At 41.8% G+C, this 72,089-nt stretch overlaps 3 protein-coding genes across 6 annotated transcripts; 1 reads left to right on the top strand and 2 right to left on the bottom strand.

Moving 5' to 3' along the window:
• The first annotated feature begins 28,978 nt into the window (after nt 1-28,978).
• hsp90ab1 (heat shock protein 90, alpha (cytosolic), class B member 1) lies at nt 28,979-35,572 on the top strand. The gene is made up of 12 exons (XM_020496285.2): nt 28,979-29,149; nt 30,701-30,844; nt 30,954-31,160; nt 31,255-31,414; nt 31,594-31,727; nt 31,870-32,184; nt 32,380-32,545; nt 32,904-33,094; nt 33,553-33,700; nt 33,800-34,068; nt 34,607-34,940; nt 35,044-35,572. The coding sequence occupies exons 2-12, from the start codon at nt 30,701-30,703 to the stop codon at nt 35,154-35,156; spliced, it is 2,181 nt and encodes a 726-aa protein (XP_020351874.1). The 5' UTR covers nt 28,979-29,149; the 3' UTR covers nt 35,157-35,572.
• An 8,219-nt stretch (nt 35,573-43,791) lies between these two features.
• LOC109900588 (adenosine 3'-phospho 5'-phosphosulfate transporter 1) lies at nt 43,792-56,804 on the bottom strand. 3 transcript variants are annotated; one of them, XM_020496283.2, is made up of 5 exons: nt 56,534-56,804; nt 55,860-56,152; nt 51,196-51,404; nt 50,800-50,960; nt 43,792-46,881 (listed from the first exon to the last, which is right to left on the bottom strand). In XM_020496283.2, the coding sequence occupies exons 2-5, from the start codon at nt 55,874-55,876 to the stop codon at nt 45,949-45,951; spliced, it is 1,320 nt and encodes a 439-aa protein (XP_020351872.1). In that variant the 5' UTR covers nt 55,877-56,152; nt 56,534-56,804; the 3' UTR covers nt 43,792-45,948. The 3 variants fall into 3 exon arrangements, with proteins under 3 accessions (XP_020351872.1, XP_020351873.1, XP_020351871.1); XM_020496284.2 differs by lacking the exons at nt 55,860-56,152; nt 56,534-56,804 and adding an exon at nt 52,647-53,048 and having other exon boundaries at nt 51,217-51,404; XM_020496282.2 differs by lacking the exons at nt 55,860-56,152; nt 56,534-56,804 and adding an exon at nt 52,647-53,047.
• A 4,347-nt stretch (nt 56,805-61,151) lies between these two features.
• LOC109900587 (nuclear factor of kappa light polypeptide gene enhancer in B-cells inhibitor, epsilon) lies at nt 61,152-71,746 on the bottom strand. 2 transcript variants are annotated; one of them, XM_020496281.2, is made up of 6 exons: nt 70,951-71,746; nt 68,202-68,304; nt 66,553-66,763; nt 63,999-64,087; nt 62,988-63,236; nt 61,152-62,611 (listed from the first exon to the last, which is right to left on the bottom strand). In XM_020496281.2, exons 1-6 carry the CDS (start codon nt 71,283-71,285, stop codon nt 62,582-62,584), a joined length of 1,017 nt encoding a protein of 338 aa, XP_020351870.1. In that variant the 5' UTR covers nt 71,286-71,746; the 3' UTR covers nt 61,152-62,581. The 2 variants fall into 2 exon arrangements, with proteins under 2 accessions (XP_020351870.1, XP_020351869.1); XM_020496280.2 differs by having other exon boundaries at nt 61,152-62,650; nt 70,951-71,744.
• Between the last annotated feature and the right edge of the window lie 343 nt (nt 71,747-72,089).

Raw genomic sequence — 72,089 nt, 5'->3', positions numbered from 1 at the left:
TATTACACTTCTGCACCTCGCCTGGTCTCATATATGAACAACTACATGGATAAAATGCATCTCTGCAAGCATAAACAGATAAGAAATTGCCAATTTAATATCTATAGGTGGCCAGGTTTTATTCAGGTTGGAATACCATGTTTGAGGGATGTTTGCAGCCTTCATGTCGGAATACAGAACAAAAGCCCAGTATGGGGAAACAAAACCAAAAGATATCTTGCTGTTGCATGGTTCACAGGTGAATCAGATGGAGCTGGGAGATTCAGGTGATTCCACAGGGACTCTCTGATTGCAGAATAATAACACAGGGTTTGGTACAGAGGTGGAAAAAGTTACACTTTCCAAATGGAGACAACCCCACTATGAAACGGACACTGCTGCGTGTTTCCCCATGGGATATAGATATAGCCTACTGGACAAACCATTAATGTGCTGCACATACCTAAAGTAATATTTACATGGTGTTTTGGTAATTTATTAGGATCCCCATTTGCTGTTGTGAAAGCAGCAGCTACTATTTCTGGGGTCCACACGAAAAAATTAACCAAGACATAATACAGAGCATTAATATACAAGAACAACTCAAGGACAGAACTATATACTGTGCATTTAAAAACGGCACACACAGCCTACATATCATTACAAACACACAAAATATCTAAGTCAAATAGGGGAGAGGCGTTGTGCCGTACGGTGTTACTTCCTCTGTTTTTGTCAAAACCAGGTTTGCTGTTCATTTGAGCAATATGAGATGGAAGGGAGTTCCATGCAATAATGGCTCTATATAATACTGTACGCTTTCTGGAATTTGTTTTGGACTTGAGGAGTGTGAAAAGACCCCTGGTGGCATGTCGGTGGGGCAAGTGTGTGTGTCAGAGCTGTGTGTAACTATTTGGAATTTTCAACACATTAATATTTCTTATATAAAGAAGAAGGGATGCAGTCAGTCTCTCCTCATCTCTTAGCCAAGAGAGACTGGCATGCATAGTATTTATATTAGCCCTCTGATTACAATGAAGAGCAGGACGTGACGCTCCGTTCAGGGCCAGCTGCAGCTTAACTAGGTCTTTCTTTGCAGCACTTGACCACATGACTGGACAATAATCAAGATTAGACTAAACTAGAGCCTGCAGGACTTGCTTTTTGGAGTGTGGTGTCAAAAAAGCAGAGCAACAAAAGGGTTTCTCCAACTTTGTTGGCTTTACCTTGCGTGACAACAATTATAACTGTCTACCTGGGCTAGCCTCATCCTAGCTGACAAGTGTACTGAAAACTCCCTGTTTGCACAGGGAAGGACGCTTTTAACAACATAGCAACCGTAACCACAAGCAGTAAGCATTCACACCTCTGTGGGGCGATACTGGGTGCTACTGTACATAAACACTTACACACACCTTCCTAAAAAGGACAATCCAGATGACATATAAAGGATTTCAGTGTGAGTGTATGCATCACACCACCAGGAGTCATGGCAACAGGCAGGTACACTCTTCTATCTGTGGGATTGTGATTGGTCGGCTGTGAATTCCACACATTCTTTCATCTCTGCCAAGTAAAGTATCACAATACTGAGTCTAGGTTGGGAACATTATGTGCTTTTTCTGAAGGGGAGTAACCATGCTTCCTGATGCTATCATGTCTGTTGATGGTGAGATTCTTTCAAGGGAAATGCCTATTAATTTGTAAATAGGAAGTTCCTACTCATTTGTTGTAGTAAAATGCAACATCCTTCCTTTGAACACTTTGTTCTGTGTTTACTGTGGTTTTCACGCACACCATTTCTATCCCCAATCTCTCTCTAGATTGCCCTCTATTGGGTTGCAGTTGTAACAGCTACTTCAATCATTTACAATTACACAAGCCAAATCATTGTTCAAGGCACCACCTACACTCGTTTGCAAAGTTAGTCCCCTTATGATGTGTCCACTGATCTAATCATTTTAACATTTAGTTTTACTCCAACTTTTAACATCAACTATCTATTTATGGGACATGATAACATCTTATATTCAGCTGATTGTGTAGGTTCAGTTTTATTCATTGTTACATAAGTCACATTAGTTTTTCCAGCATATGTTGAATTACTGCCTCATTTTGCAGTTCATTCTTATTAACTTTGTCCAGTAATTTCCTGTCTGTTTTCCAATAACACTGCAAGGCAAGGTCCTCTTTGTAGGAACAATTAGATATTCCAGTCTAAAAATAGAATGATCACACTGCATTCTATCACTGATATGCAACTTCTCCAACTCTTCCATGGGATATGTCAGTGGTCAGTTGTGTGTGTGTTATAATACCACACAGATTGATTCAGGTGATAATAATGCCTTCCACTTTCTATTGAAGGAGCTTAATGTTTTATGAGTGTGTGGTTAAGAATGGGAAGGTATTTTAATATGGCAATGACATGGCATCATTTATGTCCACTGTCTAAGCAGTATTAAATAGTCAACCTTTCTGCTCCTGAATCGACAAGTCTGAAATTACTCACATCTGACTCATTCTATGGCCACCATGTCCAAGGGACTTCACCCTTCCCCTATCCACACACATACAGTGGGGCAAAAAAGTATTTAGTCAGCCACCAATTGTGCAAGTTCTCCCACTTTAAAAGATCAGAGAGGCCTGTCATTTTCATCATAGGTACACTTCAACTATGACAGACAAAATGAGAAAAAAAATCCAGAAAATAACATTGTAGGATTTTTTATGAATTTATTTGCAAATTATGGTGGAAAATAAGTTGATCTTATATATCCTTTGTTGGCAATGACAGAGGTCAAATGTTTTCTGTAAGTCTTCACAAGGTTCACACACTGTTGCTGGTATTTTGGCCCATTCCTCCATGCAGATCTCCTCTAGAGCAGTGATGTTTTGGGGCTGTTGCTGGGCAACACAGACTTTCAACTCCCTCCAAAGATTTTCTATGGGGTTGAGATCTGGAGACTGGCTAGGCCACTCCAGGACCTTGAAATGCTTCTTAGGAAGCCACTCCTTCGTTGCCCGGGCGGTGTGTTTGGGATCAGTGTCATGCTGAAAGACCCAGCCACGTTTCATCTTCAATGCCCTTGCTGATGGAAGGAGGTTTTCACTCAAAATCTCACGATACATGGCCCCATTCATTCTTTCCTTTACACGGATCAGTCGTCCTGTTCCCTTTGCAGAAAAACAGCCCCAAAGCATGATGTTTCCACCCCCATGCTTCACAGTAGGTATGGTGTTCTTTGGATGCAACTCAGAATTATTTGTCCTCCAAGCACGACAAGTTGAGTTTTTACCAAAATGTTCTATTTTGGTTTCATCTGACCATGTGACATTCTCCCAATCTTCTTCTGGATCATCCAAATGCTCTCTAGCAAACTTCAGACGGGCCTGGACATGTACTGGCTTAAGCAGGGGGACACGTCTGGCACTGCAGGATTTGAGTCCCTGGCGGCGTAGTGTGTTACTGATGGTAGGCTTTGTTACTTTGGTCCCAGCTCTCTGCAGGTCATTCACTAGGTCCCCCCGTGTGGTTCTGGGATTTTTGCTCACCGTTCTTGTGATCATTTTGACCCCACGGGGTGAGATCTTGCGTGGAGCCCCAGATCGAGGGAGATTATCAGTGGTCTTGTATGTCTTCCATTTCCTAATAATTTCTCCCACAGTTGATTTCTTCAAACCAAGCTGCTTACCTATTGCAGATTCGGTCTTCCCAGCCTGGTGCATGTCTACAATTTTGTTTCTGGTGTCCTTTGACAGCTCTTTGGTCTTGGCCATAGTGGAGTTTGGAGTGTGACTGTTTGAGGTTGTGGACAGGTGTCTTTTATACTGATAACAAGTTCAAACATGTGCCATTAATACAGGTAAAGAGTGGAGGACAGAGGAGCCTCTTAAAGAAGAAGTTACAGGTCTGTGAGAGCCAGATATCTTGCTTGTTTGTAGGTGACCAAATACTTATTTTCCACCATAATTTGCAAATAAATTCATTAAAAATCCTACAATGTGATTTTCTGGATTTTTTTTCTCTCCATTTTGTCTGTCATAGTTGAAGTGTACCTATGATGAAAATTACAGGCCTCTCTCATCTTTTTAATTAGGAGAACTTGCACAATTGGTGGCTGACTAAATGCTTTTTTGCCCCACTGTATATATGTACAACGTAAATTGGACTGAGTAATCCTCAGATACAGATTACAACAGGGTTTCAGTTAGAGGAGACAGTGAGGACATACACTGAGTATACAAAACATTAAGAACACTTGCTCTTTCCATGATGTAGACTGAACAGGTGAATCCAGGTGAAAGCTATGATCTCTTATTGATATCACTTATTAAATCCACTTCAGTCAGTGCAGATGAGACAGGTTAAAGAAGGCTTTTTAAGCCTTGAGACAACTGAGACATGGATTGTGTATGTGTGCCATTCAGAGGGTGAATGTGCAAGACTAAGGATTTAAGTGCCTTTGAGTGGGGTATGGTAGTAGGTGCCAGGCGCACCGGTTTGTGTGAAGAACTACAACGCTGCTGGGTTTTTCACGCTCAACTGTTTCCTGTGTTTATCAAGAGTGGTCCACCACCCAAAGGACATCCAGCCAACATGACACAACTGTGAGAAGCATTGGAGTCAACAACACGCTTTCGACACCTTGTAGAATAAATGTTAAGATATGTTTCTATTAGGATAGGTATGAGGCAAGTTTTACCTCAACATGAATAATCAAGGTATGTAGGGGAAAAATACATTAGATCATCACCCTGTCTTTTTCAGTTTCCTCTAAACAAAGATTTGATTACAAATCATTTTACCTAGAAACAGGTATACTTCCTGATTAACAAATTGCCCTGACTTCTTGTAAAATAACTGTGGTAATACAGGTATTGTTCTTATCTTTTCATGTCCTCCCTTAAAAGGACAAGCCATATGACATTATTTATATGACTTCAGTGGCACATTGATTCACCGAAACTAAAACAGTCCTCATATCGTGCCTCTCCCCTCATTGTTCTCAGGGTTTCATGCTGAGTGTGCCGTACTCATGTGTAGTACACATTTTCGGGGAAAATTTTAGAGTAGGGGGAATACCTTTTACATTCAAGCATTCCCATGGTTGGATAGTGGCCGACCTGAGGTCTGAGTGTGACACAGACATGTCATGAGGGGCTCCCTCTCCGCAGCTGACCTACTGCCCCAATGATGCTGGAGGTAAACTTCTCTCTGTTTAGGGCTAGGTCAAGGTACAGTAGCAATTTAATCAATTCCAGGTCAAACTGTGAAGTGTCCCATGTCATCATATCTCATCTTAGCTCTAAGCCCCAAAGGTCTATATTTCAAAGTCTATACTAGCATACCACTTGGTAGTTAAATAAATGGTTAAATAAAAATACCCCAAAATGTAAACGTCTAATACCCAGCTAGCACATAACATTCTAAGAACCATATGTTTCTCAGAGCTTGTTGAGAGCGAGGTTGTCCTGTGGTTATTTTTGCCTAAAACCTTCCCTCAACTTTCTTGGAATGGTGCAGAACAGTTGCTTGGATTTGGAAGATTCTCAGCATATTTAATGAACTTGACATTGATATTTCATTACTTTAGCAGAATGTTCTCCTAAAAGTTCAAACATGGTTACATTTAATATCTAATGTTTTAATGTTCTAAGAATGTTCTCCAATTGGTTTGACATTGGGAATGTTCTCAGGTAGTTCAGAAACAAGATACTTCTGTGGGAATTTCAGTACTTCAAAGTTTCAAAGTTGACAGATTTCCTTTCGGTTTGAAATCTATTTAAAGTCATGTTCTCAAATTGTTCCAAGAACTTTATGAAACAATGTTCTTCTGTGGGAAATTCAGTACTTCAGCATAACATTTCCTACAGGTTTCCTCGTGGTTATATTTAAAGACATGTTCTCAAATTGTTCAGAGAATGTTAAGAAAACAATCCATAAAAACACTAGAAAACATTAGTAACGCTCAGACAAAATCCTAAGAATGTTATTTGAAAACACATACACCTCATTTTGTGGGCAGTGTGCACGTAGCCTGTCTTCTCTTTGTCACGGCAGATTTCCACCTCTTCCTCTGAAGAGGTGTAGCAAGGATCGGACCAAAATGCAGCGTGGCAAGTGTCCATGGTTTTTAATAGGAAAACTCAACATGAACACATATACAAAATAACACCGTGAACTGGCACCGAAACAGTCCCATGTGGCACAGACACAGGAAACAATCACCCACAAAATAGCCAAAGAATATGGCTGCCTAAATATGGTTCCCAATCAGAGACAACGATAGACAGCTGCCTCTAATTGAGAACCAATCTAGGCAACCATAGACATACAATTTACCTAGACAGGAAACAGCCCCATAAACATACAAACCCCTAGACAAGTGAAACATATAAACCCGCATGTCACACCCTGACCTAACCAAAATAATAAAGAAAACAAAGATAACTAAGGTCAGGGCGTGACACTCTTGAGAGCCAGGTCTGCCTTCGGCAGCCTTTCTTAAATAGCAAGGCTATGCTCACTGAGTCTGTACATAGTCAAAGATTTCCTTAATTTTGGGTCAGTCATGGTGGTCATGTATTCTGCCACTGTGTATTCTCTGTTAAGGGCCAAATAGCATTCTAGTTTGCTCTGTTTTTTTATTCTTTCCAATGTGTCAAGTAATTATATTTTGTTTTATCATGATTTGGGTGGATCTAAACACATTCTGTTCTCATTACCAACAAAACTCTTTCTGTCCTCTATCTTGTTAAGTGTGTTCAGGTGTGTTGGCCACACCCACTTATTGGCCACACCTGATCTTAATGAGTGATTGTTGTCTTTGAAATGGGGTCTGTTTGAATGGAGTAAAATTAACAGCTTTGTATACATAAGATAACATGGCATACTAGCTCCATCCTGGTGGTGCAGTGGATAAATTCCATGGATAAAGAAGATTATCAGAAGATTATAGGTTTGAATCTCACTGATGCTGTGTCACAATAAAAATGCATGGTTAATTCATTTCTGTGTCCTATCTGTGCTTGGAGTTCAAAAAAGTGAACCAAAAAAACTGTCTTAATGAAACATTCAGTGAACATTTTATGGAAATTGTTCAAAAACCTCAAAATATCCTATCATTTCCATTATCAGAGCATTAATAAAACTTCCCAGGAAAACCTTCAAGGAACCATAGTAAAACATTCTCAGATCCTCCCTGCAACCTGAAGGGAAAAACTTTGGTTCTTAAAACGTTTTTAAAAAGTTCCGTTTTACCGGTCAGAAACGTATGGCTTCGTTTTCACATACGATGAAAAACCAAATACATTCCCACAACTTTAAAGAAACCAAAAGTGCTAGCTGGGTACATTGCTTTATTCTAGGTCAGGCCTCGGTAAAGGCCGGCCCAGGGGTTGTATGTGTCCTGCGACCTGATTCAATACGGCCCGCGGAATCATGCTCAGATCACATAAAGAAGAACGAGCTGTTTGAAAATGTTTCCCCGTCAAGACGAACAGTGACACAGTGTGTTGGGGGCATCGCAGAGAATATGGAACAACAGTTGAAAGACAAGGTAAAGGATTTCACCTATTTCTCCTTGTTCTTGGATGAGAGCAGTGATGCACGTGACCCGGCACAGTTGTTGATATTCTTACCAGGCAAAACCCCATACTTTGAAATGACAGAGGAGCTTACTTCACTGTAGTAAATGTAGAGCACAACCACAGGGAAATATTTATTGGAGGAGGTTAATAAGTGTTTGGCAAAGCTGGGACTGAGTTTTGAATAGTTATCCAGTGTGACCACTGATGGGTGCCCAAACTTGACAGGAAAAAACTTTGGCCTTTTGAAAAAGATCAAGTAGTTGAGCGGAACCCAGATCATAAAAAGCATTTTCCTGCATTGCATTATTCATCAGGAGGTGCTCTGTAACTGTGTTCTGAAAATGGGCCATGTTGTGGATACAGTCACTAAAGTGGTAAACTGTAAAGTGGTAGACTCATATCTCCCTCACTAGGTTTAAGCACCAGCTGTCAGAGCAACTCACAGATCACTGCACCTGTACATAGCCCATCTGTAAACAGCCCATCTATCTACCTCATCCCCATACAGTATTTATGTATTTATCTTGCTCCTTGGCACCCCAATATCTCTACTTGCACATTCATCTTCTGCATATCTACCATTCCAGTGTTTAATTGATATATTGTAATTACTTCGCCGGCATGGCCTATTTATTGCCTTAACTCCATTATCTTACCTCATTTGCACTCACTGTATATGAACATCTTGGCCATGTTCTGTTATAATCTCCACCCGGCACAGCCAGAAGAGGACTGGACACCCCACATAGCCTGGTTCCTCTCTAGGTTTCCACCTAGGATTTGGCCTTTCTAGGGAGTTTTTCCTAGCCACCGTGCTTCTACACCTGCATTGCTTGCTGTTTGGGGTTTTAGGCTGGGTTTCTGTACAGCACTTTGAGATATCAGCTGATGTACGAAGGGCTATATAAATAAATTTGATTTGATATATAGACTTTTTGTTTTATTTTTTTCTACTGTATTATTGACTGTTTGCTTTGTTTATTCCATGTGTAACTCTTTGTTGTTTGTGTCGAATTGCTATGCTTTATCTTGGCCAGGTCGCCGTTGCAAATGAGAACTTGTTCTCAACTAGCCTACCTGGTTAAATAAAGGTGAAATAAAAAAATTAAATAAGAGCTAAATTTTTAAACCACAGGCAGTTTGTCTCACTGTTGGAAGAGACAGATTCGGGTCATGCAGATCTCCCCTACCACACAAACGTGAGATGGCTGAGTTTGGGGAAGGTGCTTAAAAAGGTGTGGGACCTGAAGTCGGAGATTGTTGAGTTTTTGCAAATGAATGGAAAAATATGTGGATTTCTCTCAACTGCAAATAAAGAATGGTTGGCTGATTTTTGCTTCACCGTGGACATCATGGCCCTCGTAAATGAACTGAATTCCAAACTACAAGGGAAGGACCTTTCTGCACACCTGATTGTACAGCCTTGTCAAAGCCTTCAAGGGAAAATTACTCCCCCTGACCCGTCAAGTAGAAGCCAACAATCTCCCCCACCTTCCGACACTACTAGTCTGTTTCCTATCAGATGACCAGCAGGAGAAGTATACATCGCTACTGCGTGCTTTAAAAGGTGAGATTTCTCGTCATATTGAGGATTTCTCTTGAAAATGGCCTGCTCTTGGTTTCCTCTCCTTTCACCTTCAATGTGGATAACGTCACCACTGAGCTGCAATTTGAGCTTATCGATCTTCAATCTGATGCAGTGATTGGAGAACTATTGAAAACAATGTCACTGACGAGGTTCTATGCATATCTCGATGGACAAAACTTTCCAACGATTAGGAGTCATGCTCCGAAGAGGTTTGTACTATTTGGGTCAACCTATGTATAGGAACAGACATTTTCAGTGATTAAATATAACAAGTCAAGGCACAGGTCATCTCTCACTGACTCTCACCTCTCAGCAATCCTGCGCATAGCGTCAAACTGTACCGGACTTCACTGCTCTAGTCAGACACTATACCTTACTTCACTGCTTTAGTCAATGCCCATCAGAGACTTCACTCCTCACACTGATTTGAGTAGTTTAAATGTAATGTTGAGCTCTCTCTCTCGTGTTTTTGTGCATACGCGTTAACAAGAGTTCTATCTGTGGTGCTGAATGCACAGTGTACTTTTCCCTCCGAGTAGTTCATTGCATGTTTAATAATGAAAATACCTACCAAAAGAAGAACATGGATGTGGTTTTATTTCTGTGCATGTTAAAAAAGTATAACGAGTAGCATATCTGTCAACAGTCATACACATTATGTATAATCCTGTAATATGATTCTGGCCTGCAATGGCAAAAATATATTCTAATTTAACAAGATCAGCTTTAAAACCATTGATTTACTCGTTCATGAGTTACAGACATTTGTTTTGCATCATCTCTGTTTTGTTGCTTTTGATATATATATTTTTTAACAATATCATATTTATTCCACATTTATTACGCTATATATTTGTTGTTGGTTATATTTCACTAGTCGCATGGGATCAAAAATATACATACAAATACCATCAATACAAAACAGCATTAGTAACTTGAGTCTGATAATTATCTGTACAAAACAGCATTAGTAACTTGAGTCTGATAATTATCTGTACAAAACAGCATTAGTAACTTGAGTCTGATAATTATCTGTACAAAACAGCATTAGTAACTTGAGTCTGATAATTATCTGTACAAAACAGCATTAGTAACTTGAGTCTGATAATTATCTGTACAAAACAGTTCATCTGATAATATTTGTGGAAAATAAAAATACTTGCTTGATATGTTTTCCAGTTTCTTGAAATACTTTGCAAAAATGCAACTTTTTTTCTATGTGAAAACTGAAATAGTCTGTTCATTCCTTTTACATTTTAATATACACTCTTATCCAGAGCAATTTACAGTAGTGAGTGCATACATTTTCATACTTTTTTGTATTGGTCCCCTGTGGGAATTGAACCCACAACCCTAGCATTGCAAGCACCATGCTCTACTATCACAGTACATCATCACAAACCACATGATGTCTCAATGTACTCAATTACTGTATTGTGCAATTGTTTTTCTTCATGTTGATGGAAAGTCTGTACAGTAATGTACATTTTAGATTCAGTGGTTTGTAAGGATGGTAAATTAATACTGCACAAAATGTGGTTGTTTTCTATGTTATTTGATGTGGATGTTTTGTGTCTTGCCCATAACATTGCACCTTTTGATGTAAATGTTTGAGGACTGGGTTTGGTTCTTTCTGGATCCCATTAGAATGATGATCACAGAGAAAGAGACAGGGAAACAACTCTTACAATTCCAGCTATTGAATCCTGCAAGGTACTGTTCGTAACTATACAACTACCTTTTGTTCGGAAAAGGAAATGTTTTTGCCCATGCGACAGATGTCTATATTGGTCTGCTAATACAGGACTAGTAAAGGCCCAATGCACTACTTTTATGAAAATGCACCCTCAGCACCCCTACTTCCCGCAGCTATGTTTACAGTTTAGAATACAAAAAGATTGAGAATGATTATTAGGAATTCAAAAGTCAAGACTCTTCCACCTAGGCTAATTCATTTTTCAATTCATATAAATGTCAGTTTTTCAAATGATAAAGATATCATTAAAATATCTCTACCAATTATTTTGTGCTTTATCTAATCTAGTTTTACTATCCGCAGAATGGTGATCTGAGAGCAGCAGGATAATAATCTCAAATGAAATGCAGTGGGAAAAGGAAGCACGTGAGAATGATTCCACTTTATCAACTAACTTGATTTTGAATCATCAAGCCAGCTCAGAAGTCTCTTGATCCCTAGTCCAACACGTAGTAAGAGCGCCCTCTTGTGTCCTTGTTGTAATTGCATGTACTGTATAATGAATGCCTGACTGCTTAGGAATTTGACTTTAGTCCATACAAAAAAAAGGTACACTAGCATCATTTTGAAGCCTTTGAGTTGACCTAGAATACATCCCACACAGGATATAATGCTGCGATTGTCAGTCTGGTATCTCCGGTATCTTCCTGTTCTCTCTAGATACATACACAAGTATTATTTTAATAAAAATGTCTTTCATCTACTTGTTGCGGCTACGTACTTACATAAACGATTTCAACGAACTGCAGCTGTAGGCAGTTAACTCTTTTGAATTGGCTAAAATAAAGCATTGATGTTGTTTTTCTCATTGGCTGTTCATTAATTGTTTGAAGATTTTGCTCAATCATGTAAATCACCGAGAACACATTTATAATAGACCACAGCCTTATGCAAAAACACGCTTCTTACTTATCTTGGTCTCATTTGACAGGGCTTTCCATTAATGATGACCAAGACAGTAATTTCATATGTGTGCTGCACAGTTTGTGGTGGTAGATAAGGTTTGAGATGACATCTCAGTGAAATCAAATATGTGACACTAGCAAGGTTTCAATACAACTGACGACAGATTTTCATGCACATACTCTAAAGCGTGAAGACAATATGCACACTTTTCCACCAGTGGTGTTGCCAGCAAACAGACTTGTTGCAGATAAAAATCAGTGCTTGATGACGTAGTACACACACAATGTAATTTTTTGCTTAAGTTTTCATGTCCCTAATTAAAAACCATAAAGTTCAATGTGTTTCCATTACATTTTCGAGCCTACCGACAGTTGTGTCACAAAAACTGTTGCGTTAAATAGCAACCGTGCCTACTCGGGTGTTGTCACGTGCGCTCTAGTGTTGGTACTGTAGGCTGTGCTGAGATCTACATGAGATTATTATGGATAATATTTTTATTTGTTAAACGGCAGTCAAGCATCGATCACCATGTCACCATAATAAGACCCTGGATACTTATTGGAAATTAGCATCAAACTCATCACCATGTATTTTCACATGTGAAGCTCGTGAAAGTTTATTTCATTTCATCTGTAGCGTAATAAACTGCATGGCTTCCCAAATCATAGTGGGAGGACCACACACCATATCAACGAGTGAATCCAAGTTTACTTCGATATGATGGTTATTGTATCAATATTTGCGCATAAAGCCGTTTCCACCGCCATTTCCCGCAAACTTAATTTAAACCGACACAAAAAAATCCCAACACATCAAACGAACAAAATAAGAGTTGATGTGAAAAGATCTGCTGTGATTGTATATGCAGCCAATGAGGGAGTCTGTGGCCAAGTTTGAGAGCATCAAATCCATGATGCATTGTGGGCAAATGGTGACTGGCTGATCCAAAAATACTAATGAGTAGTTATTTATGATGCAATGTGATTTGTAGATCACTCAGTCGCCTGCACTGTCGAACAAGCCCTGTGTACCGCTGCACTCACTGGAAACCCATGTCCGGATTCACCACTGAAAGCTTTTTAATGTTACTCTGACATTTATTACAAGTAATAACAATTTATCTCCACATATTTTTCATAATCATGAATTATGGGCAGTTGAACCAGAGTAGCATTGGATTGCAAACCTTTGATTTGTTTGATTGGAGACTTACAATGTGCATAAAGCTTTTTATTTGTTGGCAGAGAACAGTCTCACAGTCCCCTGCAACTATTTTCTAAAGCAGGGTTCCCCAATTCCCTACAGCTGTACTTCCTGTTGCGCAGCACACACAGCGTGATTGCAATGCAAGATGGGATAGGAGTTCTTGTCCTTCTCTTCTTTTGCCCTGTTGTTCTTCTTGCACCTTCCTGGGTTCTTCTTTGGTCAGAGATGGTTGTCTTTGCTTTGGACACTTTTGAATGGGTTGCATGAAATTTGCCTAATAATAACTCCTATATTGAAAAAGATTTAGAAATACTTATTTTAATTTTAGAAATACTTTCAGTATTATTCATTTCCATGTTGGAAATGCCCTTGTCCGAAGCAAAAGATCCCAATTTCAAATTCAAACCCCAAAAATACGAATCTAAAAACGGGCAAAAATGTATATTAACTCAAAATTAATAGTGTGTAGCTACTTGCAATAGCCCTGCGTGAATATTTATCTCAAAACTAAAAGATTTGTCCGGAGATTCCTTCCTAAAAGCTGTGTGTAGGGCCTCCCGGGTGGCGCAGTGGTCTAGAGCACTGCATCGCAGTGCTAGCTGTGCTGTGCCACCAGTGCTGTGCCACCAGAGACTCTGGGTTCGCACCCAGGCTCTGACGCAGCCGGCCGTAACCGGGAGGTCTGTGGGGCAACGCACAATTGGCCTAGGAAGGTGTCCGGGTTAGGCAGGTAGGGATATCCTTGTCTTATTGCGAACTAACCGGCTTCATGGCACCTGGCTCGATGCCCACTCTAGCCTGGCCGATACGAGGCGCTGCTATGTATTGCACCGGGCTATGCCTGCGCACCGGGGACACGTGCCTGTCCGGTTCCTCTCTCTCCACGGTAAGCACGGGGAGTTGGCGCAGGTCTCCTACCTGACTTCGCCACACTCCCCGTGTGCCCTTCCCCAAGACATTTTTGGGGCTGCCTCTCGGGCTTCCAACCGCGCTGCCGTGCTGCCTCCTCATACCGCCGCCTCTCCGCTCTCGCTGCCTCCAGCTCAGCCTTGGGGCGGCGATATTCTCCAGCCTGTGCCCAGGGTCCCTTGCCGTCCAGAATCTCCTCCCATGTCCAGAAGCCCTGCGATCGCTGCTGCTGCTGCTGCTTCCCGTTACCACGCTGCTTGGTCCTTTGGTGGTGGGTGATTCTGTAAGGGTTTTCGTCTTCCTCCTCTGACAAGGAGGAGTAGTAGGAAGGATCGGAGGACCAATGCGCAGCGGGGTAAGTGTTCATTATATTTATTTTACTCAGAACACTAAATAATAAAACAACAAATAAAACAAAATGAAACCGAAACAGTCCTGTACGGTGCATACATAAAACACAGAACAGAAAATACAATAGACACAATAGAAAACAGGCTACCTAAATATGGTTCCCAATCAGGGACAACGATTGACAGCTGCCTCTGATTGAGAACCATACCAGGCCAAACAAAGAAATAGCAAACCATAGAAAAACTAACATAAACAACCCACCCAACTCACGCCCTGACCATACTAAAACAAAGACATAATAAAATAACTAAGGTCAGAAGGTGACAATACTGATGCATTGAAAATTGTGCAGCATGACTAAAAAGTTGGTATTGCAGGAGGTGCTATCAGATTTAATTTGAAACACCAAAACAATAAACCCACCTTGTAAGGGACCCCTCATCATCCTGTTGAATTACGGTGGTTGGGGACAAGGGGTGATAAAACCCGTCAAACAGAGTCTCCCTGTTGTGCAAAATCTTGGTGCTATGAGTGGCTATGTCACATGCGGCACAGAGAAGATGCCTCGGCAGTCAATCTCTGCACTGCACAACAGCATCCTCCCTGTTGCAATACTGACACTGGCCCAACACAGTACCTTCAGCAGAGAACATGCTGTCCACCATTGCCTCTCTCTTTCCCCCCACTTTTGTGCACACAAGGCCTGCCTCTCTGCCCAAGTTACCTTTGGGGTTATGTGACAATATGGCCCAGTGAAACTCCTCATCAGCTCCTGTAGGTCCTGCATCAGAGAGTGTAGTGGAGATTTTAAATTTAAATTTAAATTAAAATACATGACAGAACTCATGAAAAGAATAGCTTGGCTGTATAAAAAAAAAAATGACGGTTGGCATGGTATTTGTTTGGCATTCTAGCATACTGTACCTGTATCTTGTGGGGATAGGTGCAGGAGCATGGACTGCAGGAGGATGGGTATCGGTACAGGAAACGATTAAATAAAAATGGTGTTATATTTCTTCATCGACGCAACTTAAGTATAACTTTAGTATAACTGTGTTTATTTGGTGAAGAGATGAGAATCCACTCTGACAGATATACAGTACCAGTCAAAGGTTTGGACACACCTACTCATTGAAGGGCTTGCCATTATTTTTACTATTTTCTACCTTGTTGAATCAAAATCAAATCAAATCAAATCAAATTTATTTATATAGCCCTTCGTACATCAGCTGATATCTCAAAGTGCTGTACAGAAACCCAGCCTAAAACCCCAAACAGCAAGCAATGCAGGTGTAGAAGCACGGTGGCTAGGAAAAACTCCCTAGAAAGGCCAAAACCTAGGAAGAAACCTAGAGAGGAACCAGGCTATGTGGGGTGGCCAGTCCTCTTCTGGCTGTGCCGGGTGGAGATTAAAACAGAACATGGCCAAGATGTTCAAATGTTCATAAATTATCAGCATGTTCGAATAATAAGAAGGCAGAACAGTTGGAACTGGAGCAGCAGCACGGCCAGGTGGACTGGGGACAGAAAGGAGTCATCATGTCAGGTAATCCTGGGGCATGGTCCTAGGGCTCAGGTCCTCCGAGAGAGAGAAGGAGAGAATTAGAGAACGCACACTTAGATTCACATAGGACACCGACTAGGACAGGAGAAGTACTCCAGATATAACACACTGACCCTAGCCCCCCGACACATAAACTACTGCAGCATAAATACTGGAGGCTGAGACAGGAGGGGTCAGGAGACACTGTGGACCCATCCGAGGACACCCCCGGACAGGGCCAAACAGGAAGGATATAACCCCACCCACTTTGCCAAAGCACAGCCCCCACACCACTAGAGGGATATCTTTAACCACCAACTTACCATCCTGAGACAGGGCAGAGTATAGCCCACAAAGATCTCCGCCATGGCACAACCCAAGGGGGGGCGCCAACCCAGACAGGATGACCACATCAGTGAATCAACCCACTCAGGTGACGCACCCCTTCCAGGGACGGCATGAGAGGGCCCCAGTAAGCCAGTGACTCAGCCCCTGTAATAGGGTTAGAGGCAGAGAATCCCAGTGGAAAGAGGGGAACCGGCCAGGCTGAGACAGCAAGGGCGGTTCGTTTCTCCAGAGCCTTTCCGTTCACCTTCCCACTCCTGGGCCAGACTACGCTCAATCATATGACCCACTGAAGAGATGAGTCTTCAGTAAAGACTTAAAGGTTGAGACCGAGTTTGCGTCTCTGACATGGGTAGGCAGACCGTTCCATAAAAATGGAGCTCTATAGGAGAAAGCCCTGCCTCCAGCTGTTTGATTAGAAATTCTAGGGACAATTAGGAGGCCTGCGTCTTGTGACCGCAGCGTACGTGTAGGTATGTACGGCAGGACCAAATCAGAGAGATAGGTAGGAGCAAGCCCATGTAATGCTTTGTAGGTTAGCAGTAAAACCTTGAAATCAGCCCTTGCTTTGACAGGAAGCCAGTGTAGAGAGGCTAGCACTGGAGTAATATGATCAGATTTTTTGGTTCTAGTCAGGATTCTAGCAGCAGTATTTAGCACCAACTGAAGTTTATTTAGTGCTTTATCCGGGTAGCCGGAAAGTAGAGCATTGCAGTAGTCTAACCTAGAAGTGACAAAAGCATGGATTAATTTTTCTGCATCATTTTTGGACATAAAGTTTCTGATTTTTGCAATGTTACGTAGATGGAAAAAAGCTGTCCTTGAAATGGTCTTGATATGTTCTTCAAAAGAGAGATCAGGGTCCAGAGTAATGCCGAGGTCCTTCACAGTTTTATTTGAGACGACTGTACAACCATTAAGATTAATTGTCAGATTCAACAGAAGATCTCTTTGTTTCTTGGGACCTAGAACAAGCATCTCTGTTTTGTCCGAGTTTAAAAGTAGAAAGTTTGCAGCCATCCACTTCCTTATGTCTGAAACACATGCTTCTAGCAAGGGCAATTTTGGGGCTTCACCATGTTTCATTGAAATGTACAGCTGTGTGTCATCCGCATAGCAGTGAAAGTTAACATTATGTTTTCGAATAACATCCCCAAGAGGTAAAATATATAGTGAAAACAATAGTGGTCCTAAAACGGAACCTTGAGGAACACTGAAATTTACAGTTGATTTGTCAGAGGAAAACCATTCACAGAGACAAACTGATATCTTTCCGACAGATAAGATCTAAACCAGGCCAGAACTTGTCCGTGTAGACCAATTTGGGTTTCCAATCTCTCCAAAAGAATGTGGTGATCGATGGTATCAAAAGCAGGACTAAGGTCTAGGAGCACGAGGACAGATGCAGAGCCTCGGTCCGATGCCATTAAAATGTCATTTACCACCTTCACAAGTGCCGTCTCAGTGCTATGATGGGTTCTAAAACCAGACTGAAGCATTTCGTATACATTGTTTGTCTTCAGGAAGGCTGTAAGTTGCTGTGCAACAGCCTTTTCTAAAATGTTTGAGAGGAATGGAAGATTCGATATAGGCCGATAGTTTTTTATATTTTCTGGATCAAGGTTTGGCTTTTTCAAGAGAGGCTTTATTACTGCCACTTTTAGTGAGTTTGGTACACATCCGGTGGATAGAGAGCCGTTTATTATGTTCAACATAGGAGGGCCAAGCACAGGAAGCAGCTCTTTCAGTAGTTTAGTTGGAATAGGGTCCAGTATGCAGCTTGAAGGTTTAGAGGCCATGATTATTTTCATCATTGTGTCAAGAGATATATTACTAAAACACTTGAGCGTCTCTCTTGATCTTAGGTCCTGGGAGAGTTGTGCAGACTCAGGACAACTGAGCTTTGAAGGAATACGCAGATTTAAAGAGGAGTCCGTAATTTGCTTTCTAATAATCATAATCTTTTCCTCAAAGAAGTTCATGAATTTATCACTGCTAAAGTGAAAGTCATCCTCTCTTGGGGAATGCTGCTTTTTAGTTAGCTTTGCGACAGTATCAAAAAGGAATTTCGGATTGTTCTTATTTTCCTCAATTAAGTTTGAAAAATAGGATGATCGAGCAGCAGTAAGGGCTCTTCGGTACTGCACGGTACTGTCTTTCCAAGCTAGTCGGAATAATAGTATAATAGTAGTAAATAATAGTAAAGACATCAAAGCTATGAAATAACACAAGTGTTAAACAGATTATTAAAAGTAGCCACGTTTTGCCTTGATGACAGCTTTGCACACTCTTGGCATTCTCTGAACAGTTGATGTTGAGATGTGTCTATTACTTGAAATCTGTGAATCTTTTATTTCAGCTGCAATTTCTGAGGCTGGTAACTCTAATGAACGTATCCTCTTCAGCAGAGGTAATTCTGGGTCTTCCTTTCCTGTGGTGGACCACATGAGAGCCAGTTTCATCATAGCGCTTGATAGTTTTTGCGACTGCACTTGAAGAAACTTTCAAAGTTCTTGAACTTTTCCGAATTGACTGACCTTCATGTCTTAAAGTAATGATGGACTGTCATTTTTATTTGATATGTTCTTCCCATAATACGGACTTGGTCTTTTACCAAATAGGGCTACCTTCTGTATACCACCCCTACCTCAACACAACTGATTGGCTCAAATGCATTAAGGAGGAAATAAATTCCACAAATTAACTTTTAACAAGGCACACCTGTTAATTGAAATGCATTACAGGTGACTACCTCGTGAAGCTGGTTGAGAAAATGCCAAGAGTGTGCAAAGCTGTCATCAAGGCAGCTGCTGGAAAAACTTGTGTTATGCCTTTACACCCCCTGCTATAATGTGGATAAAGAGTTACTTGTCTAACAGAACACAGAGGGTGTTCTTTAATGGAAGCCTCTCAAATATAATCTAGTTAGAATCAGGAATTCCCCAGGGTAGCTGTTTAGGCCACTTGCTTTTAATTTTTTTTACTAATGATATGCCACTGACTTGAAGTAAACCCAGAGTGTCTATGTATGCGGATGACTCAACACTATACACGTCAGCTACTACAGTGACTGAAATGACTGCAAAACTCAACAAAAAGCTGCAGTTAGTTTCAGAGTGGGTGGCAAGGAATAAGTTAGCCCTAAATATTTCTAAAACTAAAAGCATATTTGGAACAAAACACTCAATACACCTTAAACCTCAACTAAATCTTATATAAATAATGTGGAAATTGAGCAAGTTGAGATGACTAAACTGCTTGGAGTAACCCTAGATTGTAAACTGTCATGGTCAAAACATATTGATGCAGTAGTAGCTAAGATGGGGAGAAGTCTGTCTATAAAGCGATGCTCTGCCTTCTTAACAACACTATCAACAAGGCAGGTCCTAAAGGCCCTAGTTTAGTCGCACCTTGACTACTGTTCAGTCGTGTGGTCAGGTGCCACAAAAAAGGACTTAGGAAAATTGTAATTGGTTCAGAACAGGGCAGCATTTCTGGCCCTTGAATATACACAGAGAGCTGACATTAATAATATGCATGTCAATCTCTCCTGGCTGAAAGTGGAGGAGAGATTGACTTCATCACTACTTTTATTTATGAGGAGCTATTGACATGTTGAATGCAATGAGCTGTCTATCTAAACTACTGGCACACAGCTCGGACACCCATGCATACCCCACAAGACATGCCACGAGGTCTCTTCACAGTCCCCAAATCCAGAATAGATTATGGGAGGCACACAGTACTACATAAAGCCATGACTACATGGAACTCTATTCCACATCAAGTAGCTGACGTAAGAAGTAAAATTTGATTTAAAATAACAGATTAAAAAAAACACCTTATGGAACAGCGGGGACTGTGAAGCAACACAAACATAGGCCCAGACACATGCATACACATACACAACAACATACGCACTATACATACACATGGATTTAGTACTGTAGATATGCATTGGAGTAGGGGCCTGAGGGCACACAGTGTCGTGAAATCTGTGAATGTATTGTAATGTTTTTAAAATGGTATAAACTGCCTTGGCAGAAGCTAATGGGGATCCATGATAAATACAAATACTTTGAAGAATCTCAAATATATTTTGATATGTTTAACACTTTTTTGGTTACTACATGATTCCATATCTGTTATTTCATAGTGTTGATGTCTTCACTATTATTCTACAATGTAGAAAATAGTAAAAATAAAGAAAAACCATTGAATGAGTCGGTGTCCAAACCTTTGACTGGTACTGTATGTAATCATTTTATGTTATGTGTCAGTGGTGGTGGTTCCCAAACTTTTTATAGTCCCGTACCCTTTCAAACATTCAACCTCCAGCTACGTACCGGCTCTAGCACCAGGGTCAGCACACTCTCAAATGTTTTTTTGTTGTTGCCATAATTGTAAGCCTGCCACACACACACTATACGATAAATGTATTAAACATAAGAATGATCGTGAGTTTATCACAGCCCGGCTCGTAGGAAGTGACAGAGTTTTATATGACCAGGGCATAAATGTAATTATAATTCATTATTTTGCTCTTTATTTAAAACATTATTTGTTAATCAAAAATTGTGAATAGCTCACAAACGGTTAATGAGAAAGGTGTGCTTGAAAGGATGCACATAACTCTGAAATGTTTGGTTGTATTGGAGAGAGTCTGTCCTAAATCATGTCCCAACACATTCTGTGTCCCAACACAGTTTCCATGCGAGTGAGGGCTGAGAATCCACTCTCACATAGGTACTTGGTTGCAAAGGGCATCAGTGTCTTACCAGCGCGATTTGCCAAGGCAAGAAACTCTGAGCGCAGAAATATGGCAGTGATTAAATTCAATTTACACAAAACCGCTTGTTGCAATTTCGATGAGGCTCTCTTGTTCAGATATCGGTAAGTGGACTGGAGGCAGGGAATGAAAGATAACAAATCCAGTTGTTTGTGTCGTCAGCTTCGGGAAAGTCCCTGCGTAATTACTCACCCAGCTCACTCAGGTGCTTTGCTACATCACATTTGACATTGTCCGGAAACATGAGTTCATTTGCACACAAAAAAATTATAATACAATGATGGAAAGACCAGTGTGTTGTCCTTGTTAATGCAAACAGAAAATAGCTCCAACGTCTTAAATCATAGCCTCAATTTTGTCCTGCACATAGAAAAATTGGATATAGTTGCAGAGTCCCTAGATTCAGATAATTCAGGTAGAAAAAACATCACCCAGATAGGCCAGTCGTGTGATAAATTCGTCACCACGCAAACTGTCAGACAAGTGAAAAATTATGGTCAGTAAAGAAAACTTTAAGCTCATCTCTCAATTTAAAAAAAACGTGTCAACACTTTGCCCCTTGATAACCAGCGCACTTCAGTATTGTAACGGCAGATTTCGTAAGGATCAGACCAAGATGCGGCGTGGTAAATGTTCATGACGCATTTTAATAAGAAAAGCCTGAACACTATGAAATACAAACCAATAAACGCTAACATGCAATAAACCAAACCGAAACAGTCCCGTGTGGCACTGACACAGGAAACAAACACCCACAAACCAACAGTGAAACCCAGGCTACCTAAGTATGATTCTCAATCAGAGACAACTAACGACACCTGCCTCTGATTGAGAACCATACTAGGCCGAAACAGAAACCCAAACATAGAAACCCAAAACATAGACTGCCCACCCCAACTCACGCCCTGACCATGGTCGCTGCCCATATCATTGCATAATGCAGAAAATACAAGAGAGTTCAGGGGCCTTGCTTTAACAAAGTTAACAATTTTCACTGTAGTGTCCAAAATGTCTTTCAAGCTGTCAGGTATTCCCTTGGCAGCAAGAGCCTCTCGGTGGATACTGCAGTGTACTACCCAAGTGGCGTTGGGAGCAACTGCATGCACGTGCGTTACCACTCTGTCTCCCTGTCATGGCTTTCGCGCCATCAGTACAGATACCAACACATCTTGACCACCAAGGTCCATTTGATGTCACAAAGCTGTCCAGTACTTAAAAAATATCCTCTCATGTTGTCCTGGTTCCAGAAGAGGATGTCTTCCTTAATTGAACCCCCATAAACTTAATGGACATATACCAGGAGCTGTGCCAGGCCCGCCACCTCTGTTGACTCATCCAGCTGTACGCATACAATTCACTGGCTTGGATGCGAAGAAGTAATTGTTTCAAAACATCTCCTGCCATGTCACTGATACGTTGTGAAACAGTGTTGTTTGATGAAGGCATTGTCTGTATAGTTTTTTTTTACCTTTTCCCCAGCATTGTCCCAGCCATATCCGCGGCTGCAGAAAGAATTTAGTCCTCCACAATAGTATGGGGCCTGCCTGTCCTAGCCACTCTGTAGCTCACCATAAAAGACGCTTCTAGCCCCATCTTATTAATGGTATGTATTGCTTTTATACATGTCTTACTACTCGAAAGTTGTCCTTATTCTCACTCAAAAAACTCCTGTGGCTTATTTTTCAAATGGTCATGTTTTGTGTCTAAATGTCTGAGCAAGAGGTAAGGTTTCCCGCAAGAGAGTAATGGTTAATGGGATTTTATGTTAATTATTTGACTAGGCTACCTGTATTTGACATTGTGTTGTTATTTCACTGAACACTAGATGTTTTTATTTTATTTTGGCAGTGAAATGAGGCTACTCAGGCGAGAAAAAAAACTCACCCAAATGTATAGTCCCATTGGAAAATATAAACGTACTGTTTGAAAATGTGAAGAAAAATTACAATTATTTTTAGAAAACTGCATTGCGCGTACCCATACCCCAGTTTGGGAATACCTGATCTAGGCCATTATATTAGATATACACTACCGTTCAAAAGTTTGGGGTCACTTAGAAATGTCCTTGTTTTGAAAGGAAAGCTAATTTTTCGTCCATTAAAATAACATCAACTTGATCAGAAATACAGTGTAGACATTGTTAATGTTGTAAATGACTTGTAGCTGGAAACAGCAGATTTCTTAATGGAATATCTACATAGGCATACAGAGGCCCATTATCAGCAACCATCACTCCTGTGTTCCAATGGCACGTTGTGTTAGCTAATCCAAGTTTATCATTTTAAAAGGCTAATTGATCATTAGAAAACCCTTTTGCAATTATGTTAGCACAGCTGAAAACTGTTGTCCTGATTAAAGAAGAAATAAAACTGGCCTTCTTTAGACTAGTTGAGTATCTGGAGCATCAGCATTTGTGGGTTTGATTACAGGCTCAAAATGGCCAGAAACAAATCACTTTCTTCTGAAACTTGTCAGTCTATTCTTATTCTCAAAAATGAAGGCTATTCCATGTGAGAAATTGCCAAGAAGCTGAAGATCTCATACAGCGCTGTGTACTACTCCCTTCACTGAATAGAAAGGAGTGGGAGGCCCCGGTGCACAACTGAGCAAGTGGACAAGTACATTAGAATGTTTAGTTTGAGAAACTGACGCCTCACAAGTCCTCAACTGGCAGGTTCATTAAATAGTATCCGCAAAACACCAGTCTCAACGTCAACAGTGAAGAGGCGACTCTGGGATGCTGGCGTTCTAGTAACACACTACGCAGTCATGGATTAAAATCTTGCATTGCACGCAAGGAATGCGAGAAGGTCATGTGGTCTGATGAGACAAAAATAGAGCTTTTTGGTCTAAACTCCACTCGCCGTGTTTGGAGGAAGAAGAAGGATGAGTACAACCCCAAGAACACCATCCCAACCGTGAAGCATGGAGGTGGAAACATCATTCTTTGGGGATGCTTTTCTGCAAAGGGGACAGGACGACTGCACCGTATTGAGGGGAGGATGGATGGGGCCATGTATCGCGAGATCTTGGCCAACAACCCCCTTCCCTCAGTAAGAGCATTGAAGATGGGTCGTGGCTGGGTCTTCCAGCATGACAATGACCCAAAACACACAGCCAGGGCAACTAAGGAGTGTCTCCGTAAGAAGCATCTCAAGGTCCTGGAGTGGCCTAGCCAGTCTCCAGACCTGAACCCAATAGAAAATCTTTGGAGGGAGCTGAAAGTCCGTATTGCCCAGCGACAGCCCCAAAACCTTATGGCTTGGAGGTAGAAGCTGTTTAGAAGCCTCTTGAACCTAGACTTGGCGTTCCGGTACCGCTTGCCATGCGGTAGCAGAAAGAACAGTCTATAACTAGGGTGGCTGGAGTCCTGGTATAGAGGTCCTGGATGGCAGGAAGCATGGCCCCGGTGATGTACTGGGCCGTCTCGGCATCTCCCTTGGGGTTCCTTTAGTGCAGGGTTTCCCAAACCTCTGCTTGGCCCCTCCAGATGTTTCACATGTTTGTTTTAACCCTTAACTGGCACACATGGTTCAATTAGTCAACTAATTATCAAGCCTTTGACTAATTAAATCAGGTGTGGCAATTTAGGGTTAAAACAAAAATGTGAAACTTCTGGGGGGGCCAGTGGACAGGGTTGGGAAACCCTGTTTAAGGGTCAGATGCCCCAGGGTCAAGCTCTATTTAAGGCGGTATTCACCCCCGCCATTAGCTGCAATATGGTCACCTGTTCCGGTATAGTCCATGTCCTCCGCTTTGATGACAATAATATACAATTAACACGAGGCAGCCAGGACTGGCATATGTTATCTAATTAGAGAAAATGTTTACACTTTGCACGCGTAAACAAACACACAACTAAATAGGTACATAACACTTACCATGTCTTGAGGTCTTCTTAGACCTTTTTTGAACCAGGTATTTTGTGAATTATGTTGCCTCTGCTGTCCCTCTCTCTCCATTGGTCAGGGGCAAGGCTAGTGGCAGGAGCAGGTGACTGTTGCTTTGCAGCACGTCTTTCTGATCCTAAAGTATTTATTCAAATCAAACATAGAACTCGAATCTGTCTGTGAATAGAATTACAACACAATAACATTGTGGTTGGGCTTGTCACCAAAAACCCTCAAACTTCTACAGATGCACAATTGAGAGCATCCTGTCGGCTGTATCACCGCCTGGTACGGCAACTGCTCCGCCCACAACCACAGGGCTCTCCGGAGGGTGGTGTGGTCTGCCCAATGCAATACCGGGGACACACTGCCTGCCCTCCAGGACACCTACAGCACAGGAAGGCCAAAAAGATCATCAAGGACAACAACCACCCGAGCCACTGCCTGTTCACCCCGCTATCATCCAGAAGGTAAGGTCAGTATAGGTGCATCAAAGCTGGGACCGAGAGACTGAAAAACAGCTTATATCTCAAGGCCATAAGACTGTTAAATAGCCATCAATAGCACAGAGAGGCTGCTGCCTACATACACAGACTAGAAATCTTTGGCCAATTTAATAAATGGAACACTAGTCACTTTAATAATGTTTACATGTCTTGCATTACTCATCTCATATGTATATACTGTATTCTATACTATCTACTGTATCTTAGTCTGTCACTCTGACATTGCTCATCCATATATTTATATATTCTTAATTCCATTCCTTTACTTAGATTTGTGTGTATTAGGTATTTGTTGTGAAATTGTTAGATATTACTTTGCTGCACTGTCAGAACTAGAAGCACAAGTATTTCACTACACCCGCAATAACATCTGCTAAACACGTGTGTATGTGACCAATAAAATGTGATTTGATTTTGTATGTACCCACAATTCAATTGCCCTAAAAATATACTGGGGAAAAGGAAAGAAATATAACTTACAGCTAGCTACATGTTGAAAATGTAATGCTGTGCGATGGCTTTCCCAAAGAGCCTCCTCAAATGCCACCCGTGCCGCATCGTGCTCTTTGCTCAAGCTCATTTCTCTATTTGGTTGAACATGAAATCAAATTGTATTTGTCACATGCGCTGAATACAATAGGTGTAGACCTACAGTGAAATGCTTACTGGGGCTCCTGAGTGGCACAGTGGTGTAAGGCACTGCATCTCAGTGCAAGAGGCGTCCCTACAGTTCCTGGTTTGATTCTAGGCTGTATCACATCCGGCCGTGATTGTGCGTCGCCCTATGTGACTCCCAATTGGTCCGGGTTTGGCCGTCATTGTAAATAAGAATTTGTCCTTAACTGACTGGCCTAGTTAAATAAAAAATAAAAAAATGCACAAGCCCTTAACCAACAATGCAGTTTTAAGAAAAATAAGTGTTACGAAAGTACTTACTAAAATAAACTGAAGTAAAAAATAGATATATAAAAAATATAAATAAAAACAAGAAAATAAACATTATTGTATGTTAACGTAGAAAATAAAAAGTACCAAAATGTGTGATCATATACTGTGAGACACAATCAAATATATAATAGTAGATTCACACATGATAGAAGTAAATTGGTATACATTGTGGATGGTTGGTTTTCATTATCGTAGGAACTGCGTTATATAGTGCAAAAGACAAAGCTTCCACAGTTAACGCTCAAATGTTTTTGTTATTTATCTGCTTTAATTAATTAACATCTCAGGTGCGAACAAAGCTGGTATTATTATTTGTGAACTAGGTGTATTCATATTTACACAATTTGGTATACAGACAGCAAAAAGAGAAATACAGTTTATGGTTGAAAATGTGCAGACACCTGTGTAGCTATGTAATCATTTCTATGGGACACACACACAGGCCATAAATAAACTAGCTACTCCATCAAAGATCTAATTAAAAGGCTAAATTGTTTATTCTGTCATGTATTCTGTGCAGAGAAATTGTTTAAATTGGGTGCGTATTCAACACAAACACAAGTGTAATAAGAACGAACACAAAGGTCAGTTCCGGTAGAAATGATAAAACGTCAGTTCCGGTGCTACGGAATCATGCGATTGAGTTTCACAGTCTGTCACTCACTGCCAGACACGTTTAAATCATGAAATAAATACCTTAAATAATTCGCTAAAAAGTATTTCCATGTGCTTACACGATTGATATTATTGATTGTCTTTTTACATAATTAATAACGGCGAGCAGCTAGCTAAAAAGGTCCAATGTTCACTGGGGTTGCAACCGGCGGGAACCAAAAAGCTAACGTTAGCATACAAGCGACTGTTGGCCAGGGCGAATAAATATCACTTCCTGTCTACAAGATGAACGAATATACATAACTGATTGAAATATATTATTTAGAATTATGCGGGCCGAAATACAGAAAATATACTAGATTGTGTAATTTATTGTCCAATAATGTACCTCGTTCTCACTATAAAATAGCTAGCTTCAACCAAATAAGCATTTATGTTTATTTGTATTTATTGCACAAACTCAGGGCGCATCGAGTTTAGAGATTCAGAAGGGGCGTGGCATCAGAGGTATCTGGTGTTATTGATTTCGATGCGCCATACATTTCTGCTATTAGTGCATACAAACATTGTGCTTATTTTTTGACATATAGTACACACTTAATGAGAGACTGGGTTTCAACCCACCTATAAGTGTGATCGGGGATTTATATTGAAGAAGCAGTTTCTGCCTGTCTTTGACTGTAATGCATCATTGACACGGCATATACCTCCGCTACACTACTTTGATACGCATCCGTGGATTAAAAAGTGAGTATAAACAATGCCCACTGAAAAAAAGTGGGTACAGTATACCGCATATACTATACCTGCGTATAGCCTCCACCACACCACTGCTTCCTTTACATTCTTTGTCTGTCACCTTCAGCAATGAGTTGTCTTTTAATTATAGAAAAGGCATAGCTCCCTGTATTCATGTATGTTAGAATTTGGTTACCATAGTATTTGTCTGTGTTTGAACAGTTTGTGGCTCATTTGTGGTAATCCGAGTAGCCTGCTCTACGGCGCGACCAATGGGCGCGACATCTGTGCGGTGAGGACTGCGTTTGACACGCACGTGACGTCACTTTGTAGGCGGGTTTTTCATGGAAAGTGCTGGAAAAAACGAAGTACACCCAAAAGAGCTGACTGATATTCTTCCGTGAGAGTAAAAAGACCCATCATTTCTACATTTGTATACATTTTAATTTGCGGCAATTTCTTACTACACTGTCCGATTGATACAAAATGTGACATTATGTTTTCAATGTTTATATATGTTTCCCCATTCACAGTGTCCACAACTAAATGTTAAATATTTGGTTTGAATAAAGCTGTAGTCTGTCATCGTGCCATGTAATCAAAACTCAAAAACCGGCAGTTCAAACAACTATACACCTATTCCCTATCACGTCAATAGCCTTTCCCAAAGATATTTCAGATCATTTACAAAATATTCCACACGCTTGAGAATGCAGAGACAATTCAAGTCTCAAGTTTTAATGTCACATGCACAAGTACAGTTAAATGCCTTTCTTGCAAACTCAAAACCTAACAATGCAATAATCAATAACAATGTAATACTAGAGAAAAAACACGAGACATAACAAGTTTGAAGAACACAATAAGTACGCGTACTATAGACAGGGTCAATTCCAATACCATATGTACAATGTGCAGGGATACTGGAGTGATAGAGGTAGATATGTATAGGGGTAAAGTGACTAGGAATCAGGATTTAAGATAAACATAGCAGCAGCTTGTATGTAAGTGGGTGTGCATGGAGTCAGTCTAAATGTATGTGAGTGAGCAGATGGAGTGAGTGTGCAGGGCCCTGTGAGTGCATAAAGACACAAATATAAATAAAAATGTCAGTGAGGATACAAGGTTAACTCACAGTCTGTGTAGCTATTTCATGATGGAAATGGATGAAGATCATTATGAAAGAAAATGAAAAAATAACTATCACTTCAATGAAGTTATTCATATTTATTTTAACGTGACAAGCATTTACATGCAATTTAACTTAAGTGTTTGGTTCCTTCATAATTGTTGGAAATGCTGCACCCAAAGATGCCGCAACAACACAGCTGCGGATGGATACATCCGCACAATCAAACACACAAGAGGGTATAAAGATATCGGTCTTTTAAAAGGAAATCCCTTTCTATTTTCCTGCGTCAGAGAGCAGAGGGGACTTGAGATATTGGCAGCATTTTATTCAAGAGAAGTCAACGGAACAAATAAAGGTATATATTAACGTCTTAACTCTTAAACGCAGCCATGTACTCATAGTTTGATTTATCAAATCACTGCTCAACTAAGTATTATTTTTGTCTATCGTAACGCGGTTAGCATCTCTGGCTCGGTCCGGCATCCATCAGTCGAGAATGTTCGATTCAGTAACTGACGTTACTGTAGCAAGTTTACATTCATCTGCTACATTTTGCGTAGTTATATTTTTACATTCGTATTACTTACTTATATACCAAATTATCTAACCGATATCCACATTTTGCGTCAATTTTGAGTCCCCACTCATTCGTCTCACCACACCTGGTTCTGTCTCATTCGTCCTCGGTGTGTGTACTAACGGAAGTTAGCTAGATTGGTTAACTTTTGGAGAAGCACATTTCGAGGCTAACGTGACTTTTAACTATATAATCTTAACTTGGTAACGTTAATTCGGCGTAGAATTTGTCGATAACAGGATTGGCTATCGAACTAACTAACTGTCAACGTTTCGCTCAGCAGCCATTTGCTAGCTTTCGTTTTCCGTCTGGCCAATGCAGCTAACGTTAGCTGGCACTGGGTAATGTTAGCTAGCTACACCTGCATGGTTTCTGATACTTTACAAATTGTTGCAGTCAGTTTAGTGGCCATTTGACCTTCCCTGTCGTTGGCATTGGTTGTGCCATGCACCTTCTGAATGTAGTTAAACATTGTGTGCAAAGGTTGACCTTGTCCTTTATGACTCCAGTAACGTGAATTGTACATTGCGGACACAGGCAGCATGACTTCGCGAGACGGTACGCTAGCTAACATTAGCTACTTCCTCGTGCATTTCTAGCACTGCGGAATCGTCGTCACCTTTGATATTAGCGAGTCGATATCCACGTGCGGACTGATTCAATTTCGGTCAACGTTCTGGAAGTCAATTTGGAGTAGAATTCTTTATGCATTTCCTGAAATCCTTCCACCGAATTTGTGAAACACGTGCTGGCAACATCTATTGTCTCCTGTATGTCGCCATGTTGGCTGCTAGTTCCTCAACCTCCAGTAGTTGGTTAATCACGATGAATTTAAATTTAATTTTTTTTTTTTAAATGTAACTTTTTTCATCTAGGCAAGTCAGTTACGCGCAAATTCCTTGTGACAATGACGACCTACGCCAGATTTGGACGAGGCTAGGCCAAATGTGCACCGCCCTATGGGACTCTCAATTACGGCTTGTGATGCAACCTGTATTCGAACCTGGTCTGTCGTGACGCCTCAAGCGCTGAAGAGCAGTTCATTTGAGAGCCCCATGAAATGGGACTGGTTGTAGAGAACACTTGTTAATTCCCAAATTGGCATTTCTTGTATTGAGGCATTTAAGTCAATAATGCAGTCAGATTGGCATGGCCATTAACCCCGTTAAATTTGAGGACTACTATGGAGGTGTTAAATGACTAATTTGCACTGAAGGCAATGAACTCTCCTTGTTACTAATGGCACTAAAATATGCATTTAATTTAAATCTGTACTTCCTATATTTGGGTGTTTTCCAGATTTCATAACATTGCTGCTTTTGCCCCCAGATGCCTGAAGAAATGCGCCAAGAGGAGGAGGCTGAGACCTTTGCCTTCCAGGCAGAGATCGCTCAGCTCATGTCCCTGATCATCAACACCTTTTATTCCAACAAGGAAATCTTCCTCAGGGAGTTGATTTCCAATGCATCTGATGTAAGTGAGAAGGTTGGCGTTTGGCCCATGTTGAATGTGTTATAAAACACCCCTCTTTGGCCGTAGTGATATTTTGATGCTGACATTTTCTTCGTTCAATGTCTTTCAGGCTTTGGACAAAATCCGATACGAAAGTCTGACGGACCCCACCAAGCTGGACAACGGCAAGGAACTGAAGATTGACGTCATCCCCAACGTGGAGGAGCGCACCCTGACCCTAATCGACACTGGAATTGGCATGACCAAAGCTGACCTCATCAACAACCTGGGAACCATCGCGAAGTCTGGCACCAAGGCCTTCATGGAGGCCCTGCAGGTATGTCAATTGGATTACAGAAATATTCGCATATGCATTCAAATACTATACAGGGAGAGAACATGTTGTGATTAATTATTTCCCTCTTTGCTAGGCTGGAGCTGACATCTCCATGATTGGCCAGTTTGGCGTGGGTTTCTACTCTGCCTACCTGGTGGCTGAGAGGGTGACTGTCATCACTAAGCACAACGATGATGAGCAGTACATCTGGGAGTCCTCAGCCGGAGGCTCCTTCACAGTCAAGGTCGACACTGGTATGTGTCCCATTCAATGAAAGCTGGGTTCGGGGCGTTGCGCACAACAGAAGATTGAGAAAAAACAAAGTACATCTGTGTTTTAGACAGTATAGTGGATTAAAGGTGTTCCTACACTGCGTGTATTGTAGTTGTGACAAAATTGCTAAATGGATTTCTATGGTGTAATTCATTTCCAGGGGAGCCCATGTTGCGTGGAACTAAGGTGATTCTGCACATGAAGGAGGACCAGACGGAGTATGTTGAGGAGAAGAGGGTCAAGGAGGTGGTCAAGAAGCACTCTCAGTTCATTGGATATCCCATCACCCTCTTCGTGAGTATATGTTTGGAAGTATTTGACAAGTGTGATTAGTGACCACTTTCTGTAGGTGTGGCTGAGGATATAGTAGTAAGGGAAATTTGTTTTGTTTTTATTGAATGATTCAAACTAAATTGCTCCCTTTGTTTCTGTGCAGGTTGAGAAGGAGCGTGAAAAGGAGATCAGTGACGATGAGGCTGAGGAGGAGGAGAAGGCAGAGAAGGAGGAGAAAGAGGAGAAGGAGGCAGAGGACAAGCCCAAGATTGAGGATGTGGGCTCTGATGATGAGGAGGACTCCAAAGACAAGGATAAGAAAAAGACCAAGAAGATCAAGGAGAAGTACATTGACCAGGAGGAGCTGAACAAGACCAAGCCCATTTGGACCAGAAACCCTGACGACATCACCATGGAGGAGTACGGAGAGTTCTACAAGAGCCTGACCAACGACTGGGAGGAACACCTGGCTGTCAAGGTACAAACATTGAAATTTAGAAATTGCGACAATCAAAATGGTTTCCTGTGGTTACCCTGATGGCCTGGTCCCAGATCTGTTTGTGCTGTGTAGCCAACTCCTATGGTCTGTGGGAATATCTATAAGCACACAGATCTGAGAACAGGTTAAGGTGGTGTGAGTATATTTAACTCTCCTGCGTCTTCCCTTCTGCAGCACTTTTCAGTGGAGGGCCAGCTGGAGTTCCGTGCTCTCCTCTTTATCCCCCGCCGCGCACCCTTTGACCTCTTTGAGAACAAGAAGAAGAAGAACAACATCAAGCTGTATGTCAGGAGGGTGTTCATCATGGACAGCTGTGAGGAGCTCATCCCGGAGTACCTGAGTAAGTAACCCAGTTCATGTCTTTTTCAGCCTTGGAGATTCAAAATGGCTGCCATTTTGTCCCCTGGGACATGTATGGTTGGAAAAGTTCTTAAATGGTCAGTGGTTTCTGTAATGCAAATACCTCTGGCCACAGGCTATTGCAGGGCCACTGAATGTAAAGGCAGCACTGTTTCAGTCATGTTTTTTTCACATAGGCTAATGGCAAGGGCTGACAATGCTACTCTGAAATAGTTGGCTACTAGTCTGTTCTCTTTAGCCTACTTATGATGTATATTAGTGTTTTACACACACTTGAGGTTACTTCTATATTGAAGTGCTATAAAAGGGAAAATCATGTCTGTCCCCCCCTCCTGCAGATTTTGTGCGTGGTGTGGTAGACTCTGAGGATCTCCCCCTGAACATCTCCCGAGAGATGCTGCAGCAGAGCAAGATCCTCAAGGTGATCCGCAAGAACATCGTCAAGAAGTGTATGGAGCTGTTCGGCGAGCTGGCAGAGGACAGGGAGAACTACAACAAGTTCTATGATGGCTTCTCCAAGAACCTCAAGGTAACTCATTGCGTATGTCAGGAGATGGGTATGGACTTGAGGAAACAATTCTGATTGTCTTTTGAACTGAGATTGTTTTGCTACTAATAACTCACCTTGTCCTCTCCTGGAATTGCTGTCATTTGGTGTTCTTCAGTGAATCAGGTGTACCTCACTGGGTATTAAACAAAGGCTTACCTAGAGTAGATTCCTTTCTAGCAATGTAGTTTGCCCAATTTCATAATGGCAATATTAGTGAGATCTTGCTCCCCATACCCTGTAGGGCTAGTTGCTGTACTGCATTCCAAACAGGAGCCAGCCTATAGTGTTTTAGAACCATTGATAATATTTAGACTGGCTTCAGGACCCACAAAGTTCCATAAGCTAAATGAGTGCATAACTTCCCCGGGCAGTAGTTTAATGTCTAATGGCCTCATATTGACTACCAGATTATACTAATGGTCATTGTTTCTCTACAGCTGGGCATCCACGAGGACTCCCAGAACCGCAAGAAGCTGTCGGAGCTGCTGCGCTACCACAGCTCTCAGTCGGGAGACGAGCTGACCTCCCTCACGGAGTACCTCACCCGCATGAAGGACAACCAGAAATCCATCTATTACATCACTGGTGGGTCTAGTTAGCCATTTATCCCCAATAATGTAGAGCACCAAACCCAGGGGCAGACATTGAATTGTTGAAGTTGACTGACACCATTTTTTTTTTTAGGTGAGAGCAAGGACCAGGTGGCCAACTCTGCTTTTGTGGAGCGCGTGCGCAAGCGAGGATTCGAGGTCCTGTACATGACGGAGCCCATTGACGAGTACTGTGTCCAGCAGCTGAAGGAGTTTGACGGAAAGACCCTGGTCTCCGTGACCAAGGAGGGCCTGGAGCTGCCGGAGGACGAGGAGGAGAAGAAGAAGATGGATGAGGACAAGACAAAGTTTGAGAACCTCTGCAAGCTCATGAAGGAGATCCTGGACAAGAAAGTAGAGAAGGTAGGTGACTAGACCAACCTATGATTTCGGAAATTATTTAATGAATTTCTGGTATTTGCTCTATTTTAGAATGCCACAGTTGATGTTTTACCTTGTATTTCTGGTTGTGAACAGGTGCCCTAGTTCATCATTAGTTAATATTGATCCCGGTGAGTCCATGTAGTCTGAGGTGGTCCTGTTGGGCTCCCGTGGTGTGTTGTGATGCTGATCACTTTGGCATTGACTTGAGTGGGAATGCTGTAGTTTGTCCCCAGGTGTTCGTGTGGCATTACCCAGAGACTCTAGAATACGTTGTGAATTTGAAGCAGTGATTGCGTGTGGCGATAACATTCTAACACCATTCAGACTTCAGAATTGACCCATTTCTGACTAAATTTTGATGTGCTATTTTTGGGTGATATCTAACCAGACTGCATGATATTTAACTGGATATTGTCCATTTCAAAACATCTTGACTAAATTAGGCTACACTGGTTCTTGTCAAACTAATCTCCCATGCTGTTACCACGTGAACTAATGCTGCTTGGTGTTCCCCCAGGTGACCGTGTCAAACAGGCTGGTGTCGTCGCCCTGCTGCATTGTGACCAGCACGTATGGCTGGACGGCCAACATGGAGAGGATCATGAAGGCTCAGGCCCTGAGGGATAACTCCACCATGGGCTACATGATGGCCAAGAAACACCTGGAGATCAACCCAGACCACCCCATCGTGGAGACCCTGAGGCAGAAGGCTGACCTGGACAAGAACGACAAGGCGGTGAAGGACCTGGTAATCCTGCTTTTCGAGACCGCTCTGCTCTCCTCTGGCTTCAGCCTGGATGACCCTCAAACTCACTCCAACCGTATCTACAGGATGATCAAGCTGGGCCTGGGTGAGGATGCACTCAACTGGGAGGGGGCGAATGAAGGTCATTAATAAAGTTCATCTTGATTATAATGGAAATGTATGCTGATATAATGTCCCTTCCCCTCCAGGAATCGATGATGACGAAGTGATCCCTGAGGAGCCCACCTCTGCGCCTGCCCCAGATGAGATCCCACCTCTAGAGGGAGACGATGATGCATCACGCATGGAGGAAGTGGATTAAATGCCACTTAAAATCTACTCCTTATATAGCCTCACGTTTTCCAATCGAACATGTTTATTTGCCCTTTTTTAAATGGGTAACCTGGTCAGTGTCCTTTATGGTATAAAAAGTCTTCATTCTAGAAATGCGGTTCATTTGTTGTACAAGCTGTATGTAATAGTTAATGGTGGGCAACGCATCTGGAAAAAAACAGTACCCTGTTGCACTGAGTTTTAAATATTGGACTGGTAGATGTGTGTGAACAATGGGAAATGAAACATTCCATTACTGACACGGTGTTGGGTTGGTTCTCATGTGCAACATAACATGCACGCTGCATGGAGAGTTGACTGCAAGGTTCCTTTGCCTGGGTCCAGACCTGTCTGTATTCAGTCTTTGTTTTGCAGAAATTAAAAGATGTAATACCTTAAACGTTCTATTTTGCTGTCTGGACTACTTTGTTCTTCAAAACATTAGAAACTGCACCTGCAGGTTTGTTAAATGAGGAGCAATTAATGTCTGATCCCCAGTTCAACCACTAGGTGTCGCTGTTTCTCCGAGGGCTAGGTTTAACAAAGCATTGACCCTAAACTACTGCACAAATCAGGGGAGATTATTTATTTAGGGGAGCACAGGCAAACTGGCTTAATTTTGGCATACTTCTCACTTATAATGGAATCTTTTCTTGACTACAGAACAGATTCTGTGGCGATTGTGATTTAGAGGGTTGTTCATTAGTTGTGAACAACCCTCTGCTGTTTAAATTGAGGCTAGAGAAATGCAACCATTAAAAATCACACTGCTAACTACAACTGACCAGCCATGATATCAAAATTATAGTTAACACTGGTCTCAATGGGTTAGACATGAGTATAACAAGCATTGGGTTCTGAAAGAATCAAATGGTTGAGAACTTCGGGCTTGGTAAACTGATTAGCATGAGGTTGTAAGTAATGAATTTCCCAGGACCGACAGCTGATATTGGCAGAAAGCTTATTCTTGTAAAGAGCACTGTCCAATTTAGTGAAAGAATACCATGCTATTGTAGTGCACAATTTTGAAGATTAGGCATATTTGGGCAGTCTTGATGCAATGGTTCTTGGTCTGTCAAACTTTGCACGTACACTGCCATCTAGTGGCAAATGTATTTTGCCCCTGGGCTGGAATCATTCATTACAGCCTTTGTCTTACATTTCAAAGATGATGGTACAAAAATAACTTTGTATTATCTTTCACCAGATTGACTTCAACATTCCTTTCAAATTTCCACAAACCTGAATGTTTCCTTGCTACAGGCAGTTATATCCTTAAGAGGTCAACTGACTTGCCTAGTTAAAGGTAAAATAAATAAAAATACAACTATTTCTGCTTTGTCATTGGGGTATAGTGTAGATTGTCCCAATCTAATCCAACTTTAGAAAGGCTGTAACATGTTGAAAGTCACAGGTCCAAATACTTTCCGAAAGGCACCCAGTGTTTCTCAAAGAAAACGCCACTGCCTCGTGCTTAGTTATGAACAAATTCTTATTTTCAATGACTGCCTAGGAACAGTGGGTTAACTGCCTGTTCAGGGGCAGAACGACAGATTTGTACCTTGTTAGCTCGGGGGTTTGAACTTGCCGGAAGGTTGCAAGTTACTAGTCCAACGCTCTAACTACTAGGCTACCCTGCTATAAACTCACATTTACATTAGTATTCAGACCCTTTACTCAGTACTTAGGCAGTGATTACATTATTGACTCTTGGATATGATGCTACAAGCTTGGCACACCTGTATTTGAGGAGTTTCTCCTATTCTATGCAGATCTCAATCTGTATGGTTGGATGGGGAGCATTGTTGCACAACTATTTTCAGGTCTCTCCAGAGATGTTAAATCGAGTTCACATCCAGGCTCGGCCACTCAAGGACTTGGTGCCCTTCCCCAGATCTGTGCATCAACACAATCCTGTCTCAGAGCTCTATGGACAATTCTTTGACTTTGTTTTTGCTCTGACGTGCACTGTCAACTGTGGGACCATATATAGACAGGTGTGCCATTCCAAATCATGTCCAATCAATTGAATTTACCACAGGACTTCAATCAAGTTGTAGAAACAGGATGCACCTGAGCTCAATTTTGAGTCTCATAGCAAAGGGTCTGAATACTTATTTACATAAGGTATTTCATTTTTAATACATTTGTAAAAAATGTAACCTGTTTTTATTTTGTCATTATTGGGTATTGTGTGTAGATTGCTGAGAAAATGTATTTAATCCATTTTAGAATAAGGCGGTAACGTAACAAAAATGTGGGGAAAATATCAAGGGGTCTGAATACTTTACAAAGGCACTGTAAATCAGTGGATGAAGCAACTTCAGATTGTCTCTAAGTTGGACCTTGCATAAAACTGTCTAGAATATATGTTTTCAACTTGAACCATAATGGTAGTGGTTCACACCCTGCAAATGTCTTCGTTGTCACGCAAGGCATTAACACACAAAGATATGTTATTGAGGTTACGAGTTATTCATACAATCAGTGAGAATCATGAAAAAGTCAGGGTGAATTCTTTGAAATCACATGATTTGTAGTATATTGCAGAGGCCTAGTGAGGGGGTGGAGATAAATGTACATTTGCAGTTTTCAGCTGTTGTATGGAGGAAATGTGTTCACTTGTGTGGGTGTCTTATTCGCGTCTGACCCCTGGCCACTTCAGTCATTCTGATACTGAAGGGTCTAACCAAGCGAGTGACAGAAACAATGGAGACCCTCTGCTAGGCTACTATGAATATCAGTGGAGTGAAAAGATAAACTTTTAATCTACTACTGCGTTAAATGGACAGTACATACTGATGGGGAGGGACTTTTAGGCAACGTTTCAATTAGCCTTTTACTATTGCAACTAGAGATTTCACATGTAAAGATTAAACTCATGTGACTTCTCTGCTTCAACAAATTACTTCCTGTGGAACTTGTTCTTCTAAAAGATCTGTGGTTGTCTTCACATTCTTGGTGGTGACAAAATGTGTCCCCAAGTAGGTGATTATGTTCATTCACAAAGTACCACACCTCCCTACATGATCTATAGAAATGATAAATCAAGATCTGATTAAAGAAATGTCATCATGGGGGTGATGAAGGTCAATTATGTCGGGCAATTGATGAGCACACTGTGGTTGATTCTGAATGGCATGATTAAAAAACTGCTCAAAGTAATGTGTGATATTTGCTTTGCAGTAAATTGAAACCACAAGATGCAATATAAGGAGCACAACTTGCACCCCACAAGATTACAATTTGTCTTTGTCAATGTACACGGTATCGTCACTGCGGCTCTCTTGCACGATACCAGTGTTGTATTTAGGTTTCCATTACGTTTATGAGCCCTGAGAATAAGTAGACCTGAAAGGATAGAGAATCTAAATAGAATAGCTTAAATCAGAGATTACTATCTTCAATATCTGAAGGAGGAAATATTTGTTTACGCAAGCTGATAAGTTATCGAAAACATCAGACAGGAAATTGATCAACCCTAAAGAAGCGGCTGGAATTCAGATGACATAACCAGAGAGGTGACCTAAAATAAACGACACAAGAACTGGACCCACCAACTAATAACCTTTACAGTTGGGTGGAAGGAGATGTAGAACATTACACACAGAGCATAACACTTCACATCTGTTTTGTTCCACTACTACAGTAAGCATTATCACTAGTTAACCCTTTCCTGCCACTCACAGTGAAAGCTTGTAGTGACTGGTTGGTTTCCCCAGGAGTGGGAAGGTTAACTGAGGGTTGGCTGAGGGTTGTGTGTGTGTGTGTGTGTAGCCTTTTGCCTCTTTACACCAGTGAAGAGGCATGAGATGCTCACGTCACCACACACTGATCCGGACGGTTTGGGAGTAGGAGGTGTTGTAATGACAGCCCGGGGGTTCCCCCCATATGGCTGTGTGTATATGTGTATGTCACACTGATAAAATAATGTGACAAATATCACACACTACCATTATAGCTTTAAATCAACACCACACACTAACAGCCAGTTTATGGAGAAGATCATCATTCTGTTCTCTGGTAATCTAGTTTACACACAATGACCACATTTGACTGACTCCTTGACGTGAGAACTACGCTGGATCAGGATAGCACCAAATTTCCCTTAGGTTATAATAGTTTAATATCAAGAGGTCATGACCTTTTAAAGGTCAATAATCAATATGTGCAAGAGGAAATAATGTATCACTAGTGTAGTCAGCCCCCCTAGGGCACAGCTACATCTCATAGCACCCTCTGACCTTTTCACACAAAAAACAACCCATTCAAGTAGGAAATTACACATACATCCATTCCAAGTGTTCAATGTATTTAAATTAATTTAAAATATTTTAATGATCAATCCAGCCTACTAGTTGAAATACTACAAAAGGATAAAAACAGAAAGTACCAGTTACATTTAGTTCTACGCCAAAGCCCAAGACTGTTCAATCCATCCTTCACATTCCTGAGAGAGAACATCAACCATCATCACCATCCATTCAGGCCACATTAAAACATTCACACATCAAAAAGCAGATATCAACAGCACAGCTCTCCCCAAAATAAGCTCATCATTACAGACAGATTTATTTTTTAAATGTATGAATCCATCATAAGAAACATGTACTGTATTCGACTACGCGCCATGTGTCCAAAGACAAATGTTTACATTGCATTCTTCCCTAGGCAACATTCAAGGCTCTGTAAAAACCATTGGATTATCTTGAATATGCCACATCCCATGACCCATTCTATGACATTTGCTTTGCTACTAGTACATTAGTTGTTCTAACTATAGTCTTTGTTTAGGCCGGATAGAGGTGGGGCAAACCGTCTTATTCAAACACCACCATAAGCCAACTGACATCTCAACAAAGTTGTCAAGCTAATGTAAACAGAACATAAAAAGATAACATTTGTACAGCCTATACATAGGGCATTGATATTGTTTTGAGTCATATTCATCTCAAGTGTTGCAGCAAGAGCAGATTGGCTTCTGGACCATAGTTAATGATACAGTGCTGTATATTTGAATGTTTTATATTTGAACTTCATGAAGTAATTGCAATTTCACAAATAAACCCCCTTCATTGACAGTGCCTGTACATGCTACGCCCTATGGGTGATTACTGACAATGGCTTGTTTGAATATAAATTCACATTTTGATAATACCAGTATAACAGGTCCAAGTCCGGTTCCAAGTTATACACCGAGTGTACAAAACACTACAAACACCTGCTCTTTCCATGATGGATCGACCAGGTGAAAGCTATGATCTCTTATGATCTCGATGATACTTGATAAATCTTTTGAGGGCAAAAGTGGGGGGGTGCAACTCAATTAGGGAAGGTGTTCTTAATGTTAGGTACACGCAGTGTACCAGTAAAAAGTTTGGACACACCTACTCAATCAAGGGTTTGTGCTTTATTTGTTTCTATTTTCTACATTTTAGAATAATAGTGAAGACATCAAAACTATGAAATAATACATATGGAATCATGTAGTAACCAAAAAGGTTTTTGAAAAATCTCAAACATATTTCGATTTGTTTAAGTAGCCAAACGCTGCTGCATTTCAATTAACAGGTGTGCCTTGTTAAAAGTACATTTTTAAAATGTTTTCCTTCTTAATGCGCTTGAGACAATGAGTTGTGACATGGTAGGGGTGGTATACAGAAGATAGCCCTATTTGGTAAAAGACCAAGTCCATATTATGGCAAAAACAGCTCAAATAAGCAAAGAGAAATGACAGTCCATCATTACTTTAAGACATGAAGGTCAGTCAATCTGGAAAAGTTCAAGAACTTTGAAAGTTTCTTCAAGTGCAGTTGCAAAAACCATCAAGCGCTATGATGAAACTGGCTCTCATGAGGACCGCCACAGGAAAGGAAGACCCAGAGTTTCCTCTGCTGAGCACATAAATTCATTAGAGTTAACTGCACCTCAGATTGCAGCCCAAATAAATGCTTCACAGGGTTCAATGAACAGACATGTCAACAACTGTTCAGAGGAGACTGCATGAAATCAGGCCTTCATGGTTGAATTGCTGCAAAGAAACCACTACTAAAAAGGACACCAATAAGAAGAGACTTGCTTGGGCCAAGAAACACGAGCAATGGACATAAGACCGGTGGAAATCTGTCCTTTGGTCTGATGAGTCCAAATTTGAGATATTTGGTTTCAACCGCCGTGTCTTTGTGAGACGCAGAGTAGGTGAACGGACGATCTCCACATGAGGGGTTCCCACCATGAAGAACGGAGGAGGTAATGTGAGGGTGCATTGAAGGTGACACTGTTAGTTATTTGTTTAGAATTCAAGGCACTCTTAACCAGCATGGTTACCACAGCATTCTGCAGCAATACGCCATCCCATCTGGTTTGCGCTTAGTGGGACTATCATTTGTTTTTCAACAGGACATTGACCCAACACACCTCCAGGCTGTGTAAGGGCTAGTTGACCAAGAAGGAAAGGGATGGACTGCTGCATAAGATAACCTGGCTTCCACAATCACCCGACCTCAACCCAAATTGAGACGGTTTGGGATGAGTTGGACTGCAGAGTGAAGGAAAAGCAGCCAACAAGTGCTCAGCATATGTTGGAACTCCTTCATGACTGTTGGAAAAGCATTCCACATGAAGAATTTAAAATCTATTTTGATTTGTTTAACACGTTCTTGGTTACTACATGATTCCATACACTACCGTTCAAAAGTTTGGGATCACTTAGAAATTCCCTTGTTTTTGAAAGAACATTTTTTTTAAATTGTCCATTAAAAGAACATCAAATTGATCAGAAATACAAATAGTACCTGCAAAACACCAGTCTCAACGTCAAAAGTGAAGAGACAACTCCGGGATGCTGGCCTTCTAGGCAGAGTTCCTCTGTCCAGTGTCTGTGTTCTTTTGCCCATCTTAATCTTTTATTTTTATTGGCTAGTCTGAGAAATGGCTTTTTCTTTGCAACTCTGCCTAGAAGGCCAGCATCCCGGAGTCGCATCTTCACTGCTGACGTTGAAACTGGTATTTTGCGGGTACCATTTAACCTGTTGAGTGTAGGGGGCAGTATTTTGATGTTTGGATGAAAAACGTACCCAAATGAAACTGCCTATTTCTCAGGCCCAGAATCGTAAATATGCATATAAATTGTCAGATTGGAGTGTTCTCTATCCTAAAGTTTCCAAAACTGTCAAAATATTGTCTGTGAGTATAACAGAACTGATATTGCAGGCGAAAACCTGAGGAAAGTCCAACCAGGAAGTGCCTAAGAGAAACGAATCTCCCTGTTCCATTGCATGCCTTCCCTCCATTTAAAGGGATATCAACCAGATTCCTTTCCCTATGGCCTCAACATGGTGTGAACAGTCTTTAGACATAGTTTCAGGCTTTTATTCTGAAAAATGAGCGAGAACAATCACATAATGTCAGTGGATGGCTGGGTGCCAGCAGAGTTTTGCATGTGCAACAGCTTGGAGCAGACATTCTCTCTCTCCTATTGAAAAAGCTACGGTCCGGTTGAAATACTATCGATTATTTATTGTAAAAACAACCTGACGATTGATTATAAAAAACCTTTGACATGTGTCTACGAATTTTCTGGTTACTATTTGGAATTTTCGCCTGCCCGTCATGACCTGCACGAGCCTGTGGATTTCTGAACAAAACGCGCCAACCAAATGGAGGTTTTTGGATATAAAAATAATCTTTATGGAACAAAAGGAACATTTATTGTGTAACTGGAAGTCTCGTGAGTGCAAACATCCGAAGATCATCAAAAGGTAAGCAATTCATTTTATTGCTTTTCTGACTTGTGACCAATCTACTTTGCTGCTAGCTGTTTGTAAATGTTTTGTCTGCTGAGAAAGATGTCCTAACATAAATGCTTGGATAGCTTTTGCTGTAAAGCTTTTTAGAAATCTCATATGCCAGGTGGATTAACAACAAGCTAAGCTTTGTTTTGCTATATTGCACTTGTGATTATGAAAATTTAATATTTTTAGTAATTTAATTTGGCGCTCTGCAATTCAGTGGATGTTGACGAAAATGATCCCGCTAACAGGATGGGTGCTCCAAGAAGTTAATGAAGCTGCCAGTTGAGGACTTGTGAGGCATCCATTTCTCAAACTAGATGCTAATGTACTTGTCCTCTTGCTCAGTTGTGCACCGGGGTCTCCCACTCCTCTTTCTATTCTGGTTAGTGCCAGTTTGCGCTGTTCTGCGATCTTCAGTTTCTTGGCAATATCACGCATGGAACAGCCTTCATTTCTAAGAACAAGAATAGACTGACATGTTTCAGAAGAAAGTTATTCGTTTCTGGCCATTTTTAGCCTGTAATCGAACCCTCAAATGCTGATGCTCCAGATAGTCAACTAGTCTAGTCTAGTCTAAAGAAGGCCAGTTGTATTGCTTATTTAATCAGTACAACAGTTTCCAGCTGTGCTAACATAATTGCAAAAGGGTTCTCTAATGATCAATTAGCCTTTTAAAATTATAAACTTGGATTAGCTAACACAACGTGCCATTGGAACATACAAGAGATGTTTGCTGATAATAGGCCCCTGGACGCATATGTATATATTCCATGAAAAAAAAAAATTCCAGCTACAATAGTAATTTACAACATTAACAATGTCTACACTGTATTTCTGATCAATTTGATGTTATTTTAATGGACAAACATTTTTTGCATTTCTTTCAAAAACAAGTAAATATCTAAGTGACCACAAAGTTTTGAATGGTAGTGTCAATTCATAGTTTAGAAGTCTTCACTATTATTCTACAATGTAGAAAATAATAAACAATTAAGTAAAACCCTCAAATGAGTACGTTTGTCCAAACTTAACTGGTACTGTATACAAACATATAGTGTATCAATTAATGATAATTAGTTTATATACATAGCACCGATTCATTTGCCTGGCTAGGCAAACTGGAAGTCCTTCCCTCTCCATAAACACTTCCTGGGTCAGCCAGGCCACTAAATTAATGCCACAAAACTTTTAACATACAGCATAAAGATTGATGGCATTTATGCTAATCAAATATGTCACTATGGTTTGCTGAGTTGAATCCTAAACTAACAAAGCAGAGAGCAAATAATTGTGCAGGCTGAATGTTCAAATAATTCCGTCTGGCTGCAACTCTTGCTGGCATTTGACAGTAAATTGTCTTTTGCATGACCCAACGTTAGTGTGTCCTATTTAAAAATAAGATGGGCATCTTGAATAAGCATCTGTTGGCCGAACACACACCATGCATCGGAAAGTATTCGGATCCAAAGCCTTTTTCCACAGTCACGTTAGCCTTTTTCCACAGTCACGTTAGCCTTTTTCTAAAATTGATTCAATTGTTTTTTTCCCTCGTCAATCTACACACAATACCCTATAATTACAAAGCGAAAACAGGTTTTTAGAAATGTTTGCTTATTTATACAACTTTAAAAACAGAAATACCTTATTTACCCAAGTATGCAGACCCTTTGCTATGAGACTCGAAGTTGAGCTCAGGTGCATGAATGAACAGGGTCTGCAAACTTACGCAAATATAATATTTTGTTTAATTACATTTGCAAACAATTCTAAAAACTAGTTTTTGCTTTGACATTATGGTGGAATTGTGTGTAGATTGAGGAGGGAAAAAAACTATGTAATACAGTTTAGAATAGGCTGTAACGTTACAAAATGTGGAAAAAGTCAAGTGGTCTGAATACTTTCCATAGGCACTGTGTTGGTGACAGACACAGTTCCAGGTCCATATAATATAGAACATTAACTGCTGCAAAGTTATTTTTGATGGTTTGCTGGTAAGCTGCGCATTTATTCTTATGATACTGTGAGGAAAATGGTTTAGTTCTCTCTGTGGGGACACGATCAGTAACATTCCTTATCAGACATACTCTGGTAAGCCACGAGGGACAAAAAACATCAACTTTCTATGATCTGTATTTTGACTTGAGATCTGCGTTTGCACAGCTCAAATGTCCGCGTAAATCCTTCATTCATGTCAACGACAGACTTCTGCGAAAACGTAAGTTAAGTGGGCAGATCTCAAGTCAGAACACTGCCCAAAGTGAATCATCTTTATACAGAAGAAATAAAATATTCAAACAGAATTACCTGATCATTGACTAGTAATGATCACCTAACATTTGTCTCATGCCATGTCCAAAAAGTAGAATGCAATAATGACATCGTTTAAAAAAAAAATTGGTATAGTATCTAAACAGATATGATCCCCTGCTCCGCTCACCACAATATCTCATGTTCTCTCACTGTCAAAGTAACTTTTCATAGAGGCCTTATAAACCACGTAATATGGTGCCATTCGCAATGTTACATTACCAAGAGCTGGAGTCTTGCAGTACACAGCTCATGTACTAGCACTAACGCCAACACTACACCTCAAATGTCAAATTGATGTTCCGAGTGCTGCTCCAGAAGCATATCATGGAAGCAGAAATCAAAAGGCGTCAGCCATTATCAGTTATTTACATTTCACATGCCAATGTGGTATGCTTTTGAGCTGGGTTTCAGATACACAAATGGACAAGCGACGGTTGCCGTGTAATTTAAAACGCCTGTGACTGCTGATTGTTTTAGCCGAATGACCTCCGACAACAGCTCAGTTCGTGTCAAGTCAAACACCTTTAAAAGGCATTAAATCCCTTTCTGTACCTTTTCTATACAAGTAGAAACCCATAAAAGCAACACTTAAAAAGTCAAACTGGACACACAGACGAGAAAAAGCACCACCGAAAACGTGGCTTTAGTTCATTTTCCAGTTCCCTCCAATTCCTCCTCCTAGACCTTCTGCACCTGTGGCTGCGGTACCTTGCGTCCCGCCTTCATGCGGCTGCGGGCGTAGACACGCAGGAAGAGGGAGAGGAAGACCACAGCCATGCCAAAGCCCCCCACCATGGTGACGGCGTGGCCGTACAGGAAGCAGGAGAGCAGGATGGCGATGGCCTGCCGCAGGGTCATGATGATGGTGAAGACGGCGGCACCGAACTGCGCGATGGTGTAGAAGATGAAGAGCTGGCCGCACGCCGAGCACACCGACAGCAGCACAGCATGGAATGCGAACTCCGAGTGGCGCGTCATGAAGGCCAGCGAGTCGAAGAAGGCGCCCTGCTCCAGCAGCGAGCCCACGGTGAAGAGGCAGGAGAAGAGGTTGACCCCGAACATCATCTGCACAGATGACATCTTGTGCTTGAACAGGTTGTCCTGCCAGTTGGACGTGAAGCTGTCGAAGACTATGTAGCCACCCAAGATGACCACGCCGCTGAACGTTGTGACCGTAGATGGGTGCTTATCTGCCGTGCTCGTCAACAAGAACATGCTGACACCCAGAGAGATGAGTGCCGCTGTCAGGTACTCCCAGTACTCGTAGCTCTTGTGTGACACAATCTTGCCCATGAGCATGACAGGGATCACTTTAGAAGCCTTGGCCAGCACCTGGGTGGGGAAGCTGATGTACTTGAGGGCCTCGTACTGGCACCAGCTGCTGAGGACGTTGGAGAGCGAGGCAAATGAGTACTTGTACATGGGTGCGCCGTGGCGAGGCTGCTTAAACAGGACACACCACAGGCCTGACACGGTCAGTGCCAGGATACGGTTCATGAACACCAGGAACTGGGAGTCCTTGAAGTGTTCGCCCTCCTCCTCGGGGGTGGAAGCCCCGTACGAGCGAGTCATCACCCTCTCCTGTAGGACACCCCATGTCAGGTAGGACACCTGGAGAGACAACAGGATAACAGAGGAGACTAAACAATACGAAGTACATAAGATATGAATAAGTCAATATGTTTGCATTGCAGTTTAAATATATAGAATCTAGCCAATCAAATGTATTTACAGTGCCTTCAGAAAGTATTACACCCTTTGACTTTTTCCCCATTTTGTTAATACAGCCGGAATTTAAGTGATTCAATTGCGATTTTGTGTCACTGGACCCTACACACACACACACACACACACACACAAAATACCCAATAATATCAAAGCGGAATCATGTTTTTAGAAATGTGTGCAAATTAATAAAAAGTTGAAATGTCGTGTCATAAAGTGGCATAAAAATTTGCTTAACAAGTCACATATATTTTTGAATGACTACCTCATCTCTATACCCCACACATACAGATAATTGTAAGAGCCCTCGGTCGAGCAGTGAATTTCAAACAGATTCAACAACAAAGACCGGGGAGGTTTTCCAATGCCTCGCAAAGTGCACCTACTGGTAGACAAAAAAAAACAAACATTGACTATCCCTTTGAACATGAAGTTAATAAATACATTTTGGATGGTGTATCAATACACTCAGACAAAGATACAGGTGTCCTTCCCAACTCATTTGCCATAGAGCAGGTATTGGGGGTAGGCCAAATAAAAATGTGATTCACATTTTTTCCCTCACAAACAGTCCATTTATATTTTCCAACTGGTCTATACATTTCCCCCCCCTCCCCTCTCCTGAGTAGCCTCATTTCATTGCCAAAATTAAACCACCTAGTGTTCAGTGAAATAACAACACAATGTCAAATACAGGTAGCCTAGTCAAATAATTAACATCCAATCACATTAACCATTACTCTCTTGCGGGAATTCTACTAACGGTCCGTATGAAGCCAAATGTAGCTGCTGCTCATTCCGTTTGCTCGAAAATGTATAAATGGTTCAAAAAAAGTAAGGCCCGCGTCCATAGAGACACATACCAGCTCTACTGATAGTACTGCTACTACCAGCACTACTACACCTGCACCTGTCGACGACACAAGTTGTTCTGCTTCCACATGCACATCCAATGCTAGTATCAGTAATTCTACATTTGTTATAAGTCCAGCTAGCATTGACACTGACAGTTGTGAATCTGATGCAGCCAAAGAGCTACTGCCCATTTACCCGGGAAAGCACCGAACAGACAGGGACGTTGGACCATCAGAGGCACAAATATGATGAGAACTACATTGATTTGGGGTTCACTTATATTGGGAGTAGTGCCTTTCCTCAGACACAGTGTGTTAGATGTGTGAAAGTACAATATCACAACTCAATGAAACTTCCACTCTTGTGCACAGAGATTTAGAAACAAAACATGCCAATTAGAAAAATAAGCCACGGGAGTTTGAGTGAGAATTAAGACGACTTTCGAGAAGTAAGACATGTATAAAGGCAACAGATACCATTAATAAGAGGCTACAAGCGTCTTATATGGTGAGCTACCGAGTGGCTAGGACAGGCAAGCCCCATACTATTGTGGAGAATTTGTCCTGCTGCCACAGATGGGGGAAAGGACAAAACAAAAAGAAAACTATACAGACAATGCCTTCATCAAACAACAGATGTTTTGAAACAACTACTGCTTCACATATAAGCCAGTGAATTCTATGCGTACAGCTGGATGAGTCAGACGTGGCAGGCCTGGCACAGTCCGTGTCACTAGCATGAAAACTAAATAAAAGTTTGGGAACCACTGCTAGAGGAAGGAAACTGCTCAGGGATTTCACCAGGAGGCTAATGGTGACTTTAAAACAGTTAGTTTTCTCCTAACACAGCCATTTAAACTAAGGATGGATCAAGAACATTCTGGTTACGCCACAAAATTAACCTAAATGACAGTGAAAAGGAAGCCTGTACAGAATAAACATTTCAAAACATGCATCCTGTTTGCAATAATGCACTAAACTAAAACTACAAAAAAACACAATACAGCTAAGCACAGGGAAAATCCTAGAGGAAAACCAGTCTGCTTTCCAACAGACACTGGGAGGCAAATTCACCTTTCAGCAGGACAATAACCTCAAACAAAGCAAAATGTACACTGGAGTTGCTTACCAAGACAACATTGAATGTTCCTGAGCGCCTAGTTTCAATTTGGACTTAAAATAAAAAATAAAATTGCCATGAAAACCTACGGCAAGACTTGAAAATGGATTTCTAGCAATGATCAACAACCAACTTGACAGAGCTTGAAGAACTAAAAAAATTATAATACTGTACAATCCAGGTGTGCAAAGATCTTAAAGCTGGCCGATCGAAGGGAGGGCGGTGCGGCAGGTGCCGCTTTTCCAACAGATGCTGTTATTTTATCTAAAAGATCAGGTATACACCGACCCCAGCTAAGTAGCTCTCGCAAACATTTAAAGTGCAATTATGCTTTTTAACTCCAGCACATTGCCACGATTGTCAGCTATGTACAGAATGTAGCTGATCTACTGATAATCTCAGTGCGTCCTTGCTGGGATGACAATCTACAGTTCAGCGTCGTGTTCTTCTAATTTAGAATTCTTCACAACCCGGCTCGTGGGAATTATTCCTTGGCAAATTGGAGAAATTTGGAAACTGATCAAAAAATGAGATCATACTCGAAAAACTGCCCTGAAGTCCAAATTAGAGCACGACAGACATAGGTTAACCATGTTGAGAAATAAGGTGATGAAAGAAATCACAGGCCAAGGAAAACTTTATTTTTTATAATCAACATAATTGGTAAAGCTAAGGAAAATTCTAAATTGATCTGGGAGAATCTAAAGAAGTTGACAGGGAAAGACCATCGTAACACTGCAAAAACAGTCTCTCAAAGTGCTTGATAGACATCATCACTGTTACATCTTCAGAAAGCATGAGATCCTGAGCTTATATTCAAGATCCTAAATGGTCTGGCACCCCTCTGCCATGAGAGGTGACTGTATAGTTCCCTTAAGGAATAGCACCTTTAGTCAAACTGCTTTCTCTATGAGAGCTTCCCATGTCTGGAACACACTGCCATCAGACACACAACTGCACCACCTATCGCACCTTCACAAAAAACTAAATCATGGCTAAAGGCCAATTAGACTTGGGAACATAATCCCTAGCTGTGTATTACTGCTTTCCATGTTATCTGTAGCTTGTGAGGTGTGGAAACACTGTTACTTTTATACATTTTGTTTTGTTGCTCTGTTTGTCTGCGTGCTACTTGTCCTATGTTGCTCTGTCTGTCTGCTACGTGCTGCTTGTCCTATGTTGCTCTGTCTGTCTGCTACGTGCTGCTTGTCCTATGTTGCTCTGTCTGTCTGCTACGTGTTGCTTGTCCTATGTTGCTCTGTCTGTCTGCTACGTGTTGCTTGTCCTATGTTGCTCTGTCTGTCTGCTACGTGTTGCTTGTCCTATGTTGCTCTGTCTGTCTGCTACGTGTTGCTTGTCCTGTTGCTTTGGATGTGCTCACTGCTCATTGTTTGTTTGTCTGTATTGTTATTGTAATAGTTTTTAATAACATGCCCAGGGACTGTGGTTGAATATTAGCTGGCTGGCTAAAACCGACACTTTTACTAAAAGGTTGATTAAATGTGCACTGTCGCTGTAAAAATAAACTCAATAAAGTAAAGAGACTTACCCAGAAAGATTACCCAACTGTAATCGCTGCCAAAGGTGCTTCTACAAAGTACTGACTCAGGGGTGTGAATACTTACGTAAAATTAGAATTCTGTATTTATTTTTTCAATAAATTAGCATGTTTTAACTTTGTCATTATTGGGTAACGTAAAAAATATCTATTTAATCCATTTTTGAATTCAGGCTGTAACACAACCAAATGTGGAATATGTCAACGGGTATGAATACATTCTGAAGGTGCTGTATACAGCCATTTTAACTACATGTCACAAAGTGCTCTACCTGAAGTCCTGCAGCGCAGAAGACTAACTTGAAGGCTTGTCTGGCCGACGAGCCCGAGTCCGCATCATTTCTGGGAGCTAGCGACACGTCGTCTAGGAGACCTGTCTTCGTTTCACTTCCAAACACACAGGCCTTTATGACAGGATAGAAAATGCCTCGGCCTGGGAGGAGGGGAATAAACAAGGTCCAGAACACATCAACCATTCACTGATCAATCCAATTCAACATACTGATTATGTTATGTCAACAGAGAGAACATGGGATTTGCAACTTGAAGGACACTAAGTCATACCGGATAGATAGGTAGGTGTTAGTCATGTGAAGAAAGGGTGTAGGCCTGTGTGTGTATGGGTCTGCGTGTATGCCAGCGTATAAGTGCAACGTGTGTGTAATCACCAGTTTGTAGATCATCCACACCTGTTTGGAGGTAGTTGATCCTCTTCAAGTAGGTGATGAGGAAGTAGCCGGGGATGATGATGGTGGTATAGCCCAGCACGTTGAGGAAGAAACGGAACAGCCACACGTCATGCCAGTCCTGCAGCAGCGACAACGCTTCGTCCGCCGCCAGCGAAGATGGGAGGATCAGAACCAGGCCAAGCCAAAGCCTTCAGCGTGCGTACACACACACACACACACACACACACACTAGGATTAGTACCAGAGACATGGCAGGTAAGTTACATAGCCATTGAAGCAGCATGTTTTTCCCACATTTTTAGAGTGATGGATTGAAATACTGCAGACTCATCTCTGATGAGATATCCAAACTTTTATTAATATTGGAAGGTGGGACACTGTCATTTAAAGCACAAAACACCCATTGAGTCAAGAGAAGAGACCATCCATCCCTTTTCATACAACAGCCCCCTACTGGTCGAGGTGGCAAGACCAGTTTCCACCTGTCATGTTCACTAATCCTGTACACTAGCATCCTTTTCCACAGATACACAAGGGATGGGTGTAGGTAGGTTAGTAGTATGTATGTGTGTGTGTTGGGGGGGAGATTGTAACCTAATCAGGCTGTGTGAAAGGTGTGTTCCCAGCCTGCCTGGATACTTCTCTGCTTGACAGACAGAGGCTCTTTGTGTGCACCTCTACCCCAGGCCATTGCAGCTTCTCCCAGTGCAACCTGGGCTGTGAACAAGCAGCTCACTATACGCAGGAATGCAGTCCTCTCTGCACTTTAACCAACCAACCTGCAGGCCGAAGCTGTTCACATCAGGGCAGAGACTGAAAAATGGCCACATTTAGGCTACTGGAATGGACAGTAGGCCAAATCGTGCCACAGTTGCCGGGATTTCATCTACTTATCACATGGTTCATATTTGACTGTTACACAATTGCAAAGAGGGCCTTGTTACTTTTATATAAAGTAGGTACTCTGCAACAGTTAGCCTAATTATTGTAATGGTTAGAATACACACTTGTATGACTTGAGACTAAGATGTCAGCACGGACCCATAAACGCCTTGGCGTTTACATGTTGTTTTTCACAGACTTGACAGGGATGGACTACATTACACAGGCTTGTCCATGAAAAGCTGAACTATCTCCATTGTAATAATATACAGTAACAGCAACCACATACGACTATTTACACAACCCAAAGGAATGGACTAGAAGCTGAACGCGTTAACAGTTCTAGAAACTAAGTACAATGTTGCAATCTTCCTGAAAACAAAACGTCGCGTGCACAGTCCGACTGTTGTTTACAAAGGCGCGCTCACATTGACAACTAGCAGTTTGCTGTGTCAAATCAACAAAATAATGCTTTACGTTGGGTTTAAATTGAATGCATTTTCAAAGGAAAATTAAAAGGCGACCGCATCAGCACAATGTGTTCCTACCTCCATGAAAAAGATGGCATTTTCCTCCCACTAACAACTGGCGTAGCGAACACGCCGAACAACTTAACCGCTTTCGTTGAAATGAAGCATGTAGCGACGCAAATCAACTGTTGGAATCGTTATTATAAAAGCAATTTCGCCCCTGAGCTAACGGTTTTCTTTCCCAGTACCTTTACAACTTATCAATTGCCTATGTGTTCACTTCAAGAAAGAATCCCCCCCTCCCTTCAGTGGAAAATTAGGTTGTAGTCCTCTTTTGCGACATTGCCATCTGTAGGGCTGGATGAATACATTTACGAATCCACTGCACTGTAGTACAGCACAACTATTGTGCACAGCACAGTACTGTAACTATCGCTACAATATGTACAGTAGTTTAAATTAAACAAGAAAGTCAATCAGAAATGAAACCTTGGAAGAATTAAGTTGATTCACAACAACAGAATACATGCCTGTCACCCGTTAATGTAATAGAAGCAATATTATCAACATAGTTTTTCCAAAGCATGAACAATTTATCCAAACAAGGAGTTTTAATTTATCCACACTGAAAACCAAAAGTTTGGAAAGATGCATGTCCCTCACAAAAAAAAGGAAGCTAGAACAGCCAGCACGTTTCTCAGCACACCAGCAAGCAAATGCTGTTCTCTTGACAATGAGGAAGTGTTGTTGTCCAAAAACACAGACATGCCTGTCATTGAATAAGCCCATGCCATGATTAGATAGCGGAAAAACCCACCAATCTCTTTTACAAGTTCTTTAAATAATCATAAGTTCATTTACCAACATTTCTGAAAATGGACATATACTGAACAAAAATATAAACACAACATGTAAAATGTTGGACCCATGTTTCATGAGCTGAAATAAAAGATCCCAGAAATGTTCAATACACACAGAAAGCTTATTTCTCTCATTCTGTGCACAAATTTGTTTACTTCCCTGTTAGTGAGCATTTCTCCTTTGCCAAGATAATCCATCCACCTGACAGGTGTGGCATATCAAGAAACGGATTAAACAGCATGATCATTACACAGGTGCACCTTGTGCTGGGGACAATAGAAAGCCATTCTAAAATGTGCAGTTTTGTAACACAACACAAAGCCACAGATGTCTCAAGTTTTGAGGGAGTGTGCAATTGGCATGCTGACTGTAGGAATGTCCACAAGAGCTGTTGCCAGATAATTGAATGTTAATTTCTCTACTGTATGCCACCTCCAACATCATTTTGTAGAATTTGGCATTACGTCCAACCGGCCTCACAACTGCAGACCGCGTGTTACCACGCCAGCCCTGGGCCTCCACTTCCGGCTTCTTCACCTGCGGGATCGTCTGAGACCAGTCACCCGGACAACTGATGTAATTGAGGAGTATTTCTGTCTGTAATAAAGCCCTTTTGTTGAGAAAAACTCATTCTGATTGGCTGGGCCTGGCTCCCCAGTGGGTGGGCCTATACCCTCCCAGGCCCACCCTTGGCTTATCAGTGATGTCTGTTGTACTGTTGTGCTGGGTACAGTATGTGCTGCACACTGTCAGTGCAGTACACATGCTGCGTAGCATGCTACACAATGGCCTTTTCCGACAGCTATCATCTTATTAGCCAAGGATGGCCTTATGAGACTATTACCTTATTAGAAAAGAGGATGTGCAAATACTGTATCTGCTCAAAGGAAGTGCCTACCCACCTGCCCATCATGCTCCATTCTCATGCATGCTTTCATGCAATGTTGGGGTGGTTGGGTAGAGAGGAAGTAGCCTTAACCAGGGGTTGTAGGTGTCATAAAGTAGGAGTGCTGCTGATCTAGGATCAGTTCAGCCTTTTAGATCATAATGTATAAGATTATATGGACTAGTGGGACCAGGGCCCATATCCACAAAGCATCTCAGAGTAGGAGTGCAGGTTTAGGTTTGACCAAGTCCCATCTGTCCATGTAATCTTATTCATTATGATCTAAAAGGCAAAACTGATCCTAGATCAGCACTCCTCCTCTGAAATGCTTTGTGGATAGTGCCCTGATCCTAGGTCAAATGAAATCAAGCTGTATTTATACAGCATATTTAAGACATGGTATGCAAAGCAATGTGCTTTACAGGGGGAAAAAATATTTAAACAACTATGAAAATAAAATATGAAAAGATTAGAGCTCAAAATATTAATATATTCAATACAGACAGGCCTTGGAATCAGTCTCTTTGTCAACATGAATATTAACATCACCCCACACAAGGATTTTTATCATAGTTCTCAAGGACAATAGACAATAGTTCAGATAAATCAGTAAAGAAAGTGGGGCAGTGCTTTGGTGACCTATACAGGGTTATAGCCAGCACTGGTGGCTGACATTTAAACAGTGTAGCAAGATGCTCAAAAGACACAAAGTCGCCAAACGAAATGTCCTTACAACTGAGAGCATTAGTAAAATTAGAAGCTGTCCCTCCAACCTTTTCCCTTTTCTGATAGAGTATGAAAAGCTGGAGTCTGGGGGGGAGGTTTCAATAAGAGCGGCACTACAGTCTGACTACACAGTCATGTTTCAGTGAAAAACATGCAATCAACTTTGCGCTCAGTAATGAGGTCATTCATGAGAAAGGTTTTACTGGTGATTGTTCTAACATTTAAAACCTCCATATTCAATGTGTGGATCGCTCTGCCCCTGGGGCATCTGCCTCGAGGTAAACCAATGGAATAACAACCCAATTAAATGATTAACATTACAGGATTGGGTGGCGCAGTGGTTAAGGGCACTGTACTGCAGCGCCAGCTGTGCCACCAGAGACTCTGGGTGGCAGAGCTCTGTCGTAACCGGCCACGACCAGAAGGTCCGTGCGGCGACGCACAATTAGCGTCGTCCGGGTTAGGGAGAGTTTGGCCGGTAGGGATATCCTTGTCTCATCGCGCACCAGCGACTCCTGTGGCGGGCCGGGCGCAGTGCACGCTAACAAAGGTTGCCAGGCTTCCGGGTTGGATGCGCGCTGTGTTGTGTCGGAGGACGCATGACTTTCAACCTTCGTCTCTCCTGAGCCCATACGGGAGTTGTAGCAATGAGACAAGATAGTAGCTACTAACAATTGGATACCAAGCAATTGGGGAGAAAAAAGGGGGTTAAAACAACATTTAAAAACAGTCTCAAATCTATCAGAATGGTAGGAGATAAAAGTTTGTATAAACTCACTAGAATGCAGAGTTATAGGAATATTAATTAGGTTACTCACAACAACCATAGTTCCATTTCTGCAGGAGTTGATATGGTTTCCAAGTCCTCTGTTGCTTATTCTGACAGGGAGAACTGGAGCACTATCAGACCCTGTCCGTCAGTCTCTAAAACAGTTTGATGTTGCTGGAAATAATCTTGGTCCGCACTCCTAGTCTGAGATGCTTGATACATACAGCCCCCGGAGTCTTGTCACAGGACACAAAAGCAGCCAGGTGTGTCTACTGACAATAGTCATTTTAGGGAATAGTTCACTCAAAAGGGCGTCGGCCATTAGGTTCACAGCATTGTGTCCTGGTTGGGGCAAATAAAGATTTGTTTGTTCAGTTACAGTGTTGAGAAAATATAATTTGCATAACCCCTGCCAAAACAGTGGATTCCCAATCATCCGGAAAAACAAACTAGACTAGTTTATCTGGCTTATATTTGAGTATTAACAAGTTGTCAAAGAATAAATCAGATAAATGCCAAAATAAAGGCTCAAATAAGTTCCTCCCCACCCGGCACACTGGTTGAAACAACGTTGTTTCCATTTCAATGAAATTACATTGAACCAATGTGGAATAGACATTGTCTGTGCCCAGAGGGTAAAATGCATGTGAAATCAAATATGCCAACATGCAAATAGAAGATAAAACATTCCCCATCAACAAAGACAATAAATGAATCCCTCACCTCATTGAAAGGCTTCTTTATACTTGGGCCCAGTCTTGCCTTGGGCCTGTGCCTGAATATTAAATACGGGCAGCCTGTCAGAGTACACAGAGAACAGGTAGGTTATCCGGCTGAGCGGAATTTCCAGACTCATTGTACAAATGGAAGAACCCAGCAACAACAATAAATAGGATTTACCAAAAGCATCAGACAGGAAACTGAGAAATAAGGGGGTTTGCCGTTATCAAGGAGGCTTTGTTCTCCCGAGTCAGCATCCCACAATGTTTACAAAAATTAATTGGATGGATTTGCAGTACATGCTGAGTCAGCAATAGCCTGCAAGAATGGCTCTATCAAGAAAACATCTATTCGACCTCTAGTCTATATTAATGACAAACAGTGCATTCAGAAAGTATTCAGACCCCTTGACTTTTTCCACATTTGTTTGTCACATTACAGCCTTATTCTTTAATGGATTAAATCATTTTTTCCCTCAGCAATCTACACACAATACCCCATGATGACAAGGCGAAAACAGGTTTTTGAAAATGATTGGAAATGTATTAAAAAAAATCTAAAACAGAAATATCTTATTTACATAATTATTCAGACCCTTAACTATGAGACTCGAAATTGAGCTCAGGAGCATCCTGTCTCCATTGATCATCCTTGAGATGTTTCTACAACTTTATTGGAGTCAACCTGTGGTAAATTAACTTGATTGGACGTGATTTGGTAAGGCTCACACCTGTCTATACAAGGTCCCCAAGTTGACAGTGCATGTCAGAGCAAAAGCCAAGCTACGAGGTCGAAGGAATTGTCCTTACAGCTCCGAGACAGGATTGTGTCGAGGCACAGGTCTGGGGAAGGATAGCAAAAAATTGCTGAAGCATTGAAGGTCCCAAGAACACAGTGACCTCCATCATTCTTAAATGGAAGAAAATTGGAACCACCAAGACTTTTCCTAGGGCTGTCCGCCAGGCCAAACTAAGCAATCAGGGGCGAAGGGCCTTGGTCAGGGAGGTGACCAAGAAACCGATGGTCACTCTGACAGAGCTCCAGAGTTCCTCTGTGGAGATGGGAGAACATTCCAGAAGGACAACCATCTCTGCAGCACTCCACCAATCAGGCCTTTATGGTAGAGTGACCAGACGGAAGCCTCTCCCCTCAGTAAAAGGTACATGACAGTCCACTTGGAGTTAGCCAAAAGGCACCTAAAGACTCACTGACCATGAGAAACAAAATTCTCTGTTCTGATGAAACCAAGATTGAACACTTTGGCCTGAATGCTAAGCATCACGTCTGGAGGAAACCTAGCACCATCCCTATGGTGAAGCATGGTGGTGACAGCACCATGCTGTGGGGATATTTTGAGCGGCAGGGACTGGGAGACTAGTCCCTGCCCCAGGATCGTGGGAAAGATGAATGGAGCAAAGTACAGAGAGATCCTTGATGAAGGTTCACCTTCCAACAGGACAAAGACCCTAAGCACACAGCCAAGACAATGCAGGAGTGGCTTCGGGACAAGTCTCTGAATGTCCTTGAGTGGCTCAGCCAGAGCCCGGACTTGAACCCGATCGAACATCTCTGGAGAGACCTGAAAATAGCCGTGCAGCGACGCTTCCCATCCAACCTGACAGAGAAGAATGGGAGAAACTCCCCAAATACAGGTGTGCCAAGCTTGTAGCGTCATACCCAAGAAGAATTGAGGCTGTAATTGCTGCCAAAGGTACTTCAATAAAGTCTTGAGTAAAGGGTCTGAATACTTATGTAAATGTCATATTTCATTTCTTTGTTATAAATTAGCAAAGATTTCTGAAAACCTGTTTTTACTTTGTCATTATGGGGTATTGTGGGTAGATTGATGAGGGGGAGAAAGGTATTTAATTAATTTCAGAATAAGGCTGTAATGTAACAAAATGTGGACAAAGTCAAGGGGTCTGAATATTTCCCGAATGCACTGTAATTGACTAAATCCTAATTCCATATACCATAATTTTTGTATTATCCCCTTTGAGCTTAGAGGGCCTGCTCAGATAGTATAGGTACATTACTTATAAACAATTAATATGACACACATCCATGAAATTATCAAGGAACCTACCAGGTACAACCCTAAATCCGTAATCACGGGCACCCTCATAGATATCATCCTGACCAACCTGCCCTCTAAATACACCTCTGCTGTCTTCAACCAGGATCTCAGCGATTACTGCCTCATTGCCTGCGTCCGTAATGGGTCTGTGGTCAAACGACCACCCCTCAACACTGTCAAACGCTCCCTAAAACACTTCGGCGAGCAGGCCTTTCTAATCGACCGGGTATCCTGGAAGGATATTGACCTCATTCAGTCAGTAGAGGATGCCTGGTTATTCTTTAAAAGTGCTCTCCTCACCATCTTAAATAAGCATGCCCCATTCAAGAAAATTAGAACTAAGAACAGATATAGCCCGTGGTTCACTCCAGACTTGACTGCCCTTGACCAGCACAAAAACATCCTGTGGCGTACTGCATTAGCATCGAATAGCCCCCGCGATATGCAACTTTTCAGGGAATTTAGGAACCAATATACACAGACAGTTGGGAAAGCAAAGGCTAGCTTTTTCAAACAGAAATTTGCATCCTGTAGCACAAACTCCAAAAAGTTCTGGGACACTAAAGTCCATGGAGAATAAGAGCACCTCCTCCCAGCTGCCCTGTTCAACCTCTCTTTCGTATCATCTGAGATCCCCAAAGATTGGAAAGCTGCCGCGGTAATCCCCCTCTTCAAAGGGGGAGACACTCTAGACCCAAACTGTTACAGACCTAAATCCATCCTACCCTGCCTTTCTAAAGTCTTCGAAAGCCAAGTTAACAAACAAATCACCGACCATTTAGAATCCCACCGTACCTTCTCAGCTATGCAATCTGGTTTCCGAGCTGATCATGTGTGCACCTCAGCCACACTCAAGGTCCTAAACGATATCATAACCGCCATCGATTACAGACAATACTGTGCAGCCGTCTTCATCGACCTGGCCAAGGCTTTTGACTCTGTCAATCATCGCATTCTTATCGGCAGACTCAATAGCCTTGGTTTCTCAAATGACTGCCTCGCCTGGTTCACCAACTACTTCTCAGAGTTCAATGTGTCAAATCGGAGGGCCTGTTGTCCGGGCCTCTGCCAGTCTCTTTGGGGGTGCCACAGGGTTCAATTCTCGGGCCGACTCTTTTCTCTGTATACATCAATGATGTCGCTCTTGCTGCTGGTGATTCTCTGATCCACCTCTACGCAGACAACACCATTCTGTATAGTTCTGGCCCTTCTTTGGACACTGTGTTAACAAACCTCCAGACAAGCTTCAATGCCATACAACACTCCTTCCGTGGTCTCCAACTGTTCTTAAATGCAAGTAAAACTAAATGCATGCTCTTCAACCGATCGCTGCCCGCACCCGCCAGCCGAACTAGCATCACTACTCTGGACGGTTCTGATTTAGATTATGTTGACAACTACAAATATCTAGGTGTCTGGTTAGACTGTAAACTCTACTTTCAGACTCACATTAAACATCTCGAATCCATAATTAAATCTAGAATCGGCTTCCTATTTCGTAACAAAGCATCCTTCACTCATGCCGCCAAACATACCCTCGTAAAACTGACTATCCTACCAATCTTTGACTTTGGCGATGTCATTTACATAATAGCCTCCAACACTCTACTCAGAAAATTGGATGTAGTCTATCACAGTGCCATTAGTTTTGTCACCAAAGCCCCATATACTACCCTCCACTGCAACCTGTATGCTCTCGTTGGCTGGCACTCGCTTCATATTCGTCGCCAAACCCACTGGCTCCCGGTCATCTATAAGCCTTTGCTAGGTAAAGCCCAGCCTTATCTCAGCTCACTGGTCACCATAGCAGCACCCACCCATAGCACGCGCTCCAGCAGGTATATTTCACTGGTCATCCCCAAAGCCAACTCCTTGTTTGGCCGCCTTTCCTTCCATTTCTCTGCTGCCAATGACTGGAACAAATTGCAAAAATCACTGAAGCTGGAGTCTTATACCTCCCTCACTAACTTTAAGCATCAGCTGTCAGAGCAGCTTACCGATCATTGCACCTGTACACAGCCCATCTGTAAATATCCCACCCAACTACCTCATCCCCATATAGTTATTTTTTTCTCTCCTTTGCAACCCAGTATCTCTACTTGCACATTCATCTTCTGCACATCTATCACTCCAGTGTTTATTGCTAAATTGTAATTATTTCGCCACTATGGCCTATTTATTGCCTTACCTCCCTAATCTTACTACATTTGCACACACTGTATATAGATTTTTCTATTGTGTTATTGACTGTACTTTTGTTTCTCCCATGTGTAACTCTGTGTTGTTGTTTGTGTTGCACTGCTTTGCTTTATCTTTGCCAGGTCGCAGTTGTAAATGAGAACTTGTTCTCAACTGGCCTACCTGGTTAAATAAAGATGTTCTCAACTGGCCTACCTGGTTAAATAAAGGTGTTCTCAACTGGCCTACCTGGTTAAATAAAGGTGTTCTCAACTGGCCTACCTGGTTAAATAAAGGTGGGAAGAAATAAAAAATGAACAGAAATTCTGAACATTTGTTTAAGAATGACAAGGAAAAAAAGTGAAATGGTGTTGATTATATTCTGTTTATTACAAAATATAAGAGTTTGAAACTGTTAAGAGAAGGCTCAAAGATCAAAGCTAATTGATCAGAGAGAAGGAGGGTGGTTAAACAGGGAAAATATAACTGTATTGAAAATACATCTATTATGATCAAATGTGTCTTACCAACAAAGATACTGGCAAGGCAATACATTCAAAGTATAAACCAATAAATGAAATATACAATGAAAGATATTAAGTTATGATAATAGATAAAGAACCTCTTTATGATAACAGATTTACTAAAGTTTTTTTTAAATGTAAAGTTCCATTCTGAGAGCTTAAACTATTTTCACTTACAGCATGACAGCAATGCATTTTCTTAATCAGTTAGTATACACATTTGATAGAGGTAGATTCCTTGTATTTTACAGGCAAATTAAACATTTGAATTCTTCCCACTCATAATCATCTGTTTTTGATAGTAAATGAATGTAGTTCATTTAGTTTCCAAGTGAGATTTAACTGCTCCTAGTATTTTATTATGGATATAGAACTGATTCAGTAGATATACATTTTCCCCTTTGTACCTTTTGCTAGTGGAGAAAAGGCTACTTTTCAATGTGAATTTCTCATGCAGAGGGACAAATCCTAACTTTGACTTTTCATGCACAACTCAATCTTACATTGACTTCAATGCATGATTAACACAAAAGGTATGCAGATTGCAGGTTAGTATTCAGCCCATATAGTATATAGTCATGATGTACGAAACATTAGGAGCACCTTCCTAACATTGAGTTGCACCCCCCCGTCCCTCCCCTTTGAACTAAAAACTGCTTTAATTAATCGGGGTATGGACTCTACACGGTGTCCAAAGCGTTCCACAGGGATGCTGGCCCATGATGGCTCCAATGCTTCCCACAAATGTGTCAAGTTGACTGGATGTCCTTTGGGTGGTGGGCCATTTTTGATACACACAGGAAACTGTTGAGCATGAAAAACCCAGCAGAGTGTGCAGTTCTTGACACCCTCAAACTGGTGCACCTGGCCCCTACTACCATACCCCATTCAAAGTCACTTAAATATTTTGTCTTGCCCATTCACCTTCTGAATGGCACACATACACAATCCATGTCTCTTAGGTCTCAAGACTTTAAAAAATCCTTCTTTAACCTGTCTCCTCCCCTTCATCTACACTGATTGAAGTAGATTTAACAATAAGGGATCATAGCTTCCACCTGGATTCACCTGGTCAGTCTATATCAGCAGGTGTTCCTAATGTTTTGTTCACTCAGTGTACACACAATATAAATGAAAGTAAACCATCACACAATAAGAAACATGATTGAAGTAAAGCTACAGTTTTCCGATGAGGCTCCATGATGAGGCTCAAGATGTTCAAGATTCAAAATGTCTCCAGCTGTAGAGTATATTCAGGTGGTGAGAGTACACTCAGAATGGCCCTCCAACCACTGACCTGCCCTGGATTTGAATGTCATCAAAAGGGAAAAGAGCAAGGATCTGAAAGGAAGCCATATGGTGGGGGTTTATTTTTTTCACATATTTTATACCTCTGATCCAGACAACAGTCCAGTAAGTCTCTTTCATAACAATAAATAAATTGGGAATGTTACAATTTCCCCCCAAATCCTCACAAATATGTATTTATAGCATTTTCAGTGAATATCAGCGGACTTCGAGTCAAACGCCAAATACACTTTGAGCTGATTTCCCAGACACAGATGAAGTTTATATCTATAGTCCTGGACTAAAAAAAGCATTTTCAATGGAGAATCTTTTTAGTCCAGTACAAGGATTAATTTGTGTGTGGGAAACTGACCCTTCCTGTATAACTCACATCATCATTGCCGTCGGCTAGATCCAGTGCCGTCTCATCCTCCATGTTCCTCAGCATCTTGTCGGCCCCAGACTGGCAGAGCAGGTTGGCGATGGCTGCGTCCTGCCGGCCCACCGCCAGGTGAAGTGCCGTGCAGCCGTTAAACATCGCAGCGTCCATGTCAGCTCCCTTGTTCAGCAGCAGAGTCACAGAGATTGCGTCATGGAGCTCCACGGCCAGATGGAGAGCTGTCTTACCACTTGTACCTTCCTGGGGTACAGAGAGAAGACAGGCAAGGGTAAGGGAATCGGTAAATACAATTTCCCCTCAAAAAAGATAGGGTGAGGGAAAGGCCACCAGGGGGAGCAAAGGACCAAACAATCTGTCCTCCTCAATCAAGTAGCTATTCAGTCTAAAACTGAAAATGTGCCAATGTCTTGAACACATAAAATTAGGCATATTATATCTACTGTATAGCAAGCTTATTTCCCCCAGAAAAATATCTGGGGTAGGTAAGGTCAGTCTGCTATGTTGTGTTGAGTTCTATATCCATCTATATGTGACTCAGACTTGCTGGCCAGGGCCTATTCTCTGACACGTCAAGCATCTCCAGAAAACCCCCTGGTTCCCAGCCAGCCTCATCACGACCCAACTCTAATTACATGAATCCATCAGAATCCACTGAGCTCAGACCGTATCACTATCAGTACAGTAAAGTAGTAAAGGACATAGCTTGAAGGAGAAAGTCTGTACCTCTAAATATATATATTTTTAAATACCATGTGTTCATTAATATATCACATTTGCTCATATCATGCAATGATACATTCCTTTAAAGACAGTCCTCAAAGGTGCAGCTTGATCATCTAAGTCGAGGTAAATGCATATCTGCCCTACTACAAATTAAGAGGATTTAGGAAAGACACAATGTTATGAAGTACTAACTACAGTATTACAACACAATGTAATGCAGTACTTGAGTAATGCAAGGTTATTGTAAGGGAGTACACCCAGGGACGTCATTGGACAAACCTGGATGTTGAGGTCTGCCCCTTTCTTCATCAGTAGCTTCATCAGACAATGCTGTCTGTTCACAGTGGCTAAGTGGAGACAGGTGAGACCTGAAAACAAAGACACATTCCTTTAAAAAAATATCACCTTTCTGAATGAGGGATTAGATTATTTTGACTACATGTTATAGCTAGTATCAAACAAGCATCAGTAAGGTCATGCCACGTGACACACAATAACATACATAAGCTACATATCAAACAAAATATACAATTGTTTACAACCATTAACATGATTTCCATCTCCAAAATCTACTAAGCCAGGAACATCTAATACCAGCTCGACAGCAACAACAAATAATTTAGACCACAGTCTTGTCTCGCACAGAGCAATGTCGCAATGAAACACAAAGCGCGAGGCAAGAACAAGCTCGCACAGATGCCGACATACTGTAGACGCCAACACAACAACAGGAAGTGGCACTAAATAAAGAGATATCACATCACGGTATCGTTATTGCCCCTCACACAGCATGCAAGGTGGCAACAGCTAATCATCCTGGGCTCTGTTCAGTAGGCACACAGCGTGCAAGGTGGCAACAGCTGATCATCCTGGGCTCTATTCAGTAGGCACACAGTGTGCAAGGTGGCAACAGCTAATCATCCTGGGCTCTGTTCAGTAGGCACACAGTGTGCAAGGTGGCAACAGCTAATCATCCTGGGCTCTATTCAGTAGGCACACAGCGTGCAAGGTGGCAACAGCTGATCATCCTGGGCTCTGTTCAGTAGGCACACAGCGTGCAAGGTGGCAACAGCTAATCATCCTGGGCTCTGTTCAGTAGGCACACAGCGTGCAAGGTGGCAACAGCTGATCATCCTGGGCTCTGTTCAGTAGGCACACAGTGTGCAAGGTGGCAACAGCTAATCATCCTGGGCTCTGTTCAGTAGGCACACAGCGTGCAAGGTGGCAACAGCTGATCATCCTGGGCTCTGTTCAGTAGGCACACAGCGTGCAAGGTGGCAACAGCTGATCATCCTGGGCTCTATTCAGTAGGCACACAGCGTGCAAGGTGGCAACAGCTGATCATCCTGGGCTCTATTCAGTAGGCACACAGTGTGCAAGGTGGCAACAGCTGATCATCCTGGGCTCTATTCAGTAGGCACACAGCGTGCAAGGTGGCAACAGCTGATCATCCTGGGCTCTATTCAGTAGACATACAGCGTGCAAGGTGGCAACAGCTGATCATCCTGGGCTCTATTCAGTAGGCACACAGTGTGCAAGGTGGCAACAGCTGATCATCCTGGGCTCTATTCAGCAGGCACACAGCGTGCAAGGTGGCAACAGCTGATCATCCTGGGCTCTATTCAGTAGACAGACAGCGTGCAAGGTGGCAACAGCTGATCATCCTGGGCTCTATTCAGTAGGCATACAGCGTGCAAGGTGGCAACAGCTAATCATCCTGGGCTCTATTCAGTAGACATACAGCGTGCAAGGTGGCAACAGCTGATCATCCTGGGCTCTGTTCAGTAGGCACACAGCGTGCAAGGTGGCAACAGCTGATCATCCTGGGCTCTATTCAGTAGGCATACAGCGTGCAAGGTGGCAACAGCTGATCATCCTGGGCTCTATTCAGTAGGCATACAGCGTGCAAGGTGGCAACAGCTGATCATCCTGGGCTCTATTCAGTAGGCACACAGTGTGCAAGGTGGCAACAGCTTTGCAAAGGAGGGCACCTATTGGTAGATGGGTAAATATAAAAAAGCAGACATTGAATATTCCTTTGAGCAGGGTGAAGTTATTAATGACACTTTGGATGGTGTATCAATACACCCCGTCACTACAAAGATACAGGCGTCCTTCCTAACTCAGTTGCCGGAGAGGAAGGAAACCGCTCAGGGATTTCACCATGAGGCCAATGGTGACTTTAAAACAGTTACAGAGTTTAATGGCTGTAGTTACTCCACAATACTAACCTAAATTACAGAGTGAAAAGAAGGAAGCCTGTACAGACTAAAAATATTTCAAAACATGCATCCTGTTTACAACAAAGCATTAAAGTAATACTGCAAAAAATGTGGCAAAGCAATTCACTTTTGTCCTGAATACAAAGTGTTATGTTTGGGGCAAATCCAGTACCACTCTCTATATTTTCAAGCATAGTGGTGTCTGCATCATATTATGGGTATGCTTGTAATCGTTAAGGGCTGGGGAGTTTTCAGGATAAAAAAGAAATGGAATGGAGCTGAGCACAGAAAAAAAAAATAAAAAAAAATATATTTAATAGGCTGTAACACAACAGAATGTGGAATAAGTCAAGGGGTATGACTACTTTCTGAAGGCTCTGTACATTATGTAGAACACACATGTAGAATAAGGAAAGTAACAGCTCTATTTATGACATTTATAGCTGTAATATTTCATGTTTGCCTACTGTAGCGGGCCCAGGGTTGTATTCATTACTGCACACATAGAAAAATGAAAATTTGTGTTTCTTATATGGCAAGTCCAGGTAGGCTCCCTGTTTCAGTCAGTTTTTTCCCCAATTTGGTGCCTAATGAATATGGGCCCTGCTCACCTCTCCAGTTCTGGGTCTCCAGCACGGAGCCCAGCTTGCTGGGGGAGACATCCCGGGTCATCTCGGTGGCGCATTTGGCCTGGCCCTGCTCGCAGGCCACATGGAGCGGCGTGTTGCCCTCCTGGTCCTGCAGCTCCAGGCTGGCCCCGCTCTCCACAAGGGCCCGCACCACCGAAGACAGGCTCAGGTAGGTGGCAAGGTGTAGCGGCGTCTAAAGACCACGCATAAAAATAGAATTACTTCTATGGGTACACTCAATATGGACGCCAGTCCACCCATCACAGAACATTGACTAGGATGGGGATCCCCTTTCTAGTAATTTTATTTCCATGGAACCACGTACCAATCCAAACAAACAACCAACAATGGGTTAGTATTACAGGTTGGTGTGATATCTGACTTGGAGTCAGAATGGGCCCTCTTTTAAAGTGAATTTAATACAATCAGGGTTGCTAAGAGCTGATCAAGGATCTGAACTTAAGTACAGTAGCTAGTATCTACACTGAGTGTACAAAACATTAGGAACACCTTCCTAATATTGTGTTGCACCCCCTTTTGCCCTCAGAATAGCCTCAATTCGTCAGGGCATGGACTCAAAAGCGTTCCACAGGGATGCTGGCACATGTTGACTCCAATGCTTCCCACAGTTGCATCAAGTTGGCTGGATGTCCTTTGGGTGGTGGACCATTCTTGATACACATGGGAAACTGTTAAGCGTGAAAAACCCAGCAGCGTTGCAGTTCTTGACACAGTCAAACCGGTGCACCTGGCACCTACTGCCATTCCCCATTCAAAGGCACTTTGCTATTTACCCTCTGAATGGCCCTCATACACAATCCATGTCTCATTTTTCTTAAAAATCCTTCTTTAACCTGACTCCTCCCTTTCATCTACACTGATTGAAGTGGATATAACAGATGACATCCATAAGGGATCACCTCGATTCACCTGGTCAGTCAATGTCAATGTCAATACATTGGTAAGTAACTAAAATAAATCAAATGTAGGCCTAAGGCATCAATGTGGAACTGCTGGTTGAACTGTGTAGGGGGGAATATAATGACTAATATAACCAGTAGGGCTACCACTGCTTACGTGGCTTTTGGTAAACTCTAACAGAACAGAGAAATAACAGGGCTATGTGTGTGTGAGTCACGGTGTAAAACGCTGACTGTGTCATTTCTGCTCTCTCCACTTTCCTCTCCGACCCATCAGGATTTCTCCAATGCCACGTAAGCTTGCCCCCCCCCCTGCATGTTCACTCAAACCTCCTCTTAAATCTGCCCTGACTAGCTTAAATGTTTCTATCTATGAGACAGAGAAGATTCCAGATACGATTCCTCCACTCTTATTCGTTTTTTAATGGCGGGAAAGCAGGGGAGTTTCCAATTTCATTTAAGCTCCCTTATGAAATAACTGTGGAACCACCCACCGAACCGTTACTGTGGGAGGATGCACTACTGGAGAAAGGGGAAGAGAATTTCTCTTGAATTACACGATGCAGAAATAACATTATCACCTCTGTCGTCATAAACATTGGCAATTGCAATCATCAAGAGGAAGTATCATGAAGGTTAAGTCAGTTTCAGTACACCAGTATAACCAGTGTTGAGGGTGTAAAGGGAGGACTGTTGCTTTGTTTACTGTACCTGGTACAAGTTGTTCTGGATGTCCAAGACATCTTTGGGGAACAGCTGTACCAGTTGGTTGGCAAAGTGTTCATCTTCATGGATGATGGCTAAATGCAGGACTCTAGAAGGGAAACAAAAACAAAACAACTTTTCTCATTATATTTCTATAATAAATCAGACTGATTTATAAAGACCCTTTTTCATTAAATGTGTCATAAAGTGCTTTTACGGTAACCCGTCCTAGGCCCCACAGCAAGCAAAAGCAGTTTGGAGTTACTGTCACTGGAAAGTGAGCCGCCCGAGGAGAGTGGAATCATTTCTCATTCAAAATGTCCAGTTACTTTCCTTTTAACGTTTCAAAGTAAGCAGCCTCAGGAGATGAGAACAACATGTAATTTGATGGAAAGAATTACCTGCTTGAGCATTCTTAGAATGATATCCAGACCTACCTGGAAATGTAAGACATTGCATTAATGTCAACTGTTTGCTGAGCAGGCCACACTCATTGGTTGCGAATGTTGTGCAATAATGGAACTTTTATGCAAAGAACAGTCATGTCAGGAGGATGTTTCATCCCGCAAAGCACTTTTCAAATAAGTATCTTCTTGGGTATCATTTACCACTAGAACAGTAGTTACTTGAAGAAGAACAAACAAAACTATTGGTTGATGAAGGGATGTTTAACATACACAAACCGCAGACCTATGAACTTTAACTACACAGTTAAAATGCAAATGCAATGAATTTTGTTCTTTACTGCACCCCATTCACGCTGTCATCACATTTGGTTCATACAGTCAAAGTGGAAAACAGCCACACCAAGAAACACTCACCCCAAAAGCTAAAGGGGAAGTTCTAGCAGACAAGAGTCAAATGCAGGAAATGGGCACAACAGTGCTTTGTTTAACCTACATCAAGGCTTTCCAAAACACATTGTTCACACACTATTCCCTACAAAGTGCATTACTTTGGACCAGAGCTACATTTTCAACCTAACTAAATGATGTGAAAGTAGTGTAGAAGGCCGATAAGGCCGAAAGTCTGCATGTCTGTGTGTCTGTGGTAATTGTATGAGTTTCATTAATCAGTCTATTCTTGGGAGATAATTACTATGTGAACATGTGCCCTGCCTCGTCTATCATGGGGAATTTCCAGTGCTGTGTCTTTTACACTTCTGCTTTCCAATTCGAGGCACCTCACAGGAGTTCATCCGCAGCTTTCACACAAAGGCCTGAGAGTATGTATCACTCCACACTTACTCTCCTCTTAGTCGACATCACATGCCATGATTATTGGGATTAGGATAAACATGACACACGCAAAGAAAGAGCTGTGCAGGGCAAAACTACAGGTCATACCCCAAGCCTTGATTTATTCATCCAGACAGCAACAACAATTGGTGGTTGTTTTGATTGTTCGCTGCAAATTGGTGCAGTAGGCCTGATCTACGAAAACGCATCCATCTTCAAATTGTTATTGTGGTTAACACACCCAGACATCCAGTCATTCCATCAGACATGACGGCATCAATGAAAACGTCACCTGTTTGTTGACAGTGGTAATTTTAGCTTATGCTTTCATTGCCAGATAAAACCCCTAAGAGGACAGACAAAGAGTAGCACCCATCCAATTCTGTAAGATCTACCAGGTTGAATCTGGACAGGTCTCTAGGTGCTTGGGCCAAAGAGTAGCACCCATCCAATTCTGTAAGATCTACCAGGTTGAATCTGGACGGGTCTCTAGGTGCTTGGGGCAAAGAGTTGTTTTTTGGATTGGGCACAAATGTATGGGGCAGGACAGACACCATCTTGTGCATTAGAATTGAGTCGATAGACATTTGCATGGCCCAATTGGTACCAATTAGACAGGGGAAAGTCATATTATGTATACAGATACTAAGGACACCGCTTCTGAGACTGTTCTTTATTCTTACTCTGATTATGATCTGTTCTGATGCCTAGTCACTTTAGCCAGCATTTATGTACATATCTACCTCAAATACCTCACATTCCTGCACATTAATCTGGTAGTGGTACTCCCTGTATATAGCCCCATTATTGTGTATTCTATTTAAGCAATAAGGCCTGATGTGGTGTGGTATATTGCCAATATACCGTGGCTAAGGGCTGTTCTTAACACGACACAACGCTGAGTGCCTGGACACAGCCCTTAGCCGTGGTACATTTGCCATTTATCACAAAGCCCAGAGGTGCCTTAATGCTATTAAAAACTGTTTACCAACAGAATTTGAGGAGTAAAAATAAGTATTTTGTCATACCCTCGATATACGGAATAAAAGCTTTCAACCAATCAGCATTCAGGGCTCAAACCACCCAGTTAATAATTCTCTTTTTAACTCTGCATCTTTAGGGAGGGGTCATAAACAAACATTTCACGGTAGTCTACACCTATTGTTTTCGGCGCATGTGACAAATATAATTTGATTTGATATTGTCAAATTAAACTAAAATTAGCCGACTGTTGTCCATACTTGTGTCTATACTGAAAAATGTGTCCATTTTTTTCACAATTTCCTTCTGGCTATTTGTGTCCAACAAGAATTGTGGGCGGATCCCAATGTAATTAATTAAAATGCAAAGTTAACCATGCCTTGGCTTTGCACACACATACACGCATGCGTGTGTTTCTTGAAACGTTGTTCACCAAAATTTCGTCGCCATGACAAGAACACGTTTGACCTTTTCAAAAACACAGCCATAGGGGAAATTTAAATTGGAGTTATTTAAAAAGAGGTTAAAAAACGTACGTGTCTCCATCTTCAGTGATGGTGGTGAGAAGGTTTTCTTCATGTTCACTGCATTCTGTGTTCTCTGCGCTGTCATCTTTAGACTTGGAAATGTTGCAGCCCCCTATAATCTCACTCAAACTCTCAACATTTAGTGACGATGAGCCATAAGCAGAATCCAACCGCTCCTCTGTGCTGGTGATAGTCAATTTATCCCTGGCTTCAGAAGTCGAATCCTGATCTGTTTTGATAAAGGGGTCATCTTTCATTAGTGATTGGAAGGATTCAACACCAGAGTCCATTTGGTTATCCTCCAACAAATCCAATTTCCGCTTCGCATCTTCGGCGCTTTGCATGGTGGCCCGCGATCCACAGTCACTCCAGGTAGTCTTGACCGGTTTAATCCCTGAGAGGTCTATATGTTGCTTGATGGTGCGAGCAGTTCTCGGGAGGAAAACTCGATCACACCTGAGTAGGAATTCACTGTTCCTTTCTGAAACCAAAGGTAGCGGTTGCGTTTCATGCCCTCGGATCGAGCGCGTTTACTTTCCTCCACACCACCAGTTTAGGCTACACGAAAATAAGTGGAGTCATCTTGCAACAATGCATAAATGGTATAAACGCTTCCCTACACGCAAAATGGGGCATTTACTTCAAAACATCATAAGAGTCTTAACATCAGCAACCGGCTTCAAAATAACGTTGGCACTGCCATAACCTGTGGTAAACCTGCATAGTTGAGAGCATGTGAGCGATGAAACGCGATAGGGGAAGAGCTCTGCGCTTACGTGAAAAGGCGGACTGTTTTTGTCTGGAGATGCGGATGGGGAATCCCCGAAGTGCGTATTATGCACTTGCATTACAACCACCCCCAACGCTGTGGAGTGTCCCTGGTTTTACAGGATAGGTTTGAACGACACTCCCCGTACCATGCTTCCATTTGTGTTTCTTTCTAAACGAGTGTGTCACAATGTTTCAGTGAGTAAAGACCATATGATTAGGCCTAAAACAGCATAGCCTAGACCTGTACTCTAAATGTTGCAATATGGGGACATGTAACTTTTTGTAGAGACACTGCCTTCACAAAATTATTCACACCCCTTGACTTTTTCAAAATGTTGTTGTGGTACAGCCTGAATTTAAAATGGATTCAATGTAGA

This window comes from Oncorhynchus kisutch, linkage group LG12 (genome assembly GCF_002021735.2).
Source record: "Oncorhynchus kisutch isolate 150728-3 linkage group LG12, Okis_V2, whole genome shotgun sequence".
Classification (NCBI taxonomy): Eukaryota; Metazoa; Chordata; class Actinopteri; order Salmoniformes; family Salmonidae; genus Oncorhynchus; species Oncorhynchus kisutch.
This window is presented reverse-complemented; position numbering and strand designations above follow the sequence as displayed.

Bases quoted from the DNA above. Each gene is read 5' to 3' on its own strand.
- hsp90ab1 (XM_020496285.2), top strand. From the start codon at position 30,701: ATGCCTGAAGAAATGCGCCAAGAGGAGGAGGCTGAGACCTTTGCCTTC. The intron at 30,845-30,953 runs GTAAGTGAGAAG...AATGTCTTTCAG, and splicing joins TGATTTCCAATGCATCTGAT to GCTTTGGACAAAATCCGATA. The intron at 32,185-32,379 runs GTACAAACATTG...TCCCTTCTGCAG, and splicing joins AGGAACACCTGGCTGTCAAG to CACTTTTCAGTGGAGGGCCA.
- LOC109900588 (XM_020496282.2), bottom strand. From the start codon at position 52,666: ATGCCATCTTTTTCATGGAG. The intron at 50,961-51,195 runs GTGATTACACAC...CCCTCCTCCCAG, and splicing joins TGTGGATGATCTACAAACTG to GCCGAGGCATTTTCTATCCT. The intron at 46,882-50,799 runs GTAGAGCACTTT...TTGTCTCTCCAG, and splicing joins TCTGCGCTGCAGGACTTCAG to GTGTCCTACCTGACATGGGG.
- LOC109900587 (XM_020496280.2), bottom strand. From the start codon at position 71,285: ATGCAAAGCGCCGAAGATGCGAAGCGGAAATTGGATTTGTTGGAGGAT. The intron at 66,764-68,201 runs GTACAGTAAACA...CGTGGTCTTTAG, and splicing joins TCCAGAACAACTTGTACCAG to ACGCCGCTACACCTTGCCAC. The intron at 64,088-66,552 runs GTGAGCAGGGCC...CTTTGTTTTCAG, and splicing joins GGAGACCCAGAACTGGAGAG to GTCTCACCTGTCTCCACTTA.